Source organism: Rhagoletis zephyria, unplaced genomic scaffold (assembly GCF_001687245.7).
Source record: "Rhagoletis zephyria isolate East Lansing unplaced genomic scaffold, Rhagoletis_zephyria_1.1 Rzeph_scaffold_00001, whole genome shotgun sequence".
NCBI lineage: Eukaryota > Metazoa > Arthropoda > Insecta > Diptera > Tephritidae > Rhagoletis > Rhagoletis zephyria.
In genome coordinates, this window is record NW_016157085.1 from 1046285 (window position 1) to 1118373 (window position 72089).

Genomic DNA, 72089 nt, shown 5'->3' on the forward strand with positions numbered 1-72089 from the left:
TCTAAATCCACTGTCACTTTGCTCTTACAATTTCCCCCACTATGCATTTGACAAATTGTTGGTGGTGTTTATTTATTATGAATTCTAGGTAGACAACACTGATAAGGTAACCTCACTCCATTTATCATTTTAGATCCGTCTGTGAATATATTGACGTATCTGCGATTGCATTTCATTCCCTTTTCTTAAATTTTTCTTCGAAAATTTGTTTTCCAATTAAAGAAAGGTGCTTTGTAGTTCGTGCATCCTGCTATGCCGGAAATTAGCACAAATGAATGCCACTATGGTCACCAATCTTGCAGCCGATTTATCAGTAGGATTCATCGCAAGTTGATCATTGATCGGCAGATAGAGCAGCCCTGGGAGTGGTTCCTAGCAATACGCAAGACCCAAAGTAATGCACAATATCCCTTTATTTTTAGTATCCAAGACTACTCCCAGATATCTACTTTGTGTGGTATCGACGAGACTTCGTACCTTCTTGTGTCTTCACTCGAGTATTATGTCAGTTAGAGATTGAAATGCCCACTGGTCTATAATTAATTTTTCATTACAATACCTCTTCTTTATCTTTTTTGGTGCTGAAACTGCCTAAGAGATTTTAGCCGAGTTCAACAAGGCATGCCAGTCATTTCTCTTTTGTGCCAACTGACATCAATTGGAACAGCAATGCTCTGGAGCCAAATTTAATTAAAATATTTTAAAACTATCAACTCTATGATTTTGTTATCAGAGATCGTGCCAACTGAGTACTGGGATTTTCTTTCATAAATAAAACCAGCCTTTCGAGCTTGTGTTTAGTATTCACGACGTTAGACCTGCATGAAATTTAAAAAAAATGTTTAGAATTAGTATCTAGCCGCCAAAAAGTAAGAAAACAAATGCAAAATCATACATTTTTCACAATTTTCTAACACTTCGCTACACCATACGAAGCAGAATTCTGTTCGACAGAAAATTCGATGGTCTCCGGAAATTTCGACAGATAGCATAGCTCATAATACGAATTTCACATTCGATCTTCGATAACCAGCGAAGATCGAAAATCGAATGCAACTCATCATAAGGTCAATTATCGGTGTTAATGCTAGTTCCTGAGTAAACGAAATTCTCCACTTTCCCGAAATTATAACTGTCAACAGTGAGTGCCAAGGCGCGAATGCGCTGACTGTTTGTTTAATGACAGGAGATACTTCGGCTTGTCCTCGTTTACCACCAGAACTCGTGATTCTTGTTACCGATGATGTCGATGTCATCGGCGTCTACCAGCAATTGCTCTTGTAAAAAATTTTTCCCGAGCGGTTCAATTCTGCAGCTCTTATAATCTTCTCCAACATCGGATTAAAGAAATTACATGAAATGGAGTCGCCCTGTCTGAAACCCCGTTTGGTTGCAAACGGCTCGGAAAGGTCTTTCCCAATTCTGACGGAGCTGGTGGTATTGCTCAACACCATTTTACACAGCCGTATCAGTTTCACGGGAATGCCCAATTCAGATATCGCGGCGTATACGCAACTCCTTCTAGTGCAGCCGAAACTGTTTTTAAATGCGGATCGAAACTATAAAATGTATTATATTTTAACTTCTACCAACACTTTTATGCAGATATTTTAAGATAAAATCTTCGAAAACGAATTTTATTTATTAAAAAAACTCGGATTTCTGGAGGTATTTTCAAATATATACATTTTACAATTTATATTTCCGATGAAAAAACAGTACCGATTTTTTTTTTTGTATGAAGAGAGATTCACCCTGATACATGTACATATAAGTAGTATATACATGGTACATCTGTACAAAGATGCATCAACTTAATACATATACAATTTATTAAAACATTATTAAATGCAAATGTGACACTCCCCTTTATGACTATGAACTGCGTGTTTTTATTATTCAACCGAGCATAACGGACTATACTTATCTAGTTGACGTACAAACCGACAGGCCTCTTATTATTTAACTTTATACTTTTTCAATATGTATGTAATTATACCTAAATTACTTCAAATATTTAGGTAAGGGTGACATTGCTGTTAACTGTACGAAGTAGTATTAATTGAACAATTATAAAATTAGTTTTCGCCAAACAACGTGGGAGTGCACATACATAAGTAGAACACTGTAATAGCCCAGTTATGCATATACTTGCACTGCTATACCATTTTTACGTAAAAATCAAAACACAACAGAATTCTACATGTAAAGTGTTGTGCGTTGGGTAACCGCTTACACGCAAAGCCCGTTTAACAGATTCTTATGTGACAACTCTCATGCAAAGCTAAGTATGCATAACTGGGCTATAAAGCACTCTAAAAGTGATGGGGAAAAGTCCAATTGCATTCATTTACTTAAGTGAAACAAATATTTTATATACTAGGTACATAAGGGTGGTCCAAAAATACACGCGGCGGGGGATGTAAAATATTGAGCTCCCGCTGCCTAGATATTCTTAAATGGAATAAAAAAATACCTATGTTTTTTGTTAAAAAAATATATTTAGAACTGCCTCAAAGTGAAAACGATTTTTTATGCATCCCCTATTACATACAATATTGGGGGACCAAATAAAAATTGGTAATATTAAAAAATATTTAAATACACAATTCGGTATTATTATTGGAAGTCTTCTGAAGAGAAAGAGATTTTTCCGATCGAAAAATTTTGATTCCATACCATTTCTACAAAAAAGTGTTTCGCCCGCATAGTTACATATCGTCGTTTAAAGTGCAAAACCGCGTATCAACAAAATGCAAAACCGCGTATCAGCAAAATGCTGGCGTAACTGTGAGTGATGCTATTCGCGAAGTTTTTTTTTAGTTTTGAATCAAACCGACAAACGGTTATCAAAAAAGAAAAATTTAGTTTTAAGCATTTTGTCGATATACATACATACATACATGCAAAGTTAATTATATTAAATCACCCTGTATAATGTATACATATGTATGTTCGTACTTAGGTATTTAAATACATACATATGTGTATTTCTAAGCGTACATAGGTATCGACAGGTGTACAATTTTTTTACTTGGAATAAAACAAATTAAATTACTACACAACTACATAAATTAACATATCACGTAAAAACTTTCGTGTTTTTTATTTTATTAAGAATCAGTTAAATAGCCATTTAAACGGCGAACGCCACGCGATAAATGGAATTAAGTGGGTAGTTGAGAAGACAGTACATATGTATATATGTAACTATATATCTGGGCGCAAACAATGAAGTAAAAAATAGGGTAAGCACTGGGATTAAGTTGAGTAGTATATTTATATACCCAAGCTTACAAATAATCAGTACCATGACTTTGCAGGTTAAACATCGTTATCGACGTGATCGCCTCCATAACATAGTATAACAGAGAATCGAACATCAGCTGTTCACCCTGCTGGTAGAATCAGTCAAATTTTTTTGTTGCAAACGAGCGTACTTTATATACATATGTAAGTATGTATGTATATAGTATTAGGTGCGTTCGTTTAAAATCTCCAGTAAAAAACATCCAACAGCAAAATTCCGTCGAAATGTCACCAGTGCTCTCATAAGAGAAAAATATCCAAAACCGTACGCGAACACAAAATTTTCAGAAACTTGCAAGTTAGACGATATAGCTGATATAATTTTTGTTTACATTCAAAAGTGAAAATTTAAAACGTACGAAAACTCATCACATGGTGTTATCCTGACGCAGTTTATTGATTAAACAAATAACTACTTACTTCTTACAAGTTTAGTTAGTCGTATTTTGCCACTTTTAACTTCCAAACCATCAAATTCAATTTTGTGATTTGCGTAAATTCTAACCAACTGTTTTTCTGGTGGCAAAAATTTTTCCAGCAGAAACCAGTAGCTTCTTCTCAAAATGAAATGTCACTTTGCTCTCTCAATTTCCCCTACTTTGCAAGTTTTTTGCGTACGCGAACGCAGAAACCTGAAAGTTTTGGTTAACTTTGAACAATTAACAGGTACACGAACGCAACTATTACTTACGTATGAAATAAAGACACCTTATTCAAGTATTTTTAAGCTGTTTATTTATATATACATATTTTGATAAAAAAAACTCCATTATCTAAAAATAATATTTTTTCATGTGATACAAAGTGTTTGAACAATAATGCACCAAGATAACACAAACGCAGAGTGGACATTTTGATTGTAAACAAATTCCTACGTACTTGCATATGTTTGTAGATACATATGTATGTACATATGTATGTATGCATTTGCTCAACAGGCACTTTTTTTTTTTAATTTTGCATTAATTGCAATATGAGTGACGCCACCAACTTCGACTACTCCTCGATTTTTATATTCTTTGACTTGACTATATCGAAAAATTGCTTCAGTCCCTTGCCGTTCGCCTTCTCGTAATAGGGCAACTTTTCCGCACGTTTGAACCATGCAAGCAAATTCGGATATTTAACAGCATCGATATCCAAATACACCTGCAAAGAACTTATTGCCGGTATCAGTGAAAGATCAGCGAGCGTCAGATGATCACCAGCAACGTATGAATGATCCTTTAGGAAACCGTTTACTGTTTCGTAGACATTAGATATGATTTCGATCTGAGATTTTGGCACTACCGTCTGATTGGCGAAAATAATGGGTTTTGTTGTTCCACGTAGGGCGCGTTCGAAAATCACGCCCGTATCATAGTATAAACGTTGATCGACAATTGAACGTTTGACCAGATCCTTTGGATATAGAGAATCATTTTTGCCATATTTGCTTGCCAAGTAGGCGATTATGGCATGAGAATCTGTGATGGCGTGTCCATCGTCCACTAACGTTGGCACTGTACCTTGTGGATTAAGTTTGCGGTATTCGTCGTTATGATTATCACGCTCCACTAAATTTACCACTTTATACTCATATGGCAATTGTAATTCATTTAACACCAAAAGAACAGTGCGCACCGGTGGGCTGGGATCCATACCGTACAAAACAAGTTTACCCATTTTCGTTGACTTTTTTCCTTAGTTATAGCAGAAAATGTAGTAGAAATATATTTGCGTGATGACCGGCTACAATGAACCTAGTAAATGAGTCAATAAGCTTTGTATTTATAGGTTTTGCACTGGAGAGACTGGATAGAATATGCGATAAGAGAGCATATAGACGACGGTGCTTTGGCAAAACCTCATATCTCAAAATACTATCTAACAAACAAACTCTCTATTAAAAACAAAAAATCATTTTTAAGAACTTTTTTAACTGGATATTAAAGATTAAGTATTTTTTTAGTTAATTAAGAACAAAATATAATGAATCATGGTATTTAAAGCCCTATTTTGAATTAATTTTACGAGATACGAGGATGTAGTAAGGATTTCTGAGATTCCAGATTTTGCCAGAGTACCGCCGATGGTATGTAAGTATGTTTGTATTCGTAGATAGTAGGCGAGATAGACCGGCTTTGTTTTTGATCGAACGGCTCTTGCAAATATTGAAAAATGCAAAAATGCATATAGTATAATAGCTACATATGTATCTATGCACATACATGTCAATACGTTCATATATGCATACGTACATATTGTTGCTCAAGTGGCAGTCGTTTAACGAACGGATCGCAAGTTCCCTGCAGTGAAATTCTAACAATTTCACAATTGGGTATTGCTATTTTTATAAGTATGAAGTGGGTTATATGTAAATATTTAATCCTTCAAATATTTAATTGTGAAATTTCATGAGTATTGTCGTAAAGTGTTACAGAAGCACAAAGCCTCTATTACGATGATTGTACATATGTACATACATATCGGTGGTCTTTGTAATAACGACACAAATAAAAATTAATAAAAAAAACCCAACCCCTACTACCGCTAACTGTCTCATGTCTCTAGTCCTTCTTTAATCTATATCCAATCCTTACTATTTACTTTAGTAACAATTTTTAATTACTTTAGCAAGAATAAGACATGGATTAGACAAGCAATACTAACACGAGGCACTTAACGGTAGTGTGTCATTATTACAGAGGACCAGTCGATATATAGTTACACTTAAAAATATTTACGTACAAATTGATCTTCAGCAAGTTTGACACATCTTGGCCCTACAGATGGGAAGAGCTACAAAGAATGACTGATCGCCAGCTTCAAATCGTCCTGATTTTATATCTCAAATATTACAGGGCAATTCTGGCCTAGATAGTTGCAAGTCTTTTGTAAGACAATTGAAAACCGTAGACAAAACAGTTTGAAAGATTTTATTTATTTTGGCACGAAAATCGTACAAAAACGCTCTTATAGGCACCATAGAAGGTGCGTCTGACTCGCGAGTCATTTGTGTACGTGTTGACTTGCCTTCGACTACACACAGTTGAATCATTCAGAGTCATGTCGGTGTAACTAACACATATTTATTTTCACAAATATATCCAAACCGACTCGCGAGTCAGACGCAATGCTGAAATGCTGTATCTCAGTAGCCGCTTTACCAATCCCCACTTACGAATATTGCTCAGAGTTTCACACAGAATCCCATTGAAAATTTTTTAAATTGGGCAATAACCACGCCTACCTTCCATATAATGGTAATTTTCAGAAATACGAAAACTGCGATATTTTAGTAACTACTGAAGATAATTCAAAATTGATAATTACAATGATTGTTAGACGATAAATAAGAATATTAAAAATTTTTGGAAAATGGGCGTAGCCACGCCCACTTATGGTTACATGTGTATATCTTGGTAACCGCTGCACCAATTTCTTCCAAACTTGGCACAGTTGTTGGCCCTGGCACAGCATACCAAACGGCCGAAAATTTTTAAAATCGGACTATAACCACGCCCACATCCCATATAACGGTAATTTGGAGCATAACGATATCCTCGATAAATCAGTAAATATTAAAGCTAATTTATTCGAAATTTGTGGTTGCAACAATTCTTCACCAAGAAATATGTTTATGATAAAATTTTGGAAAATGGGCGTGGCACCGCCCACTTATGATCACACATATGTATCTCGCTAACCGTTCTACCAATTTGTACCAAACTCGGTGTGGTTATTGTGCTTGCCACAGATAAGCAAAACGTTGAAAATTATTGAAATCGGACTAAAATTACGGCCGCTTTTCATATAACGGTAAATTTCAGAAATGCTTGAAATGTCAATATTTCGAAATTTAAGGACGCTAATTTACTTAATATTTATACACCCCGGCTTACCATGTAGCGGTAGCTTTCGGAAAGGTGGAAAACATATATTTAATACTTGCGTCGGGTATTTAATGTTCGGCTCCGCGCGAACTTAGACTTTCTTACTTGTTTTATAAAAATATAATTCATTCTTGAACAAAACCCATGTAAATCCAAGCTTCAAACGTTGTGCAATATTTGAAAAAAAATCAAAAAACTTTGGTGAGAATTTCGAGCTAATTTAATTAGACTTCCTAGAAAGATTCTGAGTATGCAATTTTGTAGCCCATACATATCCAGAATTTTTATAAAAACTAGAATCAGCAAGTACAATTTTTTTGTTTTTAATATTTTTTCCACCACTGCATCTCAGCGTGAAATTTTCGGTGACGTACAATAATGTCAAAGGAATTAATGTCACTGACATTAATACACAATTGAAAAGTGAATTAATGTCAGAAACGTAAAAAATCATGCAAGCTTTACGGTGACGTGTAATAAAGCGCAGCGGAAATAATGTCCATGGACTCTATTTCTTATCGCCCAAAGAAAGCGCAGGAAAATCCATGGATTTTATTGCTCTATCAAAAAAATATTGACAAAATACGCTTCTAACATATTACATACTATGAGCACACAGTATACAGCTTTAAAAGTGCATAACTCCACGGCAGGGTCGCGTTCTCGCGGCGGGTTACCCCGGCTCAACACGTTTCTGAGAGAAGACGCCTGATCTTGTTCCAATCTTCGTTTTGGGGCCATCTGAAATTTGTCATCGCCTAGAAGGCTATCAAGTTCCTATTCATTTCTGTAGGGAATGGGGAAAGTGAATTTAAAAGTCAAAGTCTACTTCCTAGATATTATAATTGCAGCTTCTGTGCTCTATTCTGACTCCGCCCAGAATGGAGTGTTGGCCCTTTCCATTTGTTCGTAGCCTGTTAGACGCTCTTAGTCGAATGGATGGATCGAACTCGAGTCCGTAGTATAGTACCGGGCCCGAATTTTCTCTTGACGGCCATGAAAAAGTATGATCATGAATGATATTACAAAAAGGTTGATTATACAGGGTGTTTTGTTAGCCGACTTTAAAGACTTTAAGGATATATTCTGTGATTCAATTCACCACAAAAGAGACCTGAGAGTTGTGGTTCAACTCGAACGCTCGCAGACATTCTTTATTTAACGAAGGTGTGTCTTTAAAAGATTATATTGATTTAAATAGATTCTTTCGAGAGCCCATAAAATTATCTAGCAGATAATGTTTCAAGTTGTTCCTTCATTTTTATCAGGCAGTTTAAATGAGCGAACAAAGTAAAAAATAAAATGAAAAAACTGAAGTGTTAACTTGCAACTACAACAACAAATTCTATACTTTATGTTTACTACACATTTTAGGAGCTATTGTTGCTAGGACTGAATTTGCTTTTCAAAGTTCGTTAATACGCAGAGGATACTTATCTGCATTTAGGCAACAGCTCATTTGTTGTTGATGAATAGTATAAGAATTCGTTATGTATGTATGTACGTACGTACAGTGCCTGCCACTTGATTAGCATCCCCTTTTGAACCTCAATACTGATAGTTTTCCTTTTAATTTATTTAATATTCTTTATTTTTTTATAAAAATATAGCATATTTTATACAAAAACCATTCATGTATTTTAATTTGATTTTCAAATTTTATACAAATTTATAATAATTCAACCAATTTCCATCAAAATCTCAAACTTAAAAAAAAATTGCTAATCTGGACATTTTTTGCATGGTGTTCTAATCTTTTAATACTAGTCGCAGGTAATGTAAAATTTGATTTGCGATACTCGGAGTACTGTACAATCGCCGACAACTTGAAAACAAAAGTGTTCATAAAATTTTTTTCTGCAGGGAAGCAGACATTTTAGGATATCAGCCAAAAGCAGCCAAAAGCAGTAGGAACATATCGTTACATGAAATTCCAAAGGCCTTTGCAACAAAAAAATCTAAATTTACATTATAATTGATATGATGCATTTCATCGAATTACAATTCCCCACATCGTTTTATGCAACAAATATTTATTGCTTACTGCTTTTCGCATTTCAAGTGACGATATATTTTTACATGAAATATTATGCATTTCCACTTGCCCCTTAATTCACAGAAAATTATCCTTTTCGGTGACCCCTAGTAAAATTTTATGACTAACATTTTTACTTAACATTTTAACTCTCCAAATTTTTTACAAAAATGAGTCCAAAGGACTACTTCTGGTAGAAGCTAAGAAGCGTTAAAGTGTTCTAGGAAAAAAATTGTTGTCTCATTCTACTATAGGTCTTTTAAAGCGTTTTACACAAAAAATTACAAATACAACCTATCCAGTAGTTTTTGTGAAAATTGGAGATACATACTGATGGTCCTCTGCAATAACGACGCAATTCAAAATACAAAAAAATTAGATCCCTTACTACTGTTAAGTGGCTCATCTCAATAATCTTTATGTTATCCATGCCTACTCTCCAATTTGTGCTGTGCGTCTCGATGGTGCAACATCCGCCACCGAACTATCAATAATTTTTTATAAGAAACTTTTTCATAGCAGAAATACAATCGAATGATGCTCTGACCAGGGGTCTTATCGAGTGGAATTGGCATCTCTAACCACTCAGCTGGGGTGACCGATTCAGCCGCAACTTTAACCCACTGTGAAGTATGACACCTTTTTTGCGGTAATTATTTAATAATATGTATGTGTGAAAGCGACACATGGCACAGCCTTAACGTAAATACTTATTTAAACCAATAGTCAACGCCTATCTGAAGCCAGGTCAAAATAATGCAAAGCACACGTTTTTCTTCGCCTTAACCTTTTGTGACATTTGTACCCTACAAGAACAGTGACTATCATTTGACAAATCATTTGAGTGGCAAGACTGATAGAGATTTCTGTCACTGGCTGCCTACAAGTTTCTATCAAATTCTAAAGGGCAGTGTGAAAAATCTGATGTAAACATTTCCGTTTTCCTCCGACTTATGGCATTATTTAGTTGTCTCTTTTTAACCAACGCAAAGTTTGTAAATGTGTTAGTAAGGTAAATGAGAATGTGTTAGTTTCCATCACACAATTCTTGTAGGGTATGTAAGTAAATATGTATGTATGTAGGCAGAAAATAGAGAAGGAACAGTTAAAAACATAAAAGGGTAAAAACGGATCGGAGAAAGTACAAACGCGATGTTTTAATGTTCATCCAGGTAGATACATACTCTTTTTAAATCATCCCAATCTTTTGAAGAATCCCCACAGTTCCCTCAGTGAAACGTTGCCTAAGATATCCCGGTCCTTAAAGAAATGGTTCCCAGAAATATTAAGCACTTTCTTCGTAGTGCAACACATTCGTATGGAAAACGGATTCTATCTTTTCCTTGTCTCCTAACTTGACACGACATTTAGTCAGTAGGCCAGTGTGTTGCTAGTATTCCCGTAAGAAGCTTTGTGTTCCGTTTATCAAGCGATGATCACAGCCAACACAGCAAGTGTCTAGACTAGTTCGATTTAGCTGAGGAAGAGCGGGAGATGGAGTTTATAATTGAAGAAACTTATTATTAGTCTCATTTCAGGTACTGTCCAACTCTGCCCCAAAACCGCATGAATTAAAAAAAAAAGGCTAAATTATTTACGAAGGTCGCCATAATTACCAGTCATTCATTTGAAGACCAGCAAACCTGCTTGCGGCGACATTGCAAATGTCTGGCTTTAGACGGCTTTTTCAAGAAATCTTATGTATGTAAAATAAAATATACGGTGACGGGCACACAAATAGGTACGCGACATTTTAACAAGCTTTGGCTATATTTATTTTATTTATTTAATGTTCATTATATTTTATAAAAGTTTGTCACACTATCTAACAAAAACCATGTAGGTCCGAATTTCAAACTTTTTACAAAAATGAGCAAAAATTCAAAAAAGATACATCAAAATTTCTAAGTTTTTTATCCGAATCAGAGTTAAAAACAAATTTGATGTGGAGTTTTGTTGCCCATTAGTTTTCAACTTACCGTTGATTTAAGACAATTGTTTTCTGGTGGGGTTGTACATTTTGCTCCATATAAAAAAAATTGTCGGACATACCGAGTCCTACGCCAAAAAAAGTAAGCGAAATTTTTTTAATTTTCTTTTTAATGCCTACGAATTTTTTCTAAAAATTCTGATTAAAAACTTAAATATGGTTTTTATTGGATGTTAAGCAATACTTTCATAAAAAATAGTAAACATTAAATAAACAAAACACAAATAGTCAAAACTTGTTAAAATGCAGCGTCCTTATTTATTTTCCCGCCACTGTAGATGTCAGGGAATTCCGGACCAATGTGGAAAGTATGCGGAAATCATAAAAAATATGGTAAATAAATGCTTAAACCAATGATCATAAAATCTATGAATATTTCAGTGTGCACTTTTCCCGCCCAGAACAGATATTCGAGGGAGTCAAACAAGTAACTTTTAAACAACAAACCCAACCGACTTCAATATTCATATAAAACTTTAGGAGTACCGGTAGGTACAAAATGATTCACGAAAAAATAAATAAACAAATGGTAAAAACTTAAAAATAAAAAAATCTTAATGTACTTAGCTAAAAATGTCAAAAAAAAATGGGCTGAAATCTTAAGAAATTGAAAAATGGCCTTAAACCTTTTAATTTTTTAGTAATTGACTGCATATTTAAATAAAACAATGAATAGTTTGCGAAAAAAATCACTTATGTACATATCGTCCCCTCAATATAACAATAGCGTATAATTTTTTTTGGGTTTTGAGAAAATCGAGTTTAAAGTTTTTGTTTTTTTTTTTGTTTGAAGGAAATTTTTGAACAAGAAATTATACACCATTTTTTCCAATGACATTTTGACCCACTTTGTGGAAGTAGAATTTGACGAAATTTTGATCAGACATAGAATCAATGATGGAGATTCTAAATATGCAATAAAAAAATAATGGCGAGGGGACGATATCTACTTTTAGGCACCACAAAATGTATACAATTAAAATACTTTCACAGCGGCAGTCACGAACTAAAGCACAAATAAGCTTTTGGCTCTCAGTTTTGTTGCTTGCTCTCAATCGAAGAGCATTTTGTTGCTGACGCAGGAAAAAAATGGGGTAAGCCCACTACTGCTGCCCAACATAAAAATGTCAAATCTGAAGCAATAAACATAACAGCGCTGTAAAACAGAACGCAGTGAGATTTCTTCACCCCCCCAAGTGTTTTTCCATTTCATTTTATACTCGTAATATACGGCGTGCAACAGTAAATGAGAAATTGAAATTTAATGCATGCATGTACGAGTATTACAAACACAGTGCAGTGTGTAAAGGGATGCAGAAGAAAATTTAATTCATGTAACCAGAAAATATGCAATGGTTTACAAGATTTTCATGATTTCACTAAGGGTTCAAATTAAACAGCCAGTTCTTGCTTGGGTCGTTTTTTATTTCAACGAATTAAACTTTAAATTATTCTTTACACTAGTACGAGTATAGCTTATAGTATGCATAGTATATAGGCCTTATACATATTACTAAATAAAAAGGTTTGTTTGGGCTTTTCTTTATAGGTATAAAGTCGATGTGAAGTTTCAATAGGGATACGCAAGCTTTATAGTTTCAAAGAAAATTCGCCAACTAACACCTTCTCTGCACGTCACTGTGCCAGAGAAAACGCCTTTCGAAGACATTCCATACAAAAACAGTTTAGTCAGCAAAATATCCAGCAACCCTAAATACCGAGTTGGCAGCAGCAGCAGCACCACCATCATGCCACCAACAGAGGAAAATGAATGAAGAGCTGTGCACCAGCAGTAGGCAGCATCAGTTGAGTTTATTGTATCCATGGGAGTGGATAATGTGCTTTCGGTTTATTCTCTCACGCGAAGCAAGGTATTTAGTGCTTTTTGGGGCTTGGCAGCCTAAAAGCGGGACAAATTCGGCTCTAAGCCTATACATATAAAACAAATGATTTATGTGCATTACAAGAGGAAGAATCATCATAATTCGTGTTTAGTTTAGTTTCATAAATTATTGAATGAATACTAAAAAAAATTACAATTACGGGTAATAACGAATCTAAGGAGTAACAAATACTGCAAATTTTTAAATTAAAAAGTGAGTGAAATAAGAGTGCAAATCCAAAATGATTATATACATATGTATATACATATGTATGTATGGACTCATACGTATAGTTTTAAATTTAGTGAATTTAAGATGGCATTTCATTGATGTGTAATTACCTAGAAAGGCAAAGACAAATCAATGGCTTTAAAATCAAAATTATGACTTATGCGAACTCTTGAGGATTCATAGTGCATATACATTAAGCAAAATATATACATATGTACATATAGGATTCTACATCTTTACATACATACATACATATGTTCATATGTGCATGATCTCATAAAATATGTCAGAGCACTAATGCGTTGATGCCCCATTTCGAAATAAGTACAAATGTATATGGTGTGTTTATATCCGAATATATGTATGTAGGTACATACGTACGTATGCATAAGTTTGTAGATATATGCATGGTTTTCAGCCAAGTGTTTTACTGCATCGGCCAAGTGGTAGAAAGTGTGTGTTTGACCTAACTTTTGTGTGAACAAACAAACTTTAGCGGCACATACTTGGCATTCGTTGATGTTAATTTATGTATGCTTGTATGCATGTATGTATATCTAAATATGTATGTATGTACTTGGAGCCATGGAGCTTGGACGCGTGCTATTGATTTAAAGGATATAAAAGTCATAAATGTGCTTATATTATATGTGTGTGTATGTATGTAGCTTATAAAAATGGTATTAACAATTACTGGAGCTTATCTTGTCAATAGAAACAATGGCTACAGGAACTATACAAGTACTACATAAACAAAACTGTGAGCTGAATGCATGCGTACCTAAACAAGGATGCCTCTTTTGTACATACAACTATAAGTATGTAATTATTTACAGTTTTGTTAAGACATACGATATGCCCATAAAAATACCTATGGCCATATAAATATGGTATATTCAAATGTGCAGTATGTATGTATATTAGGATACCTCGTGAAAAGTGTTGCGGCTTCCCTAAGCAAATAACAAAATTTCTCATATACTTTATAACTTTCGCGAAAATTTGTTGCCTTAATTCATTGCGAGTTATTTATCAGCTGTACTTAAAAATATTTGCAATTTGAAATAATTAAGCCTTTAATGATAGATCAGTGACAACTCTAAAGGGATCAGCATGTATGTATGTATAAGCTTTTCTTTAGAAAATTGCCAACATTTTCTAAACTAAGAACAATTTTAATGCAATTTCCTGCAACTTTTCAATAAAGTGTTCATATCAATTTCAACTATAGTATCTTAATGGATATCAGTTTTCAACCCAGAAAATAACTTATGTATGCCTCATTAATTGTGGCCATTCTAAAAAGTGTACACAAGAGGGCTGAAAATATCCTTCCCTGCATGCCTTCTAGAAAGGCTTTTTCTATTCACAATTTAGCAAATGTCCATATGTATAAGGCTGGCACTTGTTTATAATTTTTAGTATTACAAAGGAATTTGCATTTTAGGTTGCAATAAAATGTATTTGATGTATATCTTAAATAAATATCTTGAAAAAGCAGCACCCTGCAAAATTTTTTCTGTGAAAGATTAATGAGAAAGGAATGTAGAGTGAAAGTCTTGACTCTTAGGAAGGCTTTTTGGAAGGTATTTTAACTCCTGAAATTATGTACTGGGAAAGTTTCATCAAAAATATATTTCCTTCCGACATCATTTTGAGTTTCTTCAAAACATTTTAGCATAACGCGTTGCTTTTCGTGACTTTTGGAAATATTTTTCATAAATACAGATTTTCATGGAAAAAAAATCGTTTCCTTTAAATGGCGGTCAAACCTACGAGTGACCTCCAATTGAGCTAAAATATTTCGGCGTGCCAAAAAATATGCCAAATTTTATTTTTCACTTGTGAAAGGAGCAAATTTTCTTCATATAGAGAGTAAGGCAGTCTAATATATGTACATACATACATATAAATATACATCGCAATATTTCATAGCCAAAGCCCACACTATCATATACAAGCGTAAAAAAGTGTGCGTGGTTTTGCATTAAGGAAAACAAAGACACAATCTCAACAAGTCAACTTAAGTACTTGTGTTTTTGAGAGGTAATGCATGCTGACACAAACAGTCAAGCAACTTAAGAGCATATTCCGACAAAGCCTTGTCAAATATCCTCTTACACAACATGGGCGTAGGCTAAACAAATGTTGACAGTAAGGGACTGAAATTGCAAATAGGCGTATTCGGCATTTTTACATTCAACTTTAATGTTTAGAGAGAGAGAAAGATTCTAAGTCGGTGTCGAAACCCACTTTGCACTTTAACTTTCGGTGCTAAAATTTCTGTCCGGCCTTAGTTCTCTAATATGCGGCCATTTAATACAAAACTACGACTTCTTTAAAACGTGATTTCCACATGTTGAGGACATTCTGGTGGGTAAATTGTTGTTTACATATGCATACTTATAAATTCTCATAACAGTATCTCATCGATGCAACGCAATGAAAGACGCTAGTCAAGCAAATACATCGAATTAGTTGCTTGTGTCGGTAATTTAAAAAAAAAAAGTACAGCGATTCTTAAATAAAATTAGATTGATTTATGCTTTAATTGTAAAAACAGTATAAAATTTGTTTACAAAATCGTGTAAATGTATGCACATAGTAAAAATACAATACTAACTAAGCAAAAGTCATGGGCGTTGTCAACTAGCTTTTGACACTACCATTGAGCCTTACCTTCTCAAAAGCTAATTAAGCAAATCATCGCCATAAATTTGGATCAATGCAATATTGCTATCTTGTGGAAATTCAAGTGTATTCACATCACACTCATTTAGGTAAACCGCTCCTAGGTAGGCAGTGTCTGTCGCTTCTGTACTTCGCCGATATAACACACCAATATCCTTTACTTGAATTGCACCATCGAACGCCACTACATAATAACGTACACGCCAACCATTTGGCGCATTTTCTGGAAGTGAAAATTCTTTGGGTATTTTTGGTGTATCTAGCGTATTTCTCGCCAATAAATCATTGTATTTTGACTTTATTGGTGATACATAGCAGCGTCCTTTTTGCAAATTTGTTGTATTATAGTAGTCGCCCATGAATAGATAGCAATCACGTGCATTATTCCTAGTGCAGAAACGCAATATGCAATCAAATTCCCCATCATTTGGATGTAGTTTGTAAGCGTATGCGAAAACTAAGCCCCCACTTTGCAATCGAAAATCGGAAACGAAAACACGAAAGCTATTATTGTACTGTAATATGCGCAAGCATGATCCGCCATTAAAACCATCGGCGTAGAAACGTTCTGCCAGCTGATATAGCGGCACTGAAGGTTGCAGCGAGCATTGTGATAAATTAAAAAACTGTTCACCATCACCTCCACCACTGCCGCTCCCGCTGCTTTTTGAGCGACCGTTTAGATATGTGCGCTTTCCTGAACCCAAACAAAAGTCCGAATAAAAGGGTAATATGCTGTAGGGATGTGTGGCTATATGTTCCCATAAAGAGCACCAGAATTTTTCGTTGCGTCGCAAAAAAGCATCGTTCACGCTGTCATCACCCAGGGGTTGTTTTATATTGTAACCAAACATTTGCAGTGTTTCATATGTCCAGGCTGGCGCAAAAATGCCCGTAGAAAAACGGTGACTCACAATGCGTGCTAAAGTTTGTTTACTCTGAAATTTGGCAACCTGACCACGTCCAAATACATCGATGCCAAAAAAAGCACGTTGACATTGAGATTGTGAGCGTTCGCAAATTTCCGTTGTCATCTCAAGACTTTTGTCATTCCACGTGTAATTGATTAGCATACCATGCGCGGTATGAAAAAAACGCACATTTTTGGCATTAATTTCATTTTGCCATCTTAATTCGCCAGTATCAATAATGCTGTCGTACCAGAATACCACACCGTGGTCCACTTCCTTTTCCACGCTATTGCGTAAGCGTTCTACGAGGTAGCTGGAAAGAATTGCAGATTTGTGATTGATTTGTATATTAATAAATATTTATACTTACTGAAGGTTTTCCATATTCTCAGGTTTAACTCTGCATTCGACGTTAATTAGCCAACCTTCAAAGCAATAATGTTTGCATAGCTTCACCATGGCATCGACAATCTTGTCCACCATATCTGTTGACTGCAAAACCTCGTTTAATAAAGAAGCGTGTCCACTTTCGGTGATGAAAGTGCCTATTAAAAATTTAAACATTATTACTAGCTTGGTTTGTATTTATAAATCTGAAGAAATAGTTCAAATTTGAAGGCCAGAAAGTGGTTGTATTAATTGGTAAGTATTCTTTACATAAAGCTTATGGCGGTCGCTGTGGTATAGTGGCTAGGAGTACGAACTACCATTCCACAGGACCTGGGTTCGATCCAGCCCAGCTTCCGACTAACATCCATAACAAGAGAAAAGCAAAAGCAGGCAATGGAAAACCTCGGAGAGTATTGCTGCCATGAAAAACCATTTCCCATAAAAATACACAAATAAATAAAAATGTTAGATAGGACAAGGTGTACCTGGGCTGTTAAGGAAACACTAATTAATTGTTTTGGCACAATACGGAAGCAAAACTTCTCTCGATTCATATCTTGATCAATTCACTCTCAATCTTATTCTAAATTTGAATTTCAAGCTAATTTCAATCTTAACCTTAAACCGCTGTGCAGCACATTTCGATAATTCACTATAAATATTGATAAAAGCGTCGAGAAAGGGAGATAAGAAGGAAAAACAATGCACTCCCGTTGCATCAAGGGCGACATTTTTCGACGACTTTTATATCGCTATGAAATGGAGCAAAATGATTCAAAATTCGTTTTCGAGTAAATTTTAATATCGCAAATATGTCAGCTTTCTAGCGTTTCGCTTCAGTAATACCGCTTTCTGTTAGCCCCAAAAACAGGCGGACATATGCCGTACTTACCCAAAACACGTACACCGTGTTTGTGCGCTGCATTTAACCAACCGCATGGCGGTATTGTTATATAATTATGACTAAAGTAACAAAAATAGTCTATACCGGCCCAATGATAAAAACGATAGTCATCATACTTCTTTGATGAATGAAAATGCCTGTAAATTATATATATTTGGTTAGAACGAAGTTACTAACATTGTTATGAGCGCACTTACCGATCTTCAAGATAATTACCCATCATGTCGTGGCAGACTAGAACTTCTCGCCTATTGTGATTTCCAATTGGTTCTCTATAATTGCTCAGCAGTTGAAATTGTCTTTGTAGATATACAGGAGCAATGCGAGGTGTTAATGGTGCTACATATTTTTGCCATTGTATGTCCTTACTTCTCAACTCAAAGGATAACAATTGTTCGTTGGAGTGTATTGCCTCTGCTTCCAGTTGATCTTCAAGTGTAAGATTTTGCATGTTGTATGCAAATGTTTTGAAATTAGTGCGCATATTGAATATACTTGCTAATACTTTTAACGCTTTGCATGCAATGCAAATATTTAAAAGCGATAACCGCATTTAGTCCCAGTAACATTATGTTTATCGGAGGCTTTAGATATTTTACATACATATGAATGCACTTGGGAAATGGAACTAGAAAATTAAAATTTTGTAATACTCATTTGATTGATTTGGTATGCAAGCGCTGCAACAAAATAAAAGCTCAGCCTTATCACTACATTATGGATTGTATATTTGTATGTATATACTTACGTACTTACATAGCATATTAGGAACACCATTAAAATTTATAAGTATGTATGTATTTATATGGAAAATTCGTACTCGGAGTGTGCTTAATTAATAAATAATTCAATCATATAAAAATGTAAAACGGGAACCTAACACTTGCATAAGACCCTGAGTGTTAGTAAGAAATTTGGCCATTTTCTATGGCTGCATTTCTTTATTAATTCTGAACGTTTGGAATAAACTTTTTTGTTTACTTATTCTTTAGTACGTTCCTGATGATATGTTAACGTATATTCCAAACGCATTCTTTTTATTCCGGCTGTGAAATGGGATTATCCGGAATGTATAAAGAATCGCAGCCTATATGTTACAATTGGTTGCTATTTTTTTTCAATTTATTTTGAATTTTGGTGATTTATTTATTAAACTTAATTATTTATTAAATTTGCAAAGTAAAGTAACATATTTTAAAAGATAATAATAATTTTTGCACTTTTGTTAGCGCTTGCCCAAATTGTGTTGTGCGTCTCGATATTCTTATAGACATGGAGGGACCTACAGTTTTACACCGCCCCCGAAAGGCAAATGGGGGCGCCCGCTGTTAGAGAGAACTTATTTTAGTGTATATGTTGCTCGGACCAGGTAGAACGCAGCCACAGGCTATTTAAAAAGATATTTATGTACATACATATATCTGGGTATATATTTTTGAAGAAATGTTAAACAAGACCAGTAATAACATTGATATGGGCAAGCCCATATGCACTAGATGGTTATTACCACTTATTTAAATATATAACCGTCAATGAGAAAATATCGGCGCATTTCCCGTATTCAGTTTGTGCAAACTAGTGTTTAACTGCGATAGCTGTTCGCTAATGAAGATTTTATAGCGAAACGAGCCAATTTTTGTTCGCCGGTAACATTCACAAATACACTTTACATACATACATACATACATACGCGCATGTGTTGGCTAAAATGTACGCAAAGCAAAATTAATTCCAGCGCCTCTTATTATAGGCACATATGCAATATGCTTTTAATTGAACTCGAAATGTTTACTTGTAGATTAATACAATACATTTTTTTATGCAATACAAATTGTAAATAAGCATTTTATGCATAAAGTACACACTCACTGCAACATTCCTCGCTGCCATCACAATTCTTCATTTCGCCTTCTTGCAATTAGCAGATTACTTTAATAATATTTGCATTTACACACTTAATAATATGTTCAGCATTTATACAATTTTTATATAAAAATAAAACAAACTAATAAAAATAAAACTTTTAATCACTAAACACTACAAAATGCTGTGATGGTCGAAATGAACACAAATGAAAATAACACCAGCTGATTTCTATTAGTGATGTGATGTGAGCTATCATGATTTTACTAAGTATCGATAAATAATGGGACATAACAAGTTATCGGTGCTTTTAAAACGATTATCGTTTTAGCCAATTGCTAAAAATGCTGGATGATAAAATTAATTCAAAAGTAGATGTTTCTTCAGAGAAAATAGAAATGCTGTGGGGCTTTTCATTGTCTAAATAAGGCCGATTTTAAGGTTAGTTACATCCTTTTGACAGAAGTTCCAGTGAACATTAGGGTTGGTTTTCCACTACGACCGCATTTTTTGCTTATTACGACGGAATTGACGAGCGGGAATTAATATTAGCATTCAGCGAACTGGGCATGTAGCCTAGCACTCTGGCAGAAGGGCAGATTAGCTAATCTCGATTTGGTGAATACCCCTAATTTTTTTCACAAAGATCGCACTTGTGTTTAAAAGTTCTTTTATTATTTAATATTAACCGGTTGGACAGATGAGGGTTATATTTTTGAAGCGCAGCCGAAGGCCGCCTACACGAAAAAGAATTTTGCGCGAAAGTACCGTGCCTTATTTTTTTTAACAAGTATTGATTAACCTTTTTAGCTTTAGTTTCTTGCTTGTTTAGCCTTTTCGAAGTTGTGAAGGGTACCAGTTTGTAAAAAAAATTTTATTTCGCTAGTTGCGTGAAAAAGTGAGAGTATTTGGATTTTCTTTTCCTCTTTAATTAATTAATTCCCGCCCAATCGATACGAGGAACGCAGTCCGCATGACGTACCGAACTTTTTTTGTTTTTTTTTTGGTGCCGAGTCGTGGAAACAGGAGTTTGTTAAGTGTCGAGATCTTAAACTGTTCAGCTACAGAATCAAATTCATCAGCTGATTGGATATGCTAAAAATAATATTTCAATCATTTAAAGAGGAAATGATAGCCCTACAAGAACAGTGATAGTCATTTGATTGATCATGTGATACTCACTGGTGATGGAGATCTCAATCAAGTACTTCTAACAACTTTTTAAGAGCAATATGCAGAACGTGATGTAAACAATTGTGTACATACATGTGATCTTCCGTCTTCTTCCGACTTATGGCCTTATTTAGTGGTCTCTTTTTACCCAACGCAAAATTTGCAAATGTGTTAGTAAGATAAATGAGAATGTGTTAGTTTACATCACACAATTCATGTAGGGAGTTTTCCTTATAGTAAAACTTGAGTCCGATATGTCAAAAGGGTTGGAATGAGAGCTGAAATCTTGACATAAATAACGAAATGATTCGTTTAATCCAAAATTAGTTTTGCATGGCTTCAAATCCAGAGTTCGAAAGTGTCTTGACACTCGAGAGGGAACATTAAAGTTTCTTCCTTCAAAAAGTATTAAAAAAATGCTATATCAAAAGCTGCACCCAAGAAAACACTATAAACTCACAGAAGATACTCTAAAGTAAACAAAACTTACTCAACGAAGTTTAAAATAACTTTCCTTGGTGCAATTTAGGCCATAGTAGTTTAGCCCCAAAAAATATATTTTATAAATAAATTAATAACTAAATTTCCTTCTCTTTTTAGTACTAAATCATGGTAATTCCGCATTGTAATGCCTTCATTCGATTGCCTCGATCTGCGGCTTGGACGATTTCAAAAATTTAATGAATAAATCAACAACACAAACAAAGCATTTACAGTGTTCAAAAACAGACGAAATATTATTTGATTTACATATTTCCAGTAGTAAAGCGTGCTATATAATACCACCAAAATGCCAGCGGGTCGAGTAGCCGGTAAAGCTGGATATTCCAATCATTACTATAATGGTAAGCGCTTTATGAAGTGATAAATATATATTACTCTATACATATATAATATATATTATATATATATATACAACAATTGCTCGTTTAATGTAATAAGATGTAAGAGCGTTATTGGTAAAAATAAGCGAATAAACTATATAGGCCTGGGCCAGGTAACCAGGAGATACTGTATAAATATTATTTTCCATGTGAATATGTACAAATAAATATAACCGGGACATTTTAACAAGTTTTTGCGTTTTTTCTTTTGTTTATTTAATCTTTATTATTATTTTTTATTGAAGAGCTATACTACTATCTAACAATCTCAAACTTTGTGCAAGATAAAAAAAAAATTTTAGCTATGCAGTTTTGTAGCCCGAAAAGTTCAAATTTGAAGTAGCTTGAAAATTACTGTTGAATTTTGGAATTTTTCTTGCTGAGTGCACTACTAAACTTTTCTTCATAATTACATATCGATGGCTGAGTGGAAGATCGACCTATCTCGGCAGCAAGTTCGAAAACGCCCTATCTCAAAAAACTTTTCAAGAACGCCCTATTTCAGAATTCGTTTCAAAAACGCCCTATCTCAGCTGCCGATTCAAAAACGCCCTATATCAGCATATTTTCAATACATTTCGAAGTGAGATAGGGCGTTTTTGAACCGAATTTGGAGATAGGGTGTTTTTCAATTAAATTCTGAAATAGGGCGTTCTTGAAAAGTTTTTTGAGATAAGGCGTTTTCGAACTGTATGCCGAGATAGGTCGATCTTCCACTCAGCCATCGATATGAAAAAAATTCGAACACATTTTGTATGGAAGAACATGTGTGAAATAAAATTTGCAAAGAATCGCCTTAGTTACTTCAAACTTTAATTTGTTGCACTAAAATTTAAAGGACCACAAAACTGCATACCACGTTTGTTTAAAAAAAATTTAGATTAAAAAGTTTCAAATTTCGATCAAACTTTGTCGAATTTTCTTAATTTTTGTACAAAGTTTTAACTTTGGACTACATAGTTTTTTTTAGAAGTGAAATGTATATACTTTCATAAAACAAATATTAAACATTCAGTGAAACAAAAGAAAACAAGAGCCAAAATGGTTAAAATGTCGCGTCCCTATTTATTTTGCCGCAACTGTGTGTACAAATGTATACTTATTTATGTATGATCACTTCACTAATAATATATGTACATTTTTTCAAATCTATATTGTTATATATATAATTATTATTTATTTTTTTTAATTACTAGGACGCTCATATGTTGGCATCAACGAAGAAATCATGTGGGTCAGCATAGGAATGGGCGTAACGATTGCGATTCTCATAACCATAGCGTTATGTTATATTGCACGTGAAAAATGCCAAAAACGCCAACGTGAATATTATGTGACTGCGTAGTTCCTTTTTCAATTAGCCTGCTATCAACACGATTTAATATTCTTGATGAATGTCGTCTTCGTCAATTGCGAATTCATTGGTAATAGTTATTTAATATATATAGCTTTCCAGAGGATGACATAATCCAACTCATTACCAAGTACATCGATTTTGGCGGAAGGTGAGATGTTCAGGATTAGTAGAGTTTATGAAAAAAGCTGATTTTACAACGTTTGAAATATAAATGTAACGCACAAGAAAACATCACACTTCCGTAAATTGAAAAAGGTATATTGAATATTGTATGTAGATATGTATGAATGTAAGTAGATAAAAAAGTTCAAGTACATATGCACGAGTATATATGTATGTATGTATATACATGCTTACCTAGTCACATTGCTATGTACATACATTATGGTGCATCACAAAAAAAAAAAAAAATTTTGTTTTCAGCCGGAATTTTTAAATTTATTGCATTTTAAGACTTCTGCAAAAATATTTCGGAAAAATATTTATATTTACATGAGCTTGACCGACACAATTTTTAAACATTTTTTATGCAGACCTTTGAAGCTTAAACTGTACCATCTGAGATGATTTTTTAGAAAAAATATTTTTAAAAAATAATTTTATTTATTAAAAACTAAACGATTTTGGATATATTTCCAAATAGCAAAGTCTTAAAATATAATACATTATATACTTCTGATGGAAAAACAGTATCTTTTTTTTTTTTAATGGCGAGTGATGCATCCTAATGTGTGTACATATATACATTACCGTGTGTTTGTCTAAAAAATACTCTTGTAACGTTGTGGATTAGTATTAACAAAATGTATTATTGAAAATATGATGCCCTTTATTATATATGTATATACATACAACTTAAGACCCAGAATCCTCTGACAAGCCTTTTTATTGACGTCACCTTAAATAAAAGAATCAAGGAACAATTCTGCTCAATATATACATTATTTAATTATATAGAAATACTTTATGAAAACAGAATAAAAACTAAAAAAAAAACACCGGAATTCACGCACTTCAATTGTTGTTGAATTTTGCAAACGGAAACGAAAAAATGTATAATCGAATTATTAAACTTGGATTGTTGAATATGAACAAATTTATATTTGTACTTCAAAAATAAACTATAGCATTATTGAACCAGTTATGTGATGTACATTCTATGTAAGTTGTATTCATGCATGTATTGTATTTATTGAGAATTATTTATTTTTAGACTTAAAAAGAATAAAACGTAATTTGAATATGTAAGCTACTGTTATTAAAGATACACTTATATTTGGGGTATTCACAACGGTGTCGTAAGTATCGTATTGTTGTATTTAAACGAAAAAAAAAAAATAATAATAATATTAAGGGGGCTCGCAAACTACCATCAAAGTCATATTATGCATTTTCGCAGTGTTAAAAGATAGTTGGTAGTGGTTTCAAGTTCTCTAAACATTTACTTAAGCTTTTAAAGTTTACGACCTACAACAATACGACATTTACGACACCGCTGTGAATCCCTCAATTATATTTAGTAAATTGGCAAAGCTTAACAGTTTTATTAAAATTTGGAATAGGTTAGATTATGAAGGTGCGCACGAATGGCTAATATAGATTTGCCCATTGTGAATACCCTATATGAGTGCCATCTAAGAGAAGTTATTCCATATTGTCAGTATAGTGTACCTCTGTTAAACCATTTACTATGCTGTATAAAGCTTTCGATATTTTCACTTTTGCTATTTCCCCAAAACTATTGAAGCCACGTGATTCCAAATGCTTGAGACGTCTTGTCTGAAGAGCTGGGCATTCGTATAGAAAGTGTTGTTGGTAAACATCATCGGTGGAGCATTGGTGCTATAGCACAGTGATGACGCCGCTAAGAGCCCTTACCTACTGAAGCTTTGTTTAGCGTGAATAGATCTTCAGTACGACTCTTATTGAGTCTAAGCCATAAGGATCTTAATATCTCACAGTCGTCCCGATTGAGCCATAGGCCATTAATTACGACTGTGGTGTATTCTCCAACCCACCTAAGCATAAAAGAAATCGGTGGTGGTAGGAAGTTATTCGCTTTGCGAATTTAGCCATCTCGTCGGCTATTTCATACCCCATCGATATTGATATGCCTAGTAACCCAGTGCGAAAGAGGTTTTGGCGTACCTCAGCGAAAGACCAACGCCGTTTCCGAACTACTTTCGACTTTACATCCTTAGAGCCTATCGTTTTCAATGCCGTCTGGCTGTCAAGGAATATATTGACGTTCCCTGACAGAGACTTACTATGCCATATGAGACAAGCCACCTTCTCTATGGCAAAGATCCTAAAAGACACTACAGGTATCAAGCAGGCGATGTTATTGCCTCATCTGCAGGTGTTTGGAGTACAGATTTGAGCCGACTCCGTTTCCCATCATTGAGCCATCGGAGTAGATGGAAATACCATGATTTATTTTTGAACGAATTTCCGAATTTCGGCGTTGTGCCATCTTCAGTGTCTTTTTTCGTTAGTCGGGCAGGCTTCCAAACATTCCTAGGTGTTTAGGCCTTCTAGAGATGCAGTGCACAGGGCGCTTGATATACCGAGGCTTGCGAGTCTCTGCAGTCTTCCAATTATTTTCTGATTGCTGCCTTTATCGAGTGCTTTGCACCAAAATAGTGCTCCATAAGTTAAAATTGGTCGCATGCTTGTGGTGTACATACTGTGAATGGTATGTGGTGACTGCCCACAGTTTTTCCCAAAAGCCCTTTTACGCTGCTAGGCCCTTCTTAGTTCTTTTCTCTGCGTGTGCGTTGCGCCTCCACTTAAGTTTGGAGTCAAGGATAATACCGAAGTATCTCATCTCGGTGCAGAGGTTCAGACTAGTCCCGTCTAGCTTTGGTAAGGGGAATTAAGGAATTTTTGTTTTTCTCGTGAACAAGACAAGTTCGGTTTTAATAGCGTTAACTCCTAGCCCATTTTGTTGTTTTGTGGAATAAATATGTATTAACCCCTCCAAGCTTTGGGTCCATCGGATTTTTAGGGATCAAACGAGTTGATGGCTCATGATGCTTTCTTTTTATCTACTATCTATTTAATACATGCAAAGGCTAGGACAGATACCTGAAAGCAATTTGACAAATAAGGCAAACCTGGAAAGTGCGTATCCATCAATATTTCTAAGGATTCCTTGCACACGCAGTAAGTATTCGATAATAAATATAATAAAAGACCCTTAAAAATCAGCTCTAGTGAAAAGACTAAAGTTGCCTCGGAAAATTTCCTCCCCTAACGTTGAAAGCCTTTCTTCTATTCAGAAGCGACTGGCGTGATATGTTGTACTCGGCCATGGCCACGTCCCAATATGACCTAAAAACAGCAATAGTGTGGCAAGGCCCGTGGACCCAACGAAACATCGACTAAGCTGTACATAGCGGGTGCGAGGAGCTAGTGGGACGTATGGAGCAGCTGTTTAACCGTGAGCTTTGCCCTTCATGAACCTACTGATTGAGCCTTATCAGGGCGGCTTCAGACCAAGAAAATACACATTTACTAGATTTTCACAGTGCATAAAGTAAAAAGAGCTCAGTTAGTCAAATCTAAACACGCACTCTTTTTTCATCGATTTAAAAGCCTCTATGATGGCGCGACTAAATTTCGAATGCCCGCAAAACTTACAGTAAGGACCAAGCGCGGAAGGACCTGTATCCGCCTGGTGTGAATAACTGTGATAACTTCGCAAATGATAGAGAAAATAACGTAGTTTTGTGCTCGGTCTAGGGGGTTTCGACCGAATTTAACACAAAAACGGAGCGTTCGAGTTTTGTTTCGGCCGAAAAATCGCGTTTGGTCGGACACTAGTTTTAGCATAGATAAAACCGAACGGCCCTTTCAAAACATAAATATGTAAGTTTACAATTTAAAACATTCTGTCGTCGATTAAACATTTACCGCAGTGATAAACTGCGGTCATTTAACCCTTGAGAATTTAGGATCTATTGATTTTATGGAGAAAACCAAGTTCACGGCCCAGTGTAATAAAGATTATAAACCGTTTTAGTTCCGTACAGGAAAGTTTAGGTTGTGGCATTTCTTTTAGCGCAGCACTCTAAGCCCTATCAGTGCATAAAGCTCGACTCCGAAAAGCTACAATTTACGCTGGTGCGGAAACTCGGCCAAGGACCATCACCTTAGCACCACCAAACACCATCCATGTTTAAAGAAAATGTGCTGGTATAACAAACGGAAGCAGATGAGCCGATTTTTTGAATAAAGATGATACTATCAACATTTGATAGGGGCCACCACTTTGAGATCCAAGAAAAAAGTGTAATTTAAGTTCTTATTTAAAAGCAAGGTTACATAGTGCATTTAAAGGAAGTTTAACTATCTGCAATTAAAAATTTTGCCAATAACCGCTAACATCAAAAAGGTATTGGTTTTATTTACCAACATTTGTCTTTCATAATAATCCGAAAAAAATATAATAAATACTTTCATAATGACTGGCAAATGTGTGACTAGGATGACGCAGCAGAATTATGTATGTACTTACATACATATGTACATACCAATCACACACTCACTTATATAGACTTGCCATCGAAAACTGATAAGATAAAATTATTTTCTTCCGACTTTTATAATATTTGCAATAGTGAAATTCTTTAGCCAGTTAGCAGGTACGAAAACGTTTAATTATAATAATAAAAGAACTTACATTTTTCTTTATTTTATAAATTTTTTTTAAATAGCTAAAAAAAAGCAGAACACAAAATCTACTAAAATTTTTCACGCACAGACAACGACTTTGACCATTTGCTAAGCAGTTGTCTTTCGTTTTTTTTTTAGAAAAATAATGTGTTTTGAAGTTTTCTTTACCAGATACCAAGAACAAAGCGACTTTTTGCCATAAAAACTGATAAAATTACCCATACAATTTAAATACCATGGCGGGTAAACAAATAGGGAAGCCATATTTTAACAAGTTTTGACTATTTTTTGTTTGCTTATTTAATGTTTATTATTATTATTTTTTAAGTATGGCTCACTATCTTACATGGTAAGTCCAAATTGCAAACTTTGAACAAGATTTATAAAAATTCGTCGAATATCAGCAAATGTTCAACAAAATTTTAAACTTTTTATTAAGAATTTAAAAAAAAATCTAGGTATGCAGTTTTGTAGTCCATTAAATATTGGTATAATAATGGTGAAACAAAAAAACCAACTCGAACCATAAATACCAATTTTCAAAATATCTTGACTTAGCAACACTAAATTTTTTTGAAATATAATTTTTCATCTCCCTACTAACCAATTTCGGACCCTCAAAACGAATTATCCAAATAAATATGGTACATATGTAATTAATATCAATGACCAAAATGTTGCTAAAAATTAGAATTAAATTGATGAAAAACACTTGATTTCGCTAAAAAAATTTCATATGAAAAGGCGTTTTCAGACTTCTTCCTCCTGTAAGAACCTAATTGGGATTACTATGAACTGTTTAAAGCTAAACTTAGTCAAATCAATGCAGCCTTTCTAAAGTGAGACTTTTACTAATTAAGAGCTTTTCACTTTTATGTGTATACTTAAGGGTGCCTCACCAAAAAAGTTGCGCTTCTTCCGCCAGAACTTTAAAATTTATTACATTTTAAGGCTTTAGCAAAACATTTCTTAAAAATGTTAAGATTTACTTGAGTGAGACCGATTTAAAGATACCTCCCAAAATATAATGTATTTTGATTCCGCTGACACAATTTTTAAACATTTTTAAGGTGAGTTTTAAGAAGAAATATTTTCAAAAACTAATTTTATTTATAAAAAACTCGATTTTGGAGGTTTTTTCCAAATAGATCCAGCTCACCTCAGACTTTGTATTTTTACGAAATATTTTGGCACAAGTCTTAATGTATAAAACATTTTATAATTCCAATTGAAAAACAGTACCGTTTTTTTTTGCATGTAAAGTGATGCACCCTAGTATACGTATATATACGATATCTACTTATGTACGTACATACATATATTACACCTGTTATTGCATACTTGCATACATATGTATGTACATACATATTTGTATTTATATCGAAAAGTTCGCAAATAATAGCAAATGGAGATCTGCAAAAAATATATCGTCACACCGAAACCGTTTACTAATTAAAAATAATTGAGAAATAGGGAGGCAAACCAACGCACACAGGTGATCAATTGCTAAGGTTACTGTAGTCTCTTCAATTTAAAAATAAATAACCATACAAAGTATTTCGTATGCAATCAGATATGACCGCTTTTTCCCCTCCTTTTGTTAAAATAAATTAACAAACAGTTTATGATTGTGTCGCTTACAAAACAAGCATCTGACGTCATTATTAAGCCCGAGTATCTTATCTGGAGAATGCATATGTACATATGTATGTACATATGTATGCACATGCATATGTATGTATTTATATGCATATATATATATGTATGGCCAAGCTCATATCGCCCACAACTCATACTTATCGGTAAAGATGTATAAAAATGCACGGTCTTGATTATCCGGCCAGTTATTATATTGAGAACGTTTAAGAGCAGCCACGTCAACAGAAGAAGTAAAATTCTCGAAAAGGAAGACTAGATTTGAAGAATCTGATTAGGACTTTTAAAAATATTAACCACCAATAATGTCGCCGAAATTGACTTTATATGGCAACAAATTGAGTCCACCCGTCCGCGCTGTGCTGCTCACTCTCAACGCACTCAATTTAGACTTTGAATTCCGTGTATTGGATCTTTTCGCCAAAGAACAATTGCAACCGGAATTCCTAAAAAAGAATCCCCAGCACACAGTACCCGCTCTGGAGGACGGTGAACACATTGTCGTGGACTCGCATGCGATTGCTGCCTATCTGGTGCGCAAGTACGGCAAGGACGACACCCTCTATCCTGAAGATTTCCATGCACGCGCCATCGTCGACCAGCGTCTGTACTATGAAGCAGCCACCTTGTTTGCCACTTGCCTCAAGCCAATCACTGGACCGCTCTTTCACGAAAATGTCACCGAGGTGCCAAAGCAGAAATTAGATCAAATAAGCGAAGCCTATACCACGCTGGAGGCTTTCTTCTCCCAAGGCCCATATGTAGCGGGTGAAAATTTGACAATTGCCGATTTCAGTATTGTGTCCACAGTAAGCTCCTTCAATGCGGCTTTTGTGCCCATCAGCAAAGATAAGTGGCCGAGATTAGCCGAATGGCTGAAGCGTTTGGAAGCACTGCCATATTATGCAGAAGCCAATGGTGCTGGTTTAAAGATGTATGCGGCTTTGATAATCAGTAAATTGCCGAAGCAATATGAGAAACTGTGGAAAAAGGCATTGGAAGATATTAAGAGTGGCAAGCAGTGAGACGATCGATCGATCGATTGTCGTCACGCAACCTTTAAGTATTATGTAATACACTTCTTAAATGAAAATTGTCAATAAGTATTTATAAGCATATTTTTATACGAAGTTAAGTAGTACATATGTATATGCATATGTAAGTGCAATAAGTGAATCTGTAATGTACTCGTTAAACGGAAAATAAAAAAAAACACAGAGATCCATAATGATAACACAGTGCAACAAGGTTCTACGTATTTGGTGAAATCAAAAATAAATGAAAGCTTACATCTCCCATAAAAAAATCGCAAAAAGACTTTTAGCATACAGATCTGGTTTATTTTGTATGCGTTTTTAAATTGGTGATCCTGCATACGGCAAAAAATTAGTTAAATTCGATCAAATATAATAATAATAATGGTGTATTACAGTTTTATGGGTCAAAGAATTATTTTTTGGTGTATTTTTTCCTAAAACTTACGCTAGATAGCGCTGTGGTACAATGTTTGCTATTTTTTATGGTTTTTCATCGAAAAATAGTATTTTCACTGCTTTTAAGGCTGGATTACTCAGCCTATTAATGCCTGTTTCATTGTAAAAATTATGCTAGATGATGTTAGAAAGGCCAATTAATTATTTTTGTTTAAAAAAGGTAGCATTATCGTGAAAGAAGGTGTTTATGTGAAATATTTTATAATAAAAACTACCATTTTTATAGGGAAAAAGACTTTTTAAATAAAAAATAATATTTTCTTTTAAAAATGGGTTTTTATTTCTCTTAAAGAAAAATTTTCGTATGAATGTACTGGCATTCCATAATATAGCTGATACCACCCTGACGAAAACAAGTGTTTTTTTTTTTTAAATCAACTAATTGAAAGACTACTTTAAAACAAATGCAATGAGTAAATGTTTCGAATTTGTATACTCTTTTTACTCAAAATAAAAACAATTTGTGTCTTGGAAGTATGAAAAAGCATCTGCGAAGTCCAGGACGCAAGCGTATTTAAAAGAAACATACTGACTTTGAAGTTGTGTAAACCAAATTAATTTTAAAGTAGTTGAAATTAAATGCAGAGTCGTACAGTCGACTTGCTGTTTACACACAATTCAAACTGAGCATTTGAAAGCACATTGNCTTTAAAACAAATGCAATGAGTAAATGTTTCGAATTTGTATACTCTTTTTACTCAAAATAAAAACAATTTGTGTCTTGGAAGTATGAAAAAGCATCTGCGAAGTCCAGGACGCAAGCGTATTTAAAAGAAACATACTGACTTTGAAGTTGTGTAAACCAAATTAATTTTAAAGTAGTTGAAATTAAATGCAGAGTCGTACAGTCGACTTGCTGTTTACACACAATTCAAACTGAGCATTTGAAAGCACATTGACATGTCTGGCTATAGCTGAGCGTGTAAAGATGTTTGCTACAATTGGTCGTAGCCAAGAATGTCCATGTTCAAATCTCATTTAATTTAAAAATTTTAATTTCGTTTTTTCTTAGTTATGAAAAAGCATCTGTGAAGTACAGAACGAAAGCATATTTAAACGAAACATACTGACTTTGAACTTGTTTAAGCCAAATTCATTTTAAAGTAGTTGAAAATACATTCAGGAAAAGGCAATTGACTGCTTCCTAGGACATCGCCATGTTAAATAAATGAGTTCGTTGCAGGTACAATAGTGAGAATTTCAATTAGTTATCATTAAAAATAAAGAAGTTTATAAATTACTTTCAGACTAAATCAATTTCCTGCAGGGCATTCTTTCGGACTGTTGCTTATACCAGTCAGACTGCTTGATGTGTAAAATTTTGTACAACAATAATGTCTTAAATTTTCCGAACAGCTATTAATTTTTAATCTAACTTATTTCATAAAATACATAAAAATAAACATCAAAAATCTAAAAAATCCTTTCGTTTTGATTTTTTCTAATACGGAGACATGAACCTCAATTTTGTAACACAGTGTAATTATGCACTGGTCAACAGTGATTTTTGTGCACAGCAACTGCCATTTTTCCAACCTAGAACCTTATACTGATGACAGGAGTAGAAAAAATAGTTTTTGAGTTATCGCCACATAACGGATTTGGATTAAAGAAAAAAAGGTCAATCATAAAAGTTCCAATTCATGGAGAATTCGTTAACCGATCTAATAACAAATCATATAAATACACTCAGAAAAAAGCATTTCCTTAAAACTATAAACCAGTTTCTCTGATTTAGATTTGATGTTTCTTCCTTAATATTACGAAAAACTTACCCAATTTGAGAAGTTTTTCCTTAATTCTGGTCCATGCTCAAAACAGTGCGCCATTAATTTGAGGAAGTACATTTACTCAATATAAGTAATAATTTCCATAAATAATTTTGAATTTTGTCAGTCTTGTAAAGACAAAGTTAATTGCTTTCCTGGTAAATGTTGGATGTGGCGTCGCGAGAAGACTATTGCTTTTGGTTCTGAGATCGTAGGTTCGAGTCCGGTTGAAGGTGGTTATAGGAAAGTAAGTCAGTATATTTAAAAATTTACAAAAAAAAAATCTCCTGCTCTACGACTCAAACTTCGAATCTCTCGACTGGCACCCCAGACTGTTTGAGCGCCGCGTGCAAAATGACATATGTACCATTCACGGGAGATGAAATAATTTATTAAATAGTAAATAAACAATTCCTCTTGGCATGTTAATTTTTTCTAAAAAGAAAGAAAATAGTACTAAAATAAGGAATTGTGTTTTCCCTAAACTGTGTTAAATCGTTTAGCCTTTTCAATGTAATATTTCTTTAGAACAAGATATTTTTCCCTAGCATCAAGGAATGTTTTTTCTGAGTGTACCACAAGAGAAGTAACTAATTATTTTTGTATTTTCTTAATAATTTATTTTTAATTAAAATTACACGTTTTCGAGATATCATACATTTTTCTTCTACACTAGCACGGGCGTGATGAGTGATTTTTGTACGACGAGAGAGGGACGACATCTTTTTGTGCTGTCGAAAGTGACTGGAAGCGTGCCTTCCGTCTATCACTACATGATCGATTTGGTTTCTCTTTTTTCGATCTGGAGACATGTAGCTTGATGGATATTTTCATACTGGAACCTAGTACTACATACTACCATGTTTCGGGAACCGGCGAAGTCGATCAGCCTCAGTCCGTTATCGGACGTTTCGACGTGGAGGATGGTGATAAAGATGCCTTCCTTGCCCACCTTGGCAAACACGATGTCGGGGCAGCGCTCATAGAAGACATCCTTGGACGCCTCGTCCTTCTCTTCCACCGGGTACGGCCGCGAATCGGATTGTAGGGAGACGTTCGTCCATCGGGGTGAACGACACTTCTTGGTGACGAAATTTTCCACCACAAGTCCAACACCGAATTTACGATCCTTTGCGTAGTAACTGTAATAAACGTCGCATGTTTACCTTGCCTCGCCCCGTCCATCGCATTTCAGGGATGGCGGTGATGTCAGCCCTTGTCTTCCGAAGGACACATTAACCAGGCGGTCAGAGGCACCTTCCCCATTAAGTGTCCGGATATTCCAAGTTCATACCCTCAAATCATAGTCCTTTATACGTTTGCCGTGGTCGTCATCAAAAGAAGAGGATCTCATCCGAGGCGTTTTTCTTTTTCATTGGGTGGGGTTTTAATGTGGCAGGACCCAAACCCAGCGTATGCGAGGTTTTACGCCTTCTCACTGTAGCTCGCTCCTAAACGGTTGTTTGGATACGGAGATATAAATATCTGGATGTAGTGCGTTGCGATTTGAGCCGAACGCAACTATTATTTAGTCGGTTGGACTGTAGGTGCGCACACGACAGACTAAATCGGTGGCAATTTCTCGAATATCGACGACAGAGCTGCCAACTGTTTTTTAGGGATGCAGTGCCATATTTTGGGTAAGAACGTGCGAAAAAGTGTCAAATAAAGAAGAGCCAAAAAATGTGCCAGCGACTTCGCTGTCTTGATCATATCGAACAATTGGACAAAAAAGCTTCAGCACTGAAAGTATTCGGCGAATTATTCACTTGTGGCGGTAACACCAGACGAAGAGGACTTTACTTGGTATTTATATTTCGCCCCTACCAGCAAAAGTAACTGCCTTATTCAGCTTCTCATTCAGCCGGAAGAATTGACGATTGATGAACTGCCTCATTTATTGAAGTTCGAACACGCTCAAGATCTTTTATCGAATCATCACACTCGTAAACGAATCAAAATGGATCAGAAATATATATTTTCAAATCCAATTATTGGATAGCGATTGTGATCGTAATTCTCGCCCTATTTAGAAGTATAAAAATTGATAATAAAACAAATCATTTTTTGCGGCAGCTGTTATTTCGCTTTATTTCAGATTTCTCTTAAAAGTTCAAACCGGATTATCACTTTTAATATACGTTAGTTTCTGCGCAACATCGGTTTGATATTCATGATTTCTTTAATACTTATTTTACACAACTGGCCTTGCTTTTGCGATATTTATCACGAATGTTTTTATGCTAATTTGGCAAAATTTCACAAAAACGCTCAGAGCCTGTATGCGGACACATTTTAAGTTTTAAGAAATCGTTCGCAAAGGAACAGTGGTAGCAGATTGGTTTGCTTACAATTGATTTGGTTGTTTTAATTTTTTGTTTGTTTGCTTTTAATAAGTTCGAACTTGTAGCCACGCGATCCACTGCTTTCAACTTTCATTCTCAAAGGTAAGTCATCAACGATTTAAACTCTTTATAAGTTTTTTATTACGTTTTTGTGGTACTTGTTTCAGTTTAAAAATAAGAAATAAAGTCGAAGCATTCAGTTGATATTGAAATAAATTTGCTAAATAAAAATTATCGAGCGCTGCGGTTCCGAGTTTAGGAAAATTGTTTAAATTGGTAATTATCTAAATTTGTTTTTTATGTGTTTCCTTTATATTGGATATAATGCATTGTTGCAGGATCGAGAAATAAAGGGAAAAGGAGTAGGATAAGTATATTAAAAGTACGTTCAAAAATTATCATTCAATTCGTTTCAATTATCTCCTGTGCAAGTCTGATCTTTTTTCGTTTTGATTTTGAATTTGTTTCTTTTTAAGATTTATAAATATTTTTATAATTGCATATTAATGGATTTCTGAAACTAGCGTGCATGCGATTCTATTCGCTTCTTTGCAGCATTCTTTAATTGTTTTTGTAAGTTAAATTGTATTTGGAATTGTGTTAATTTTGAGATGTGCTAAATGAACTATCAACGCTTTATCCATTTCGTTTGGTTTCTTTATATATATGTATATGTATATGTATTTTTTTTTATATTTTTGTTTTTAATCTTTTTTTCTTGTTTTAGTTTTGTGTTATATTAGTTTAATAGGTTATTAAATAGTGTTTAAATTCTATATATCTCCTTCTCTTTATTGCAATAATGGATTCGCTAAATTCAGACATCGTCATCCTCAGATTCGGCCTCTTGTAACCAAGTCAGCCAGTTGTTAACTTGAAATAATGCGGTGCCCTTGCCTGGGTATTTGTCGGATATTTCCTCTTTCCATAGTATGAATGTCTCCTCTTCGATAACTTCCGCCTCATAGAGATATTTGAACCAGCGACAGAGCATACCTTAAAATTAATACATTAATAAGCGATTGAAATCTTAGTTACCATAACAGAGAACAATTGTGGGTTATTAATTCGGATATACATAAAATATTTTCCACTGCCACTTACCTTTTGGGAAATTTTCATTGAAGCAGAAAACTTGTAGAGCATAGATAGCGATCAATTGCAACTCGTTGCTACCGCCTAGGAATGTCTGCAAAATTTGACAATACTTAAGCAGCAGTGATTCCTCTTTTTCAATGGTCGCACGATCGGGATGTTTCTTGGTGTCGGTACCTTCGGCCAAAGTGGTTTCCTTTATTACGTAAAAAACAATTAGTTTATTAACTATGCATGTCATAAATAACCCTTATTTGTTGTGTGGAGTACTCACTTGTGTGATATATTTCACCAATACGGTCACGAGTGCGTTAATAAATCCTGCATCCTTATAGTATTTGGCGTCCAAATTGCTTTTAATCCATTTATAGAATGCTGAAGGATTTGGATCACTGGTTAACTGTTTCCACATCTCAGCTTGCACTTTCAGCAGCGGATACAGGAAAGCCAAATTGCGATCATCCAGAATTTCAGCTAAACGCGTCTTATTACGATCCACCTCTGGCAAACTATTCATTAAATCAATTTTACTTGCGCGGAATTTGTCAGCTAATGCTTCCTTGCCAATGGATTTGTGCAGTTGCTGTAGCACGAGCAGGAAGAGTGGGTAGTGTTGACCATTGTCCGTATAATTGGCAATATCGGTCAACTTGAGTAGACCCGCGTCGCCAGCAGCACGGCTCAATAGTCCAGCAACATGTGTAGCAATGCGTGGATTTAAAGCTTCACGCTCGTTCATTTTGTTGATTACTTGTTTGAATACTTCCAATATAATGTTGGACTTTATGTTGCATTGTTTGCGCACTGCTTGCAAGAAATTAATGACACGATCCAAATACTTGTCCTCGGCCTTTTCAAGTACATCCATAATGATATTAACGCAAACATCTTTCATACATTTCTCAGGCACTTTCAAATCTAAGAAACCATCTACCAGCGCAGTAAATTGCTTGCCCTGGCTACTTTCACTCGCGCTTGAGCTGGCCACACCGCTGTCATTGTGATCTATATCCTCATCGGTATTTTGTTCTCCAGTTATGGTTATATCTTCCTCATCATCAGTTTCGTAGAAGAATTTATCCTTAACGTATGCTGTAGTTTTTTTCAATACTTCTTCTTTATTGAATGCCTTATCCTTTTTCTGTTTATTCGCACCTGCACCCGCCGTCTTCTCCACGGAACCTTGTTTAGTAACCACTTGCTGCGCGTCCACAGGCGTTGTGCTGCGTTTCTTATCCGCCGCATCTGACACGCTTTGGAATTCCGAATGATTTTCAGCCGCGCCAGATTTACCCCTTTCTCCAATCACCGAGTTCGGAGCTCCGAAGTTTGGTGAAGAAGAAGTCGCCTTCAGACCTCTGTCAATAGTTAAGCCCAAGTGGGTGGAATGAGCACCTTTTTCGATATCATACTCAGCAGAAGGTGTCGATGAAGGGCGAACTGGGTTGGTTATATGTGAAGTGGGTGTGCCGAGAAGCGGATATTGTGTATTGGATAGTTGTTCTTTGTTCTGAGTACCGCTACGGCTAAAACTGCCACTACCGAAACCACCCCCACCGCTAGTTGGCGGTGTAGACATTGGCAACATTGTTGGCAGTTTATGGTTTTGAGAAGCCGCCTTAAAGAGAAGTGAGTTTGCGGCTGGGCGCATTTGAAGATTCTCAACTGGATCTTGATTTGTCGACATCAAATTGCGTTTGAAGCGTGGTGCTAATTCTTTGCTATTCAAAAGAGGATTGCCGCCACTACTGTATTGCGAGGTACCAGATGAGTCAGCATCGCGTCCCATATTATGGCTATTACGGCCACCACGCCCATCTTCACGATTACCACCGGGTCCAGCATTTTGGTTGTTGTGCTTATTATAGCGGCTGTTGTAATTGTTACCATCACGCCCACCTTGATTGCGGTCACGTCCATTATAGGGTCGATTTGAGTTGTTGGTAGCGAATCTGTAAGTATTTAGATATAGATATTTAGATCGAATTGAAAAAAAAAAATTGCTCGTTAAAACTGACTAATTCTAGTGGAATACTTACGGTGAAACAATTGGCGATGCACCCGTCACACTTAAACTGCTGAACATGTCATTGTATCCTGGCTGCAGATTTATGTGGAAGCGATTCATCCAGTTATCACCATCACGATCATTATTGCGCATATCGCGATTCCTTTGTGCGAACGGTGTACGGATAATTGTATCATCGTCAGTGCGTATCTGCTTGATGGGCACGGGTCCCTCAGTGGTCGCCACTTTACGGGGTATCCAATTATTTTCACGTAATTCGATGACATCCTTCAGCATGAAGCGTATCCTTGGCGGATAGTCAGTCGATTTTGATCGGCGTTCCAAAGTGTCGAAATACTGATTCATCAGCTCTTTGCCCTGTTCTGAATCCAGGTTCTTACCGCACGTTTTGAGCAACTGTGCCAAACACTCCATGTCCTCGCACATTTCTTGCGGCGTGGCAGAGCGTTTCTTCTTCTTATCGAGCAACTCCATGATGCACTGATGCAGCACATTCTTCGACAACATATCCAATTTGTGTAGTTCACCGATAAATTTGACATTGCCCAGCATGCGTTGTTTGGCCAAGTGCCGGCGCTCTTCTTCATCGGTGTCATTTTCACCAACGTTGAGTTGTGATTGTGGTCGATGTACTTTGTTGAATTGATTGTTGTTATCGCCGTCGATATTGTCACGTTTCAGGCGATTATTGAACTTATCACGACAAACAGCTATCAATAGACGCAGAAAAGTGCACGAACTATTTGGATCTTTTTCAAATGATGGAGCTTCTTCTGAGAGACGCTTGCACAACTGTGCATACATAGACGAGTACTTCGGTTCATCTAAGGCTTTATCAAAAATCAGCAATATTACACCATTCAAACTGAGAATTGAGTTTAGATCAAGCTTCAACAATTCATCGCTAAGTTCTTGGAATTTTTCAGGAGTCAATTTGTTGAGAATACCACGAACCTAATTATAAACGCGAAAAAATTTACAATTGCTTTTACTTCAGAGAATTCTTGAGCGAAAAACCATGCTTATATATAAATTACAATTGAAAGATCTTCCCATTGACTTACCTTCCTGAAGACTGCATCGTTCTTTTCACTCTGAGTAAGTCCATGCTGTGGACGTAAAGACGGTGGCACCCAACGACCCGCAGCTGGTGGCGGTGGTGTGGGTGATGGTGAAGGATGCTGTGCGCTGACTGCAGCGCCAGCTGAGTTTGGCGATATGCCACGCGACGAAGATGATGCTGAATTTACGGAAGATGGTGTGGATGAGGGTGCTCCTGGTACGGATCCGATTCCTGTTGCTGCTGTTGATGATCCTGATACATTTCCGCCTCGAATTGGTGGCGTGCGGTTATTATAGGCTCTGCCGCCTTCAGCGGCTGCTGGTGCGCGTTCGTAGCGATCTTCTATTGAAATACCGCCTTGTCGGAGAGCAGAAGGTAGATGACCGTTGCCGGTGCCCGGCTCAGAGGGCTTATAGCGCCCGTTATTACCGCGCTCTAAACTATTTGTGTTGCTATTATTTCCTGTATTGTAACGTGAACGTGGTGTATCGTCGTATTCGCGATAATTATTGCTGCTACCGTAATCGTCCCGGTGATTTGATCTTATGTTTACATTTCCATCATTGTATCCGCTACGTGGTCCATAACCTGATTTATTTGAATGACTGTTATTGTACCCAGCATTTGGTGCGGCCCCATATGACCGTTGTTGTCCATTTCCGTTTTCGTAACGTGAGCTCTGTTGTTGGCGATAGCTATTGCCTCCGCCAGTATTTGAATAGCTTAAATTACGATTTCCACTGTTATAGCCGCCATCTGAAGATCCTTGATTGTTGTTGTAACGTCTGTTGCTGCTTCCGTCGGCGTTGTAAGAGCCGCGTCCGCTATTACCTTCGTTACCTATGATAGCGCGTCCAATGCCGCTGCCACTGCCGGATCCAGCACCGATAAGAGTGCCGTTACCGCCGGGTCCAACGGAAGATTTGGGGCCCTGTCCCAAAGTGTCACTATTCTTGTTATAGTAACGCGACGACGACGAGTCACCCTGGTAAGTTCGTCGAGGTCGTGGGCTTACGTCCGAATCGTATTGACGAATTTTGGCGGAGTTCCTATTAAATCCTGTACCAATATATCCCGAAGCGTTGCCTGCTCCTGCTCGCCCTCCAACACTGATATTCGGACCAGATGATCCGCTTCCGTTGGAGATTAAACCGCGGTCTTCAGCGGTTGTAGTTGGCCCACCAATATGTCCAAGGTTACCGTTGTTCTTGTAAACACCAACGTTGTTCCCCTTCGGGCGATAGCTGCTGCCACCACTATTAGTGTTGCCGTTTGTTGGACTAGAACCCTTATCAATCTTTACCAAATTCTTCAAGTTATTAAAAGTGTCCGATGCGGTAGTGATCGGCAAAAGATTGGGGCTGGTATTTAACAGGGTTTTACCCACCGTTGGTGTAGGCGGTGATTGGCCGCCGCAGCTGACGCCGCCGCCTCCTCCTCCTCGATTACTCGGATTGTCGTGAAAACGCTCAGTATCAGTTTGATGAGCCGTTATTGCAAGGTGTAAACCGCTGCCTCCGATACTGGTGTCACCGGTACTGTTGCCTCCCTCAATGGTGCTTGCTTTCACGTTCCTGTCGTGCGCTATTATGGGGCCTGAATAGTAGTCGTTGGTTGGATTCCAACGTTGCCTTGGGTCGTCGTAAGGCTGCGAGAAATGAGCACCAAGCGTTGAATGAGGAATGGTGGAAATTTTTTGGTTGACGCGTGGACAAAGAATTATATCCTCGTTAATGCTACTTCGCCAATTGCTGACGTTACTTTCCGCCGTTGCGATTTTATGTAGCACAAATATTTTTTGTATTGACAAAGAAATGCTTTTTTGAACTTTCGCTCAGTTGTACTGCTTAGATTAACAGTTTGTCTAACTCACTAGCTGACGGACCAACTGTGTGACTGGAGATTTAAACGATACACTCAACTCACACGCACACACTCACGGTTGCCGATAACGTAAAATTTGAAACGAATGAAGACGCAAACAAGATGTATATGATTACAAGTTTTCACTATTTCCTTCGCAGATATGCGATTTCCACAATTTATATATCTTTACAAGTTATAATTTAAACTTAGTTTTCTTATAAAAGAATGTAGTTATCTTCAAAGTCAATTGCCTTGTGGTTGTAAATAATCTGCAAAAAAAGGAATAAAAAGGTGTTACAAAAAGTTATCGATTTGTAAAAAAAAAAAAAATGTGTGAGATGTTTCGGGCTAAGTGCTCAATGCACATATATGTAAATGTATTTGTTTTAGCATTCGTACATACATATATTTTTCGCATTCACTCAAATGTGTGCTTATACATACATATGTAGATGTACATATTTTCATAACCTTCGTAATAGTACATAACTGAATGCTTTGCGGAAACAAACCTTCAAACCCAACGTGAGTATGAATGTTTAAAATTTTCATTGTGCTTGAAAATGTTCAGTTAGCGTTGATGTTAATACATATTACATTAATATTAATATAAAACTGTAGAGAGCGGAACGCTAATGCACATTTCAGTTCGGGAAACAATGATAAACTGGTTGTCTGTAAAAATCATTATTCCAGTTTTCAACTTCGTCGTCGAGATTTCAACAAGTCGACGCATTTCATTTTGCACTTTTGTCAGTTTGCCATTCACATACAAAACGTACTCACAGACCGCATTCGTACGCTCGTCTATCTATGTACCTACGCTTCCAGCTCCCTGTTTCTGCCGCAGCAAATTTTATGTAGTTAATGCCTCTGCTTCATGAGTTTTTCGTTGCTGATTTAACTAGGTACTTTAATGTATGTACTTTTATTTCCTTTGTCCTTTGTTCTGAATGGATTTTTTTTGGAAATACCGAGCTGCCAAATTGCAGGCAAAATAAACGTTTAAGGATTTTCATACAAGTTTTCCCCAAGATTACATTTAGCGGGATGTAATATGTAATATTGATGCGCCTAAAAGATGCAGCGATTTCTATTCTCAAGTTACATACCTGATGACAGTACGAATGGCAATTATAATAGGGAGGTTTTAGTTTTTTAAACTATAAGTAATTTTATTTAATCTTTTATTAGCAAAGTTACTGACAAAGTTTTATTTTATTTTATTTATTTTTTAATACCTTTGATACAAATTGTTTTTAATCTTTTCAATGACACCAATGCCCGTAGAGACAAGCCATTGGTTTAAATTTTTGTACCCAAGCAGAAATGCAATCGAAGTTGCGGGTTAATAAAAACCAAATCTGTTTTTGTTATTTTTTTGTAAACAATTCTTTACTTCGACGAATAAAAAACGCCCAAGAAATGGTCAACAAAAATTTATTGAGCCAAATTTTCTTAAGCAGCTCGAAGTTCTTAAGAAATTAGCTACGCTTCCTACTATGGTTTGCTAAAGTTTATTTGCGAAAATTACAAGGTACCCTATGTTTTCAACAAAAATATATGCACGTCATTATTTCAGAAGGAAAAAGTGAGTTAGCAGGCTGTAAAATATTGGATCTCAAAACTCGTTGTACACACGAAATAACAGCAATTCATTCCTTGGCCGTTTTGTTATAAGGTTCGTCCTTAGCTTTATACATTACAATAAGCAAAATAAGCAGCAAAAGCTTAAACTTTTTGGCTCTGGATACTACAGTTAATTTATATTATGTTTGTAATGAAACGCAATAAGGGAAATCTTTTTTAATTTACGTCAAACTGAAAATCTCTTTAAAATGGGAACGAACACAATTAGTTGCCTGCCCCATATCACTCAAACAAAGAGCAATAGTTTCGCAGTAACCAATTCCATTAAACCGGACCGAACTTAAATATCTAGAAAGATGAGAAAGCACCTGATAACTGTAAGCCTTAGGGCCAATTTTACAATGCGTAGTTAACTCAGAATCGGGAGTTAACTACAGAATTTTGTACTGAAAATCTCTAGTTAACTGTCGATTCTGAGTTAACTACGCACTGTGAAATTGGCCCTTAATCTCAATATATCATCGCTGAAATTTCACAGCCTTGAGTTGATATAAGTAACCAGAAGATTCTTTATATATGCCTTTTTAAGTGAAGCTATTCAAGAGGCTTAGATATATAGAGAAGGATGAAGATAGAAGGTTTATCCAAGAAGTGTTGAAATAATAAAATCACAGTTTTAAAAACTCAAACCTCGCTATTATAATTTCCATTCGTACTGTAATCAGGTATGTAGCTTGAGGATAGAAATCGTTGCATCTTTTAGGCGCATCAATATTACATACGTTACATCCAGAGCTAATAAGAGGGAGGTAAAAAGTAGATCCTTGCACTTCTTCTAGAATAGTTTTTCTATTTACCATTCACAAATGTGCAAGTTACTATTTAGCAGTCTTAATTTAATTTCAACATGTATTTTAAGTTGTAATAAAACATATTTGATATGAACTTTAAATAAATACCTTAGAAAGATTTTTATGAATTAAAGAAGCAGCTTTAGAAGAACTCCTGTAAATGGCAGTACCTACGTTATATAAAAACTCTTCTATGGACAGCGAAATCAGAAGGCTCTCAATTTGTGCCCTCCATACAAAAAAAAAAAAGAAAAGAAAAAGGCATACACAGAGGAAAGCTTCTTAACTGTCAGGAAAGCTTAGTGTGCGAAAATACTAAATCCCTTGGCAGCGAACAACAGGATCTTCGCTCAATGTGCTCCAGGCCATAAAGACATAAACAGAACAGGTTTGCTTGCCAGCGAGGTTGCAGAAATGAAATGCCAAAATGCTCTGAGCCTTGACAATAGATTCACAAATTACAAGAGAAGGAAAGTTAATAGAGAACTGAACTTAACAATTTTCCACACAATCTTCATCTACTTGTGCTGCCCGGTTAGGTATAAGAAACAAAAGGTCATTACTGCAGAGTACGTCAGAAACAAGGCCGAATGACAAATACAAAGGTAGGTATGCACATATTATGCGCATTTCATACACATTTTATTATGACGTCGAATTTTTTCAGAGCTATGAACTTTCTTTGTTCATAAAATGGCGAGACAAAGAAATCCATCACCTGAGATGTTTGTATGTATGAGCACACATATAAAAAGATGTATGAAAGTACAATATGGGCAGAGCAGTGTTTGGAGTGCATGCGCGTTTACGGGGTAGTTTGTACGTTTTTTCTTTGGTAATAACATTCAATAATCTCTAATTTTTGCTCCCTTATTCTATTTATGTTTTCCACACTTCTTATATTTACAAATTAACTTATCAACAGTAAAAGATAATTCAATCAACTAACGTTCCGAAATAATTAAAGAGCTTCCTGTTAAGTCTGTGATTTTTTAATATATAGGTATATGTATAAAAACTGACGGCCACTACAAAGCTTTAAATTGTTTTCGACCTCAATTCAGACTTGTGTTGTCGTCTCCGTCTCTTTTCACTTGCGCAAAGCGACGTTTAATTTTCACTTTGCACTTGCTGCTGCGATATGAACGCCGCAGTCGCAGTCGCAGTCGAAGTCGAAGTCGCAGTCGAAGTCTCAGTTGCAGCAGCCCCACTCGTTAATTTCTCTGCCCAACATCCGATTTCCCCATATAAAATAAACTGGTATACATTTTGGAATTATTTAGTTTTTTAGTATTAACGGCAATTTATAGTGAATAAAAACCTCTGAAAGACGAAAAACACAAGGCCCCTCCCATGACCGATCCAAAAAGGTGACTATATACGAAAGGTTATAGGATGAAAAACTACGCCTAAATCCAGCATCGATTACATGACCAAGAATGAACAGTACAGAGCAGTAGGTATATAACAAAAATGCAAGTCGCATACAAGTTCTTGATATGTACTATATGTACACATATGCAATGCATGAAATGGCGCATCTGATATTCAACTAAGATGAGACTCGGGCAGCAGATTGAAAGCGAAAAATCCAACAAATGAAGCTAAACGCAGCATATGTTCATACATACATATAATTATATCTACCATACGAGTGGCACCATGCATATGATTTTACAATAAAATGAAAAAGTTAAACGCGTGCGTGTGAAGGTGCATGAACCAGTGGATGTGGATAAATATGTATATTAGAAATTGAAGATCTCGCGGGGTGGGCGATAAAGCAAATTCAACAAACGTCGTCGTCGCCATCTTGGTTGCGACGTCGCTCGTGTGATTCATTGGCATTGTTTTGCGATTCTAGCGCATTGAAGCAGCGACGTCAGCAGCGCTGATTAATTTTACTGAGTAACTTTTACATTACCAAGTATACAAATTTCCAAAATATTCAACTTCATTTGATGGTATATAAAAGTTTTTGTTAATAATCGATTTCATGGACGTAGCCAAACCCGAAAAATCTCCATAGTTCGCTCAGTGAAACTTATAATGCATATATATGTATGTATATGTAGGCAGCAGCAGACGAATGGAAAAAATCATGTCAAAATTCTTGCATCTTCATTTTCAATCTCAACTAAATTAGAATATAATTACACACCTTATGCATTTCAATTTAGAGTAATAACAACAAGCATACAATTTATCATATAGAATGCACTTACCGTTTCTTATAAAAATTAATTTTTCTGCAAATCGATGCACAAAAATTGAAACTCACTAGCCAAGGCAAAGGCAAAAACGAAGAAAGTAATTTCTGTCACCGAACTTGATGGCGAAGCAAACAAAACGAGCGAGTGCGACAGTATAGCTGTGGCCACAAAAACTTACTACTCTTTTACAATTTGATAAGATGCAACAAAAAGTAATGTTTAGAGGGAAATGTTATGTAATTGGAAAGTATGACGATGAGAGAAAACAGAAATTGAATATTTACTGCACGATTTTCAAAACGAAAAAAGGTTGATTTTTGTTACAAACTTCATTCATTTATTTGAAAAATTATGACACAGATATACATAAGTGAATTCAAACAGCTGCAAGTGGTATTGTGAACATAATTTAAGAAGAAAAATTCGGAGCATTTCATAAAATGTTGCATACATATATGTTATAGTAATTATTTTTTATAGAAGTGCAAATTTTTAGAATGTTATGTAAATCTTTCAGCTTTTATAAGAAATGTGCTAACAAAAGATACATCACTGTGCTGTACACTCGTTATATTTCAGCGAGTTCGATTAAAAAGTGGATGTGTTCGGAAAGTAGTAATGTGCAGGGTTGCATTTTTCAGCATATAAAGGTGCGGTTAAACGTGGCAATGCAAGTACTTTTTCTACGCATTTTGCTGTCAAAATGCGTAATCGGAAGTTTACTTTCCTTTTTGCAGATTTGCAGAAATCACTTTCCGAAATTGAAATTGCAATAAATATAATTAATAAATTTAACTTGCTCGTGCTGCACTAGCAATATTCATTTTTGCAGCAAGTGCTGTCAAACCAATCGAGTGTTGCCATGTGACGCGTATGGATAATTTATTCCACTGATAAGGAGTATTTAAGTATTAATGTAGTAGACAAATATCTGCTAACACAGTTGAAAGGGGACTTGTCTGCATTCACCGTGTAAACAGACAAAAAGTAGTAGCGGAAAGTTTGATTTTCAAAAATAAAAACTGCTTTCGAAAGCCACTTTACATGCAAGGTGTAACTGCTCCTGCAATCTCTTTTGGAAATTATTTAGTTTGACAGACTTGTGAAATGGGCTTGCACTTGCCATGCCTAACAGCTCCTTAACTTAATTGAATTTATGGAAAGTGAGAAATTTTATAATGCAGACAAATATTTGCTGTGTTTCCGTGGGCAATGATCGGGATCCGCATAAAGAATTTGCACAAAAAAGCAACAACAACTGATAATAATCCGCTTTTTTGGTTTGTGTCACTGATAATATGGCAATACGGTTTGGTAGCACTGACAAATGAATGTATACACAAACATATCGAGCCCTAACCGCCAAAATAACGTAAGCGACATTTTTTTCAAAATTTTATTTTTGATGCAGAAATGTATCTAGATGCTCTAGGAATATTTCTGCATCAAAAAGAAAATTTTGAAAAAAATGTCGCTTACGTTATTTTGGCGGTTAGGGCTCGATATATTCTACCATTGCTTATATTTTAACTTGCTTCGAATAAATTTCTTTTACGTTAAATATTTGTTTAAGTTAATATTTTTTCGTTTATGTCGTCTTCCTCGTGCTAGTAGTATAAAATTAGTGCTGCCAACTCCAATAAGAATAATCCAGACCGTTTCCGTGAGCAGTGATCGTGATTCTGAGCTGGATAACCCAAATAAACACAACTATTATTCTTGTTCCACAAATTCTCCACAGAGTCACATTTACCTAGATTTATTTGCAAATATAGGAAAGATACGGTGACTGTTTTTATAATCGCCATTTCACATAATTGGAACACGTTTTTAATCGCTCGATATAATCTATCATGTCATTTGCATAGTTATCGATTGTTACTGTTATTGGATTTGCTGATTTTGAGCGGATATTCCATATGCTTTCCTTTTGAAGTGAGCTACTGTCAAAACTCAGTGCGCCTGTTATTTTCACCGGCGGCGTGGTCCAGGCGGTCATCGAGAAAGCGAAATCTACCAAAGTCATTGGCCCCGATGGAATATGCATCGTTCTAACCCTAGTTGAATCTACATAAGCGAAATGTTCCAGATCTATATCTGGCCAAGGACTGATTCTGAAATGATTGGGTACAGCGGGAGTAGATTACTTCATCAAAATATTTAACATGCCTATGATCATTTTTATCGTTTCCGACGTGTGGAAATCGGGGAGAGTGGTCCCACAGCAGAAACTGGGGAAGCCAGCAAATTAAGGAGAGCCTTATCGCCCGATAATACTCCTCTCCTTGCGAGTACCGTACTTTGCAAACCACCTGACCTCAGCACAACGTCATCATGACGTACGTAAAGTGCATAGCACCACCACAATACTTAACGCCATAATGACTCAGATAATTCCGTGTCTTAACTGTAACTGCCCCTATGAGGGAACAGTCCCAGCAGCGTTGGAGTTGTCAATGGTGTTTGAAGCCGTCTGCCATTACATGGCACCCGAAACATGGAGGCTTCCTCTCTCCAACAGGTACTCAAATGGTGGTCGCTGAGTAATTTTCGGTGACAGAATCTCTAAAGGGAGGAAAATTTCTATATCCCGAAACTAACTCCTCCGCCAAAGGGAGTTCCTATGATCTCGTACGCTGACGATTGCTCAATATTGGCGCCCGACAATGGACCTGTGCTTCTTCACAGCAAAGAGACCAACCCTCTCCTTTACGAAATATTCAGCAACCATTTTAACAACTCGACTAGCCCTCTCCCCTACGAAATCCTCCGCGACCCTTTTCACAACCTGGACGAAGGAGGTCAGGCTACCGCTAGGAATTCACGTCGATGACACACCAATTCCGACGGTGAATAATCCTAAAATTCTCGGGGTAACATTCGACAGCCTGCTCTCCTTCTCTGCGCACGCAACCGCTATTGTCAATAAAGTACAGAGCCGCAACAAAGTTCTCAAGCCGCTAGCCGGCAGTACTTGGGGCAAAGACAAAGAAACATTGCTGGCAACATACAAGGCAATAGGCCGGCCGGTTTAAAACCACGCAGCACCAGTGTGGTCGCCGGGGACTAGTAGGACGCAGTGGACGAAGCTACAGACGGTACCAAATACAGCACTCAGGACAGCGACTGGATGCCTCCTGATGACACCAGAACACCACCTCCCCGACGAGGCGAAAATGCTCCCAATTAGGGAGCACAACACGATGCTCTGCAAGCAGTTTCTTGCTGGGAGCCACAGATGTGGCCACCCAAATAGACAGTTGCTTGCAGAGGAGCCCTCGCCGAGGCACGTCAGGAGGCATCTATATGAACTGACGGACGAAGTCCAGAGGCTCATTAAGCAACCTCTGGACCCGTCAGCTCACAGACAGGCCCTGAACGGCATTCAGGGACGCAGTCTCGAGTTATGTAGACTCAAGACCTGTGAATGCCGTTCTAGGCACACAAACACCGGACATTGACGCGACGGAGCTCCATCTGCCTCGGGAGACCAGGACAACCAATAGCCCAACTTCGCTCTGGCTACTGCAGCAGGCTAAATTCCTACCTGAGTAGGTTAAATGCGGATGTGCCGAACGAATGTCCGGCATGCGGAGAGACCACCCACGACTCGAAACATCTCTTCGCATGCACGGAAAACCCCACAACACTAACGGCGTCGTCCCTATGGACCGACCCCATAGACGCTGCACGCTTCCTGGGGTTGTAGCCGCTACAACAACAACAACAACACCTTGACTAACTAGGTCAGGCTGCAGCTGGGTATTCACGTCGACGGTGTACCAAGTGCGACTGCTCTGTTTCTCACAACCGCAATTACCACTAAAGTACAGAACTACAACAATGTTCTCAAATCGCTCGCCGGCAGCACTTGGGAGCAAACACAAAGAAATACTGTTGGCAGAATACGAGGAAATTTACCGGCCCGTTCTAAATTATGTAGCCCCCTGTGGTCGTCGGGGACAAGCAGGACACAGCGGACCTGTCATAAATAGCACAGCAACGAGATGTCTTCTGAGCACCATCTACACAGTGAGGCCCAAATATTCAAAGTAAGAAGAGGACAGCATCATGCTAAGTAAGCAGTTGATATTACGGTGCTAAATACGTGAGCATCCGAACAGACACTTGCTAGAGGCCGAGCCTTCCCCTAGGCACGTCAGAATGCATCTTTAGGAAATGACGGACGAGGTACAAAAATACACCCGACGACAATTTGATCCGGCACTGTATAAACACACTATAAAGGGCATTTACAGGGAGACCCTCACCACCTACACAAACTCTCGTCCTGTAAGTATCGTCATTGGAGTACAGTCAGCAGCTGTTGCTGATAGTGAACTTTAATAACTTACTCTGGCTAATTCACGGTCTGGCATGTGAAGGCTCTCCCCATGACACCAACCACCTCCTCTCATGTCCGCTCAACCCAACTAAACTAATACCCCTCTCCGTCTGGTCCGACACCGTCGAAACTGTACGTTTCCTGGGCCAACCGTTAGTAGAGCTTGACGACACCGATTGAAAGACTAACCGATTTTTGATAGAGCTATTCAAGCCGCTACAACAACAACAACAACAACAACAACAACAACAACATGATATATGCGTCGCTAATCTGCAAACCCCATTAAGTACCTTTTCGAATTTTTGACATTATCATTATAACTTACCGCATTTCTGATATTTTAGTATCTGCGAACAAAACAGGAATGAACACCACAACCTAAACGAATTCAGAACAAAATCACAGACACAATCTAATCACCAAACACTTAGCTAAAATCAATTGAAGTAGTATTTTTACATACATACGTGCATACATATGCAGTGGCGGATTGAGGGGTGGCGCGGTGGGCGTGGGTTATCGGGTTTCTATTAGGGTATTCGATTACTCGACTTCGACTTATTCGAAAATTTACAATTTAAAAAAAAAAACGGTTCCCGATTTTAAAATAAAGAAAAAAAACGAATAAAACGGTTTTATTTTACATACTTTTCATACAGTGGAAATGCTACATACCAACAGTCATGACTAAAAATTACAATAAATCTATTAAGAGTGATTAAATGTACCTACTGTCACTCGGGTCACATGGTTGAGTTTCTGACTTTTTCAAATAGCAGGGCAGGCTATGGTACTTCTGCCATAAAAAAGCTTTTTCGAAGACAGAGTAAAAGTGTAGATCTCTGCATTTCTGCCACAACATCAAGAAGCAGAACACGAACTGGAGGAGAAACTCGGCCAAACACGTAGAAAACGTTAAAGCGCCAAACATACATTTAATGGAGTCTAATATGACACCCCAAAAAACCTGGAATATAATTTTAAAACAATTAAGGGATTTACCTTAAACTGGAAAAAGCCTTGAAAACTTCGAAGAACTCAAAACATTTATATAAATGAAAAAAAACGGTTTGTTTGATAAAAAAAAAATCCGGTTTATTCGGTATTCAAAAAATCAAGATTTCAAAAAACCGCCTTAATGTAGGCATCCGAAAAAAAACGGTGGAGCCCGGCTTGGAAAAACCGAGTCAATCACCCTAATAATCAGCCATATCGCCAATTCCAACTGAAGAAACCGTTCGATAAGTTAGCAGGCAAAACAAAAACAGATTGGGAAAAATTGTTTTTGTTTTGCTTTATGATTTTTGGCAATACATACTATTTGTTCACATTGAATTCACGATAAGACCAAATGTTATCAATTTCTTAACGCTTAGCATTTTATTTAGTATATTCTGAATTCATTTTAATACATAAAATTATTTTAACAAATACCTACATATGTATGTATGTATGTATGTACATATTTGATATGTGCCACAGGTGTAGCACATATCATACTGAAAAAACTGTAGAATGTAGTTTTCGAATTTAATCTCATCCCATGCTGTGGCTACCTGGGTTCGATATCTGGTCGTAGCAATACATAAAGTAGATAATTGAACAGCTTTAGTACTTACCCACCAGATCTCGTTCCTACCCCCCTAATAATTAAATTAAATAATAAATTAAAGCTCAATAAAAGTCTTTATGGCCTTATTCATAAAAAATAAAGTAGGTTTAAACAGCTTTATAAAATGATGTTTTCATACGTTTTTCGGTTTATAAACCTTTTTTAAAGCTACTTTATTTTTTGTGAATAAGGCCATTAAACTTTTGCTAAGGAAGTATTTCAGTTATTTCAATATAAAAATGTGAAACAGTGACCCCTAAGTTTGGCCGAAAAAAAACCGCTTTACATTTTACATTCGACTATCTTAGAAGTCATTTACATATTTATGTACATATGTATGTGGGGTTTTGAATGTGGGGGCATACGTATGTATGTATTATGTTATCCGGCAAGTTAACAATTAACAATTAATTTCATCGAAAAAAAAACTAATGTTTAGCGCAAAACTTTAAGGCCAATCGCCTTAATGGCACCACTATATTGCTTTAATCCTTCACCATTCGCTTCAGCATAGTAGGGTAACTCCTCCAAGCGCTTAACCCAGTTAGCAATTTTAGGATATCTGACCGCATCAAGGTGTGCAAAAACGAACAACGTAGTTATTGTTGCAACTATTGAAAAATCCGCAACAGTTAGTTGATCGCCAGCGACATAAGAGTGCTCCTTTAGGAATTTCTCCAGCTGTTCGTAGACCTGATAGACGGCTTCAATTTTTGCATAGGGCACCACATTGTTGTTATTAAATAATGGTCTGCTGATATTACGGAATGTGCGTTCGAATACAACAGTTGCTTCATAGAATAAAAATTGGTTAATTTTCGCGCGTTTGACTAGATCCTTTGGATATAGCGAATCTTCTGCGGCATACTTGTCAACCAGATATGTAATAATGGCGTGTGAATCGGTGAAGATTTCGCCATCGTCACTAAGCGTTGGCACCGTGCCATGTGGATTGATGGCAAGATATTCTGGTGTACGATGCTCTCCAATTAATAGATTTAAAATTTTATATTCGAAAGGCACGTTCAATGCTTTTAGGGTAAGCAAAACTGCGCGACTTGGTGCACTGCCGTTTATGGCATACAAAATTATTTTTCCCATTATTATTGGAGAATTATGTAAACTATTCAAGAACAAATTATAGGTATGTGTATGCCGATAGTGAATCAACGACTAATTGATTATTGCTACTGTAGGGTTACTTATGTATGTATGGACGTACCTAATTATTGCTGAGTAATTGTAGTACAAAGATAACGATAGATTAGGAATCGACCAATTTTTCGGTGGGAGTATGTATGTATGTATACATACATATGTATGTATGTCGATCAGCATTAGTACTCAAAATTCCATATCCATATACATATGTATGTATATACATATGCACATACATATCGCCATTATCAATGTCAAATATGTACTATATTTGATAGTTTGAAATTTTACAGGAGAAGCAAACGACTTTTAATTTACCATGGAAATGCTTATAGGCTACTTTAAATACACCAAAAAACTTGTACTCGTATTTCTAAAGATTTGGCTTTTGGTCCCCCAATAGCCGAACCTACATATGTATGTATGCATGTACATAGTACACCTCGTGTCATAATCATAAGCGCATCACATTTTGACAAGTTTTAACAATTTTTTTTTTTGTTATTTATTTGGTGTTATTTTTTATAAACTCAAGTTTCAAACTATATGCAATATCAAACAGAAAATTCAACAAACTTTCGTAAAAATTTGGAGCTTTTAAATCGAGTTTTAAGAAAGATTTTGAGTACGCAGTTTTAGAGCACATTCAATTTTTGGTGAGATAAAGTGCAAGTTTGAAGTAGCTGGGACTTACTTTTGATTTTTGTGATTTTTTTTTTTGTTGAATGCGGTGCTCATTTTATTAAAAAAAAAGACTTTGTATGCTACGTCTTCTACTTGAAACTTGCACTTTATCATAATAAAATTCCATACTCAAACTCTTTCGAAGAAATCGAATTAAAAAGTTTAAATTTTTTACGAAACTTTGGAGATTTTTTTTAATATTGCACAACGTTTTAAAATTATTTTACATTAATTTAAATGCTTCTTGTAAACAGGCTATAGCTACGGTCATGTCTCTGGCTATAGTGCTGGCTAGTAGTGGTGGTCGGGAGGAGAGAAAAAAACTCTAGGGTGATGTGTCTGACATTGGTCTCACATCATTGCTTGGATCGCCTTCTGAACTGACCCTCATTCCCATAAAATAACCCCAACTCCAAGTTGGAACAGCATAAGCCGCCTGTTTATCAGGAGCCCCGGAATTAGTAGCCGCACCTTTGTCGAACTCAGCTGCTGGAAGTCTGGTGACCGAAGTTTCTTCGGACTCAGAGACTGATAGCACTGGTATCCTCGCCGATATCAGCGTATGCTCTGCTACCTAATGCGTTAACAGCGACTGGATCCGCGGTCTCGAGTATGAATCGACAGCTCACGTTGTGTGCCGCCGTTGGGCGACATGAAGACGTGGCTTCCAAGCCGGCGAAAATCACCACTACCGTACGATCAAAACGGACCGGTGATCCCAGATAGAAGGGGTCCCGACGATGCAAAAATGAGTGTCTCGTTAAGGGTGCTACAGGTTAACCTACAACATGCCTAGGGGGCATCGGCCACAATTTATAGGTTAGCCACCGAATGCAAATTCGCAATAGGTCTAATTTACGACCGGCTTGGGGTTACTTAACGCGCCGCCCTTTTGATTAACGAGAACCTCAATAGTACACCTCTTACTGCTTTTATTTCCGGATCTGCTTAGCAGTGTTATGTTGGAATGCTTCCATGACAGCACAGTTACTTGTTCCACCTTGATGAAACGTAAGGTTCCCTGGTGGAACGGGAAACTGGATGCTAAGCTCCAAACGTTTAGGAAGCTTTTCAACAGGGCCAAAAGGACACATCAGTCGGACGAGTATAAGGCCTGTCTCACTGACTATAACAAGATTATTAGGCGCTCGAAGAGGCATTTATGGAGGCGACAATATGAAACAACAGAAACGTTGCTTGAAGCCTCCGGTCTGCATAAAATTTTGTCAAAGGAGTCTTCCAATGGAATAGGCCTCCTGAGGAAGCAATATGGCGCCTTTACAAACGATAACAGGGAGACTCTAAGTCGGTGGCGGCAGTGTGTTTCGAACCCTTTGAACAGCGGGTGGTGATGGGATCTTCCCAGCACTACTGCAAAGAAGTATTGAGGATATCATTGATCCCCTGATCTATTCATTTAGGGCTAGTTATTGCTGGGAATGCATACCGTATGCTTGGAGGAAGGTGTCCGTGTTATTTATTTCGAGATCGGGCAACAGGCCCCTTAACTTAGCTAAATCATACAGACCTATTAGCTTAAATTATATATATGTATATATATATATATATATATATTATTTCTAGTTGTAAATCATAAATAAGCAAAAACCACATGCATTTTTTGTAAAATATGCTTAATAAATATGATAAAAACAGGCATTTTTTGCAAGACATGCAAAAATATGCACTAACGATTGAATGCCATTTTAAAGGAAATTTAATGATTCGTAAAGATACCTTAACCATTTCCATTTGAAGATGCCCAATAATAACATATGTACATTTGCATGAGATTCCGAGCCGTACTTATTAACAATATACCTGCTTGGATGCCTTTATTTACATACACACATATATGTATGTATGTATGCATGTATGCATGTACGGACTGGAATATCAAGTACTTAGAAATTTAATTAAATTTCATCTCTCATCGACTCGGCCAAACTCCACCCCTCATGTATGTGTGCACATACATATCCCTCTCCGCTTGGCACACGCCAAACACCCGGTCGCTGTGTTGATGAAGCGATGCCATGACGATTCGGTTTTATTAAAAAGCCAAATATGCACAATTATTATGCTATACGACCACACCACTTGACAGCCCAAACCCTCAGCTGGCTAAACTCGAATTGACGCACAAATGTCCTTGTTCATAGTACTCACAGCACTTCCCCTCCCCACTACGATGTGCCACACACAGCTAAGGCACTCGTCGACGTTTATTTGCTTTTTAATAAAACAGGTGCTTGCCGACCTTTGGCACAGTCCATAAATGCGGCGCAACGCACTTCCACAATCATACCGTCCGTCCTGCTTTCATAAACTCAACATACGTGCGTGCGTGCGTGCGTGCGTTCGCTGCATTACAACATCTTTTATCATTTAATTTCACATTTCATTCATTGCATCTCATTCTGCCAAAATTTACGCACAGGACTCACCCGTAGCATGCGAAATTGCTTGGACTGACGAACCAGCAAGCAGCACATTTATACTAACAGCAGAAGCAGCGTAGGAAAGATAGCATACAACTGAACTACCCTCTTTTGACTCTGTGTTCAGTAGCAGCACAACGCCAGATGAGGTGACCTCGCACAATAGATAGTGTCTGTCGCGTAGTCACTCCGTCACCACATCACTCAAGCTTCAGGATCCCATGGATCGTCGTTGATTGTGTTGGATAATCGCTGCGCATTGTTTCGGTCGTGACTATTAACAATTGTCATTTTTCATTTCTCCACTGCCATTTTCAAAATCTCATATTGTCTACAACAACTACAAAAATCAAGGGTCGAGACACGCTTCTTCGTACAAAATCGAAGGAAAACTGGTAAAGGACATTGGTATAATCATTGAAGCGTATCCTCGTGTTTGATTAAAGAACACTGCAAGAAATTGTGTTGCCAACAAACTTTGTTTTATTGAGCGAGGAAATGTGACAGGGATACCATAGAGCAGCTCGTCCAAATGACCACATTCTATTATCAAAATGAGTGTTCGTTTGTGTAAACGCCAGTCAATTTATGGCAGCCGCGAAGGCCTTTCAAAGTCGACTATCTATATAACACTAAAATAACTGTTTAGTATTTTACATGTCCACACCTTTAGGTAATCCAACCCGATAAATGTATACATTTTTGGTTATGGCCAAACTGACTTGAATCTCTTTTTCTACAATTATGCTCTCTGAACCAATGAAAACAGCGCCTTCCATTTCATTTTTTATACTTGACACAGTTGCCCCAAACATCGACCTTTGTGTTCACCAAATTTTGATGAGATCGGTCGAGTAGTTTTCGAGATACGTATGTATATGATATAAGTGGGCGGTGCCACCCCATTTTCCTAAAATTTCTTGAAAAAAAAAAACACTTTGCTAAAGAGCGATTGTATATATCAATTTTGAATAAATATTATGAACTCCTTAGCCACACTGCTCAAAAAATCTGAAATTCCGGTACATACACACATATAAATTCAAGACCGTATTTGAGAAAAATCTTCTAAATTCGACAATTTTTATGCGATTGCAATAAGTGAGGTATCAGTTTATTTGAAAATAGATTTAATTTTAGATAGTACTCCATATTTGGAAATTGTAGAAATTATCGATAAAAAATTAAGAGAAATATGGGTAATTTTTTTTTAATTTACTCGATAAAAAATCCCAACAAGCCTGGTCAGACAATTGATTATTATATACCATTTTAAAGGCCTATATAAATATATCCTCTCTCATATCATATTCGATCTTTGAAATCGAATCAAAAGTAGTCACTCAAAAACTTATAAATCTGCAAAATCGTATTTTCTGACCTAAATCGACAGATCGCGACCTCTAAATGACCTTTCAAAAATGTATAAAAATAGGCAATAATATTTATAAAATTTTGTAAAAAAAGCATTTTCTATCGGCACCCTAATGTAGATATGTATGCCTTTTGCTCGCGCTGCTCTAACAGTCGCAATAGCCGATTGGGCAAAGCCTAGAGTGGCACTCCAGAGATTCGAGTCCTAGTCCTCCTCGGGTAGCGTTTTTTTTTGTATATTTAATTTTTTTTCTTTTTCTTTGTTTAATTTTATTTTTTTACGTAATCTTTATATTTTAATGTTTAAAAAACCAAAGAAAATATTTTTTCCAATGATTTTTTTTTCATATTAAAGTATTTTAGTTGAACAAATACACTGCCGGAACAATGTATTGGCACAGAAAATTTTTCACAATATATGCAACAATTTTTATTCTAACATTTTTCCGCCAGTTTTGTATAAAAATATGGTTCATTCTAAACAAAAACCATAAAAATATAATTCCTAAACTTTGTGCAAAACTCGCGAAAATTCAGCAAATTTTTATGGGAAATTTTAAACTTTTTAATCAGATTTTTTGGAATTTTTTTGAGTATGTAGATTTGTAGCCCTATCAATTTTATAAAGTACAAGTTTTAAGTAGCTAGGAATTACCGTAGATTTTTGGCAATTTTTTTACTTGAATTCTGGGCTGCACAACTGCATACTCAAAAAACTTATTAAAAAGTTGAATTTAGGGGGCACATAGTGGATGCCAGTCGGCCCCAGTTGCATTTTCTGTCTTGGAGTCTTCAGTACACAAAGTTTCTTCCAAAGAGACTCTAATTGCCGTTTTTACTCGCAGTTTTATGGTTCAACCAGCCACCGACGTAGCGCCCTTCCATTCTTGCCGTCCGTATGAACATATCAGATTGCTATTAATTAAGAGAGAGAGAAACAACGACAACGTCAGCGTTATAGGGAGGTGAGTTTTCGCTAACACGAAAATTATATAAGATAAGTCGTGTCAACTGACACGGTCTACGATTTTACGTCGGTGGCTGGTTGAACCATAAGTGAAAAAACATTTTTTTACTTCTATCAGTTTTGATATTAAATTCAAATAAAAAATCATGCTAGATTTATTGCCTGTTGAAATCAATAATTCTTTTCAGTGTACGCTACTCCTCTTCATTTTACCCATTCGTTCAACCATTCCGAAAAATCATTTGACATTTTTTGGCTGTTCTAATATGTTTTGCTTTAAGTAATGGATATCCTTGGTAATATCAAAAGTCAGCTAAGCTGACACCCTTTCAGTTGCTAACTTTCGATTGCAAGTGGGCGATTTGGACAAGTATGTTGTTGGTATGTAATAGTCTTCAGATGGCCTTCACAACACTTACATACGTACGTAGAAAGGCCGAGGGTGTGTCGTAAGGATGCAGGGATGATGGTAATTTGCCAACAATACGATTTTCAACACAAGGATTAACGGTCTTCTGCACGATTTAAACGCTTCCACGCGACAGCAATAAACACAGCAACTGGGAACAAAGAAAAGAGGATATTAAAAATAAAAAAAAACTTTGAACGAATGATTTGGCGGGGTAATGTCGAAAATTTGTTTGTGCATAGATGATTATATGAGAGTGTCATTGAAGTGTTTTTATTTCAAATAAAAAAGGGGGGTGAACGGATTTCGCGGCTGTTTATAAGCGCAAATTCTTGAATAGGCAATCGACAGACAGACAGACAGACGCACCGACGGCAAATAAGCAAATGCACGAACTATTAGCAATATGTTATTGCACTTTTTGTTGTATTGTTGTTGTGCCAAAACGCTTTTTGGTGTTTCGTGAATTTAATAAAAATACTTTTTGATGATTGCCATATCATCTTTAATTTGTGCTTTACATTCATGGGGTCGCGCAAGTGCCAAACAACGAATCGCCCTCATTCATTTGCCAATTCATATATTTGTTTGGTGGAAAAAGTCAATATGTATGTGTTGTTGATTGTGTGTGCATGTCAGAGGGCGAAGACTTTGGGTATGTTTTGTGGTGTTACTGTAGTAAAAAACAATATTGGTACAGTAGTTTTTAGAATAGATTATTGGTGAAGTTTACTTGAAAAAATTTCTAAAACATATATACATATCGGTTGGAATTGAATATCTTTGATTTGGATGAATTTTGAACAGAACTTTTCTTTTATAACATAACAAAGTTGTAGTAAAAAAAAATTAAAATAAATTTTTTTCGAAAATTTTGTACCACCAAATGATCTTAAAAGATCTTGAAATTTTCCAAAAGGTGTTTTTAAACAATATGTATTATTTAACTTCGAAAAAAGTTTTTGCAAACTCTAACTGCCGGTTTCACCAGTGGCGGATCTAGCGGGCGGTGGAGGTGTTGGGTGTTAAACTACGTGTCAGTCAGTGGCTGGCCCACGGGGGTGTTTTAACACCTAAAACCCCCCGCTGGATCCGCCACTGGGTTTCACGAAAGCAAATTAAGTGGAAAATAATTTTTTTCAGTCAGTTTCCATATTAAATTCAAATAAAAAAATCATTTTTCACTTAAATTGCTTTCGTGAACTGGAAAGTTATGTTAAACATTTTTATTTTATTTAAATTTATTTTTAATTTAGAGTTTGCCATAAGTTTTTTTTTTCAAAGTTCAAAAATTTATATCTTTTAAAAACACCTTCTGGAAAAACTCAAGATTTTTAAAGAGCAATTGGAGGTACATATTATATAAAAAAACTTGAGCCAAAATTTTTTTATAAATTTTCGGTCTTACGATTTGGTTATTTCAGGAACTTTCAAGATCAGTTGGAGGTGTTGAATATAAAAAAAAATCTCCAAAAATTTATGACAGTTTTTGCTTTTACGATTTTTTAAGTTTAACCCTTCTGCAGTGTTTGGAACTTACTCCTTCCTATAATGTTTTGGGTCATTTAGAAATATAATAATAGAAATTAGTTAATTTTAAGAAAAAAAACTATTGAATTCAGTTAATTTTTTATTTATCATATACAAATGCTTTATCGGCAAATGTTGTATGCTTACTGGTTCAAACTTACCCTTAAATACCAAATAATAATTTTAGTCAAAATGCGGTGTTTGAATTTTACCCCTTCCTATAATGTTGTTGGGTCATTTTGACCCAATAATAGAAATTAGTCAATTTAAGGGGGGAAAAAAACGATATTTCAATATAAATTCAGTTAATATTTTACTTATCACAAAAATTACAAAGAAACGATGTGGGTGTATGGAAAAACTATGTTTCTTTCTAGAAAACAAAATAAAATAAAAAACTCTTTTATTTTTTTGCTAAACCATAGCTGATTATGCTTTTAACGAACAGACAACGCCGCCGCTTATTTATAATTACCTAACTTTGTAATTAAAATTTTTTTCCATGAAAGTTGAGTCATTTGGACCCAATCATTGCAGAAGGGTAAAAAATTCTGTTATTTTTTTTTTTTTATATAGCCCCAGATATCACCTTAAACGAGACCAGAACTAAAAAGAAGTTTTTGAGATATTCAAAAAATCAACTTGTAAAATTTTTGAAACTGTGAAATTTTGAACTTTCGAAAATGTTTTACCTTTGGCAGAATTTGGTTATATGACAAAATAAAAGTTCTGACCAAAATTCATCCATGGCAAAAATGGTCGATTTCAACCTTTCGTCGAATTGACATGGATCGACCCAAATATGAATGTATTTCAGAAAAGCGTTTGAGGCTTGTTGACTTGGAGCAAAATCGTCGATGCTAGCTGGATTTTTGTAGTTCAACCTGACATAGTGATGACGGCGAGACCTCGCTAATGCGATTTCCTCTACATCGCGGCAGGAGGCAAACAGTAGTCTGTAACAACCCCGATAAGATGTCGAAGCAGTGGTCATACCATTCGGTGAAGTGGGCTAGATCTTATTTGGTCTAATTAAGGTCGGATGTGTCGTGTCCTGACCAAAATTTTTTTCGAAACCATCGACCGAAATACAATTTTTTTTCCACCAAAATTTCGTCAACCGCACAACACTGTGCCACACTGGCAAGTGATTTCGGCACGCTTCTTGTTTCAGCTATTACTATTCTCTATACTTACTACTTAAATATCTATGATGGTGATGATAGTATCCGGATGCGGACAGAGCTGATGGCTTGAAAATTTTCCTGCTGTTTGCGATGATGCTACTGCGCAGTGTCCTAGCACGTTCATAGATATACATAGGCATATGGAAGAAAGCAGGATTTTGGCTGTGTAGCAAATGAGGGAGTAAATGAGTGTTGTGAATTGAGGGGGAAGGGGGTGGAATGAGTAGACACTTGAGAATTTATTGCAAAATTAAAAAGACAAATTATTTAATTTCACTTTCATTTAATGCAAATACTTAAAGCTTGGCTGCGGCGCTGGCTCAGCGGTCGACTGTGATGGCAATGTGCTTTAAAGCGATGCTGGTGGCATAGTCTTAAATTTTTAAACGGTAATTTCTTTTGTTGGAAAATATGTATGCCTGTACAAATATACATACATATGTTCCTACTAAGGCTAAATACTTGTTATGCCTTGAGGTTGAATCCTTTGAAGTATCTACTCTAATATTCAAGGGCTTTGAATTCATCGATAACTCAGAGAACTTCAAATTTCAAGAAAAGTAAACGAAGAATTTTGAATTCTTGCTTTGTTGTGAGCGCGCATATACTTTCGCTATGTTGTCATTGTTTTTTTTTCACCTTTTCCACCTAATATCTACTACAGTAAAATGGCAAATTTCACCCGCTTACCTGTTAACCTTTTTCCGCACAAAGAGTAGTTAAAGGTGTAGTGAATACCTCCATAGCTTTCAAAGCATTTTTTTCTGCTAAGAAATTTCAAAAACTGTAAAAGTTGAAAGGAGTTTGTTGCTTGCCTTAACCCGTTTATTTTGCTTTAAGCGCAAGCACATACACATAGAAACTCTGCACACTGCCCTCCCGCCCCCCTCTACCCCACACTCGTTTTATGCCTTTGTCTAAATAATAAACATTCCTTTGGGTCCACCAACTTAATTTCGCCTTTGTTTTATGGTCTTTTCATTAAGCTGAATTTTCATTTCTTAGCAAATGGTCATGCAGCCACATGCATGTCCTTAGCGCTCGAAGTGTCCTTCCTGCCCATTGACTTGTTGTATACGTTGACAGTTTTAAAAAGGACGATCACGATAAGCAGCGTCTGGAATTTTTATTACCAAAAAGGCATACTAATACACAGGCACATGCACCATCAATAGTTATATACATACATACATATCTATCGCAAGCCCCTAAGCAAAAACATACTCGTATTGAGCGCAAACAAAAAGAGTTAAAGTGTTGACATGGCCAACAGCGTTTTGGGGCGTGTAGTGAAAATTAATAGTTTAGGATACCATCGCGGTTTTGTACTCAGGTGCCATCGGTGTCGCTATCGCTATCACACATCCATGCGCACTCACGTACATACAACCTGGCGGTAGTGCATTCATACTCAGCGCATTATCCTGCTTATCCTTGCACCGCACAGTTTTGTAGTTTGCCACTAAAATTAATTTAATATTTTCCATTCGCTGCCATTATCTCATCGCATCTATATACATACTTACATATATAGCAGCTCGATATGATTTACGGTGCACTCAATTGCGTTTTGCTTGCATTAGGCGAAAGCGCATCCTTGTGACTACGTTAAACATACAAATGCGTATTTATTATTGTCAGAGATCCTTAATCTGCGGATCGCCACTCAACTGTGAAGCGTACATATTTAATTACACATATTTACAACACATAAAACGACATGTCAGCGCTAATTAAAATGTTGCTTCCCATTCGTTTCAGTTCTCTTGTTGGTATTTAATCATTATTAATTTTTTATTTTTGGGTAGCAGTAAAAAGGGTTGCCATAAAATGCAAATTCACACTGTAAGGCATGTGTGCTCTTGTATGTGGCAGGACATTTGCGTTATCGTCAACATTTAGTGATGAATATTTAAAAAAAAAATTAAAAGCGTATGAATAATGCATACAGAGATGCAAATTTGGTATTCGAATTTCGCTTACACGAAGTAGTAATTCTTCCTCTTATTCTTCTTGATTGCCGCTGTTACCGCTTAACCTAGTTTGGCCGAGTTCAACAGAGCACGCCAGCCGTTTCTCCTTCTCACCAGCTAGCGACATTTAGAGATAACGAGAGAAGCCTCTCCACCTCATCTTTGTAATGTAGAGAAGACCTGCTTTCTCCTCTGTTACCCGAAGCGTTTACCTCATTGAACATTTTCAGGGTTGGCGCATTTGCATGCATTCAGCCGCTGTGGTTGGATTGACTAAACTACATACGTCGTTATAAAACTCAATAAAGTACATACAGCTCAGCTTTCCATATACCTCGCTACTCACCTTTGCGAATGCGTGAAGGGCCATATAGTATATCCACAGAATCTCTCTTTCGAATACTCCAAGGGCCGAGTATTTGGTTGTTTTCATCGTCCACATTTATGCGCCATACATCAGGATGGATATGATATATAGTAATTCTCCGTTGGATATCAAGGCGGACATTGATAGTTTCGTTTCTCAACTTTTCTGGATAAAACTGGTAAAGCTGTCAAAAAGCTCTCAGAGAAAGAGAGAATAACCAAAAAGTACCGGAACGCTTTTCGGGTAAAAATTAGTGATTCTGTTTAATGCAGCGTGAATGGCATTTTGTGTATACGCAAATTTACAGGCAAATAGCAAAAATACTTATAAAATGATATTTCTTCTCCTGCAAACCAAAGTTCCCGAAATCTTAACGAAATCTTTGGGAGTATCTCATTTCTGTAACGAAATTTTTACGAATCTTCAAAGAAAATTATATGAAGGGGTTGACTCGAACTTGTAAGGAAATTTAAATCGTTTAAATACTCTCTTATATGTATTCTCATTTTGCCAGAGAACCGAGTGCGGGAACGCTTTCTGGTAAATTCTGCCAAAAACTCGCAACTTCTGCCGAGTTGGGAAATGCAACTATTATTTGTGATAAATAAATAACCAAAGTCTTCTACTTTTCCGAATTTATAATTGTCAACAGTGGCATGAGCGCTGACTGTTACCTTAATGACATGAGGCGGGGTGTAAAAATGCATATACCGCCATAAATAGGAAGCTCCTTTTCGCGCTATCGAACGCCGGTGTTTTACAATATTAGGCGTCTGCTGAATACCTGGCCTATGGATGATTTACTAGGCCTAAACCCCACTGTGGGCTTAAGCCCTTCATAAAACACGATCGATAAGACCTTACTTGTGACGTTTAACAAACTGATTCCACGATAGGTGACTCATATGGCGGGGTTGCATTTCCAGTGGATTGGGTGGGGCAAACGTAAACTCCAGTCATCGGGCATGCATTCAGACCACCCTCTTCTGTATACGAGTTGATGCATCCCAGCAAACATTAAGGTTAGGTATCGATTAGAGAATGATTGGAGAACTAGCCACATTCTCCAATCTCAAACATTAGAGAACGACTCGAAAAACTATCGAGAATAATTATATTATAGAATATTAATTCTCTAATCGAATTCTAATGTTGACCTCTAATGGGATTCGAATGTGAATTTTTAATTGCTGTTTTGTTTTATTAAATAAAACGCTTTGTTGTTGTAAAATTTTTATTAAATGTATTCGCAATAAAATAATAATGATTTAATTGAACTTAAAAATAATTTATGATTCATTCATTAGGAATATTGCTTATTTACATTTATTTGAATTTGCGTTCTTTCTCTAATCGAATCTCGAATCGAATTCTAATGTAGTTCTCTAACTTCGTCATCGACTCGAGAACTCATCATCTAATGTAGAAAAACAAATTTCTCTAACGTTTTGTGTCCGTGTTTGCTGGGATGCACCTTATCAACTCCTCGCCGCCTTACTTGAATACAGCTCTAGCCGCTTTGTTAATATTTTTGCCGAAAAATTGCTTTTGCTCCGCATCATAGTCGGGCGGTAGGTAATAGATTCCGTCGCCCTTGACCGGGATCTCTTGTCCATTGGTTTTTAACCCTATTTTATTTATTTATTTATTTATTTATTCATTCATTATAGTCTAATTACAGGTACAGACCAAAGCATAATAGAACAAGTGAGCAGCGCTGTCTTCGGCTATGCCGAAGGCTTCATACCTTTCATGAACATCTGCAAATTTTAGTTTGACAGATTACTGATTTTGATACATCGATAGAGGAGTTACATACTTATATAAAAAAGCGCATCTAAACAATCAGAGGTATGGAAGATATACTTTATATGGCACCAATCTAAGTGATTTTNTATCGATTTTGCTTTCGATATTTTTTCGATTTTGATATCAATATTTTCATCGATTTCTTTATCGATGTTTTTATCGATTTTGCTACCGATATTATTATCGCTTTTGTTATCGATATTTTTTGCTTAGTGTGTGCTTTTGTTTTTTTACTTGGATATGCTCTTAACCATACCACGTATTCTACGTTTAAATTTAGCGGCTGTATCTCCGATACAGCCTGCAGGCCAAGACGAAGGCGCTGGACTGTTCCTTTTTCTATTTTAACTAAATTATCGCTTCCTTCTTCAGCTCTCTGCGTTTATTTCACATATGTAGCTCTGTTGCGCTCAACCGCGACACGTAACGAGCGGGATACGTGGCTCCATTGCTTGCATACATATATCGGATTGTTGAAGAGTGTTCTCAAAGAGCAGGTGTGAGAATCGAGTGGGAAGAGGCTGGGAGCTGTTGTGATTGCAGCTTTCGAGTTCAGGAACGTGAGTGCATCTTGTAGATAGTGAGTGCAACATAGTAGATAGAGTCGATGTTTGGTCTTCGGAGCGTACTTTAAAACACTGGGCGCGTACCTTCCGTATATATGGGGTGAACGACAATAAGAAGTCGGAGAAATATTTCTACCACCACAAATCCAACACTGAATTTGTGCTTTGTAGCAGCTGTAGTTGAAGTCGCAAGATGTATTTTAATATATCCCAACAAAAATCTGTGAAAAACGCAGTTTCGAAAAAAAGTGTTGGTTAGGGCCTTTGTAAATTAAGGTAGCGATATGTATCAATGCAAGCTTCATATAGTTAAGCACACATACATATGTACTCGCATAAACATACCTATGTACATAAAAATGTACGTATGCATGTTTGCCCTATATCAGTCAACTAAATACTTATTGGCTAACAATTCAGAATACAAAAACCGCAAAACGTTCTTCTCTCTCAAGAAACAGATATGAGCTCAGTAAAAAAGCACCAAACGCTAAAATACCAAACAAGAAATATTTCGAAATTAATTTCAGTTTTTCTTATCAGCGGCGTCGCGCTTAAGTTGTCGTCGTCGCAGCCAATCTGAGTAGAACATGCAAGCGGCCGCCGCTAACTCATCGACCGACCAGTTAATTCGCGGACAGGCTGGACGACCGGATATTCGACCGAACGTGCGGATGATGCATTTAAGATTCTTCCGATTGGTCATTATTGCAGCAAGGCATTTTATACTACAACAACAAAAGCAACCTGTCGCCCGTCAACCATCCACACGCATGCGAACAAACAAACAAACAACCATTGTCGCTTGTGCGCCTGCGCCGTTTAGCGGTTACCTTTTTGATTGATCTACTCTTGACAATGGCATGGAAAATGATGGACAGTCAGTCATACCTACGCATACACTTGCACTAACTATTATCTCGTAGGATGGCATCCTTTCGCAAACAACAACAGCTGCTGAGCTTAGAAAAGTGCTGAATAGGCCATTCAGTTGCGATTTCTTTCAGCCATTGCGGCGATTTGTTGTTGTTGGAGTAGCTTCTGTGCACTTGGCAGCAGATGCATTCAAAGAAATTTAAAAAGCAAGCCGCAAGACAAGATGGTAGCGCTGGCCGATTGTTGTTGGGCGCTCAAGGCTGATCAGATTTTTTTTTGTTTGAGATGCTTGCTTTGTGCGCGGTAAACATGGCCGACTTTTATTTGCGATTGCACAGCCGTCGGTTTTATTTGAAGTTCAGAGGAGTGCAAGAAACGCAGAAAAAGTGATTATAAGCGAAAAAGAAAGGAATCAGATTGCGAAAAGCTAAGCGGCTGATTTAAGACAATTTTATTAATACGACTCTACGAAGGGCAAATAATGAGAATTTAGAAGCGTAGACTTGTTTTCCAAATTCTAAATAGTATTCTATATAGCTTGCAATTTTGGATTGGAAGCGATGCACAGGAGCGACAATTAGCCATTCTTATATTATTTGTTTGGAATAGGTCGCAGGGATGAGATCCTCGAGGGTCGCAAGCCTGAACTTGAGTTCCAATTCACAAAAAAGGAATATNGGGGGGGGGGGGGGGTATCTGGAAAGAAATGTCGTAGTGGGGGATGGGAGGTTGGGAGGTGCGTTTAGGAAAATTATTATTTTTATTATATAAAGTATATTTATTTTATAAATTGTTTTTAAATTGTAAATGCTTTTTTTGCTAGTTCATCTAGCACTTGCTGAGGATTAACCTACAGATCCCTATGTACATTTAGGAGCGCCAACCTAACCAATCTCCCGATTCTACTACGCGGATAGGTCTTCAACCTTCGAAGGGTTGAAAATGACCGCTCGCTCGTTGTAAAAGATACTGGCAGTGTTGCACCTATTTTCAAATAAACAAAAATGATCGAATAAAGACTTTTATCACCCTTATTCAAGGTGTCAATAAAAGTCTCAGGTAGCTATTCTTTTGGAATCTAAGACAAGTACCTGAAAGAAAGACGCTCATTAAACATCAATTTTTTAAGAAAAAAAGAAGGTATTTATTATTTATTTTATGGTAGGAGAGATAGAATCAATTTTTTCGATTTATGTTGATAAAAAGTAATTAATATCTAAATCTCGGGACTAATCCCGGGATCCCGGGAATGTTATAACGACATCCCGAAAAAATTCACATCCCTAGTATACACATTTTCGGCGTAATCTACACAGCGGCTAAGATCACACTCCGTGTCCTGCAATTGCACACAGATAGTCTCATCCTGTACTCCTGGAGTAAATCGTACCTTTTACACCGCTACTGCACCGACTCCTAGGTAAGTAGCTACTCTATTAACCCGTGGTAGTCCACATGGTAGTGCAGAGAGTAAATCACGCAAGTGACTACTTTAGTAACTGCCGGTAGTGGGAGTTTACCAGGTAGCTACCGATTCATTAGTCCTGTAGTCGCTGTCCCGTACTGTAGGGCTTTGTTAAAGCAAAAATAGGTTTAATAGTGGTAAATGCAACTATAATCGGGATTGTGTAATTGAAGTGAGTAATATTTGAGGCTTCGATCCATTCGTAATAACATTTTTATCAACCAGCTCTTCCAGTGCGAAGCATTTGTGTTCATATAGGTAAAAAAAGACTAAGGGACTCCACCCAACGTGTTTCGCAAAACTTTAGGAGACGTGTTTGTTTTGCAGTTGGACAACACTGCACTATCCGACTTTTTAACACCTGAGCTGCTTTTGTTGACTGCCGGAATACATTTACTATTTCTTTCGTCGTGGAAATGCAGTTTTGTATAGGTGTTATTTTGCATGCATGAGTTATGGTAAAGTTTAAATTATGGTTGGCGCAATGGACATAATAAGCAGTAGGAAAAGATTTTTGAATTAAAGCAGCACAATTTTTCTCCTGTCCACTCATTGATCGTGCGCCGTCATAACCTTTAAGAATGTTATATTAAATAGTAATTAAAAAAAAATAAAAATTGTTGCTTATTGTTAATAAAATTATTAAAATACTTTGCCCTCTCAAAAACGTTGAGTTGACGCCTAACATTTTTTAAGTACTGAGCAAAGTTTTTGCAAGACCTTCTCCAGTTACGTCCTCAGCAGGAATAAAAAAAAGAAAGTCTCCACAAATTTCATAACCATTGGAAGCGCTGTGTACATATCTAATACAAATGGAAAACTGCTCAGTGCCGCTCACATCCGCCGTTTCCCGCAATCACTGAAAAACACTTCGACTCGTTAACCCGTTTCACGAATTCACTAGTAATCATGTTTTGAAAGACGGAAGGCTCGCGCCTGATTTTTTGGACGTACGCCCGCCACGAGTATCAAATAAGGACTCGCACCACTGTCTTTTACACCCAAAATTTGCATACGACTCCTTGCAGTAAAAAAATGTATAAAGAGAACTCCATGTCGAAAAGCTGCAAACCCAATAGACGGCGATCATATTCACCACTCGACTCTCATAATTGCTATCTGAGAATTATCTTTAACAAACCGACATATGTGAGCAGTCAAACAACATACCGCTCATTACTTTTCTCCACCAAAGAAGTAAGTAGTTGAATGCAGCGTGCCCAAAAGGCAGGAATCTATATAGGGGGTTGAAGGGGAAAGCGAGACGTATCGACATCATCGGCCTCAACTACCGCGGATGGGTCTGGAGGTGGACGTGGACAAAAGAAAGTATCTCCTGTCTTCTAGTAAACAACCAGCGCTTCGGCACTCACTTAACTATTGACAAATAAAGTAAGCTTTCGAAAAAGTACAACAACATATTTAGACATAGAACAGATAATTAAAAAGCATCGGATCCGTTGGCCCGGTAATGTCATATGAATGGACACGCGCGAAACCCGCTGCTGGTTACGGAGGAGTAAGAAGGCCTCGTATGGTATGGAAAGATTATATGGCGAAAGCATGAAGGCGTCATTTGGCACAAAACTAGATGCGAGGAAAAAATTTAAAGCGGCCTTTTTTTGAAGTTCATTTTAAAGGTCAAGGTAATTCTTCTATCGAACGGGAATTCTCCATTTGCAAAGCTCTAAAGCACCTCTCTTCCTAGATATATTTAATTTTGTACATTTTTTCTAAAATATAACACTGTGCGGAGCATAGCATACCCATTAAATCAATTAGTAAGCTGTTGTGGATGGCATTCATGGCCTCTGTGGGAGTTGTCGGTAAGGCACCACTGGATACATATGTACATCCCTGCAGGGAAAGCTACTAGTTGTGAACTAGAATTCTACCAGTTTGCGTTTCAGCCCAATTGGTTCACGTTCTATCCTTTTTCCATGTTAGCGACTGGTATTTTTATGATTGCGATGTTCTACGAGACTTCAATTGTCAGGCTATGCATCAGCATCTACTAGTAGAAATACTAGTAGCATCATACCAGTTGATGAGATAGTCTGCCAATTCATCCCCCGTGAAAAGCCCGTTTGCTCGCGGCACTCCAACAGTCGCAGTGACCCAAGGTTCGAGTCCTGGCGCAGGAAAAATTCGTTTATTTTATTTATTTTTAATTATTTTTCATTTAGGGTTTTTATTGTAATTTTTAAATTTGATAAAAAATATATATTTTTTTCATTTCTTGTTTTCTTTTGTTTGTTTTTTCTGCAACGCAATTAGAACTTGAAATTCGTTATTTACATTTAAATTGAAATAATTATTTTTACTTACATTGATTTAACTTTAAACATCTTAACCACCTCCAAGCAGCCTCGAATCTGCGATCTCAGAACCAGAGCCAATAGTCTTCACGTGACGCCATAGCCGACATTTCTCAGAAAAGTAATTAATTGCGTTCATGGTTGCCACTCGCCAACATTTTTTTCTACCAAAATCTCTTAAGAAAAGTTACCAAAAGTTACCAAATCTTCACTACCAAAATCTTCACTTCTTCAGTGAGAAAAAAATATATTGAATAACACTTATAACAAATATGTATATACTTACAGCCCGGTTCTGTGCACTTAATAAATTCAATATTTTTATAATTTGTCAATTTTTGATTATTTATCAAGAACTCCCAGTTCTAGCACAGAAGTTTAAATCTATTTTCTTGATAAATTATCGAGATTGAAAATGCTATTGACAATTATAATAATTTTTTTTATTAGAAAATATTTTTCTATCAATTAATTACTGCATGTGCCGTTATTCTCATTTTCGTTGTTGGTGTTTCCGACAGGGTAGGAGTATGATGTAATGTGAAACAATTTTCCATCATCCCTTGTCAAATTTGGTTTGGAGACAAACCGGTTCCGGCGTTGTGGCATTTTCAGTGTAATTTTTCGTTCGGAATGAGCCGATACTTGGACCTAAGACTCACGGAATAATAGCACCGGCACAAAAAAAAAGTGGCGAGTGCTTTTAACCGTTCGTTTGACTCGTACAAAATTTCGAGTAAATTGGGAAAATTGCTTTTTTTTTGCTATTTTTTCGGTTTTTCATAATTTACTGTGCATCGAAACATATGTCGGTAGGTGTCGAAATACATGTCGGTAGATGGGTCTGGTAAAAAGCACGCGG

General features: G+C 36.5%; 6 protein-coding genes across 8 annotated transcripts; 2 read left to right on the plus strand and 4 right to left on the minus strand.

Annotated features, from left to right (window-relative positions):
* Positions 1–4027: 4027 nt before the first annotated feature.
* Positions 4028–5068, minus strand: LOC108380211 (glutathione S-transferase 1-like). Its single transcript, XM_017636925.1, has one exon. It carries the CDS (start codon positions 4972–4974, stop codon positions 4306–4308), a length of 669 nt encoding a protein of 222 aa, XP_017492414.1. The 5' UTR covers positions 4975–5068; the 3' UTR covers positions 4028–4305.
* Positions 5069–12533: 7465 nt separating this feature from the next.
* Positions 12534–23905, plus strand: LOC108382228 (uncharacterized). 3 transcript variants are annotated; one of them, XM_017638940.1, is made up of 3 exons: positions 12534–13305; positions 21856–22100; positions 23336–23905. In XM_017638940.1, exons 2-3 carry the CDS (start codon positions 22046–22048, stop codon positions 23482–23484), a joined length of 204 nt encoding a protein of 67 aa, XP_017494429.1. In that variant the 5' UTR covers positions 12534–13305; positions 21856–22045; the 3' UTR covers positions 23485–23905. The 3 variants fall into 3 exon arrangements, with proteins under 3 accessions (XP_017494429.1, XP_017460514.1, XP_017461182.1); XM_017605025.1 differs by having other exon boundaries at positions 12534–13080; XM_017605693.1 differs by having other exon boundaries at positions 12534–13014.
* Positions 15844–20284, minus strand: ENGase (cytosolic endo-beta-N-acetylglucosaminidase). Its single transcript, XM_017634883.1, has 5 exons — positions 20089–20284; positions 18417–18648; positions 18208–18356; positions 17296–17470; positions 15844–17238 (listed from the first exon to the last, which is right to left on the minus strand). The coding sequence occupies exons 1-5, from the start codon at positions 20120–20122 to the stop codon at positions 16014–16016; spliced, it is 1815 nt and encodes a 604-aa protein (XP_017490372.1). The 5' UTR covers positions 20123–20284; the 3' UTR covers positions 15844–16013.
* A 5994-nt stretch (positions 23906–29899) lies between the features above and the next one.
* GstE10 (Glutathione S transferase E10) lies at positions 29900–30947 on the plus strand. Its single transcript, XM_017635915.1, has one exon. It carries the CDS (start codon positions 30135–30137, stop codon positions 30852–30854), a length of 720 nt encoding a protein of 239 aa, XP_017491404.1. The 5' UTR covers positions 29900–30134; the 3' UTR covers positions 30855–30947.
* Positions 30948–35232: 4285 nt separating this feature from the next.
* NAT1 (N-acetyltransferase 1) lies at positions 35233–42041 on the minus strand. Its single transcript, XM_017622551.1, has 8 exons — positions 42010–42041; positions 41741–41758; positions 41564–41673; positions 39625–41450; positions 38571–39514; positions 36806–38483; positions 36541–36727; positions 35233–36432 (listed from the first exon to the last, which is right to left on the minus strand). Exons 1-8 carry the CDS (start codon positions 42039–42041, stop codon positions 36254–36256), a joined length of 4974 nt encoding a protein of 1657 aa, XP_017478040.1. The 3' UTR covers positions 35233–36253.
* Positions 42042–52452: 10411 nt separating this feature from the next.
* On the minus strand, positions 52453–53272 carry LOC108381201 (glutathione S-transferase 1-like). Its single transcript, XM_017637956.1, has one exon. It carries the CDS (start codon positions 53202–53204, stop codon positions 52539–52541), a length of 666 nt encoding a protein of 221 aa, XP_017493445.1. The 5' UTR covers positions 53205–53272; the 3' UTR covers positions 52453–52538.
* Between the last annotated feature and the right edge of the window lie 18817 nt (positions 53273–72089).

Excerpts from the sequence above, each read along its gene's own strand:
- LOC108380211 (XM_017636925.1), bottom strand. The coding sequence starts at position 4,974 with ATGGGTAAACTTGTTTTGTACGGTATGGATCCCAGCCCACCGGTGCGC.
- ENGase (XM_017634883.1), bottom strand. The coding sequence starts at position 20,122 with ATGAAGAATTGTGATGGCAGCGAGGAATGTTGCA. Across the intron at positions 18,649-20,088 it reads TGGCAGCGAGGAATGTTGCA|ATCAACTGGAAGCAGAGGCA; the intron begins GTGAGTGTGTAC and ends TTACACTTGAAG. Across the intron at positions 17,471-18,207 it reads ACACGGTGTACGTGTTTTGG|GCACTTTCATCACCGAAAGT; the intron begins GTAAGTACGGCA and ends AATTTTTAATAG.
- LOC108382228 (XM_017638940.1), top strand. The coding sequence starts at position 22,046 with ATGCCAGCGGGTCGAGTAGCCGGTAAAGCTGGATATTCCAATCATTAC. Across the intron at positions 22,101-23,335 it reads TTCCAATCATTACTATAATG|GACGCTCATATGTTGGCATC; the intron begins GTAAGCGCTTTA and ends TTTAATTACTAG.
- GstE10 (XM_017635915.1), top strand. The coding sequence starts at position 30,135 with ATGTCGCCGAAATTGACTTTATATGGCAACAAATTGAGTCCACCCGTC.
- NAT1 (XM_017622551.1), bottom strand. The coding sequence starts at position 42,041 with ATGAAAATTTTAAACATTCATACTCACGTTGG. Across the intron at positions 41,451-41,563 it reads ATTTTACGTTATCGGCAACC|TTCAAAAAAGCATTTCTTTG; the intron begins GTGAGTGTGTGC and ends ACTGAGCGAAAG. Across the intron at positions 36,433-36,540 it reads CAATGAAAATTTCCCAAAAG|GTATGCTCTGTCGCTGGTTC; the intron begins GTAAGTGGCAGT and ends ATTAATTTTAAG.
- LOC108381201 (XM_017637956.1), bottom strand. The coding sequence starts at position 53,204 with ATGGGAAAAATAATTTTGTATGCCATAAACGGCAGTGCACCAAGTCGC.